The sequence below is a fragment of the Clarias gariepinus genome, chromosome 2 (genome assembly GCF_024256425.1).
Source record: "Clarias gariepinus isolate MV-2021 ecotype Netherlands chromosome 2, CGAR_prim_01v2, whole genome shotgun sequence".
Classification (NCBI taxonomy): domain Eukaryota; kingdom Metazoa; phylum Chordata; class Actinopteri; order Siluriformes; family Clariidae; genus Clarias; species Clarias gariepinus.
The window spans coordinates 7,179,731-7,251,819 of record NC_071101.1 but is presented as its reverse complement, the minus strand read 5'-3'; the positions used below and the strand labels follow the sequence as shown (position 1 = coordinate 7,251,819).

Genomic DNA, 72,089 nt, shown 5'->3' with positions numbered 1-72,089 from the left:
CGACTGCTCCGACCACCTTTTCTTTGTTTTTGTTTTTTTAAGTTAGTTTTCAGTGTTTTAAAATCAGCAAATTTACCACCATGGAGTACATTAGGTATGATAGAGACACTCTTGTTTCTATTGGTGTAGAATGTACTTACAATTTGACGTTTTTAACTCCAGATCCAAGTTGGCCGAGTGAGATCCTGAGGGAGGACAAAGGATGCGATGTGAAATGGCGGCCACGAGGGAAACGAGCCGGCATCAGGAACAGGCTGAGAGCCCGTGCACACGCATCCTGCTCGCCAACGTCCAGTCACTGGAGAACAAGCTTGATGACTTTAGGGCCAGGGTAAAGTTCCAGAGAGACATTCGAGACTGCAATCTCCTCTGCTTCACCGGGACATGGCTGAACCCAGCGGTACTGGACCACGCCATCCAGCCGGCCGAGTTCTTCTCGGTTCACCGCATGGACAGGACGCGGGACTCGGGGAAATTAAGAGGAGGCGGCGTGTGTTTAATGGTGAACAGCAGCTGGTGCAACAGCGCGAGCGTTGTTCCTCTCACACGCTCCTGCACACCAAATCTGGAACTACTGTCCATCATGTGTCGTCCTTTTTATCTACCATCGGTCATAATCAGCGCCGTGTATATTTCACCACAAGTGGACACGGATACTGCCTGATGCGAGCTGCATGAGGCACTCACACAGCACCAAACACAACACTGGGACGCTGCGCTTATTGTGGCGGGGGACTTTAACAGTGCCAACCTAAAACGTGCAGCGCCGAACTTTTATCAGCATATTACCTGTTGGACCACTGTTGCACTACGGTCAAGGACGGCTACAAGGCACAATCTTGTCCTCCGTTTGGTAAATCCGACCATGCCGCCATCTTCCTCATGCCAAAATACAAACAAAGGCTGAAACAGGAAGTTCTGGTTCAGAGGGAGGTCGCGCTGGACGGACCAATCAGTGGCCGCGTTACAGGACGCACTCGATGATGCAGACTGGGACATGTTCCGAAACAGCTCCGATGATGACATCAGCGTGTTTACGGAAGCGGTTGTGGGATTCATCGGGAAACTAGCGGATGATACCGTGGAGAAAAAGACTATCAGAACGTTCCCCAACCAGAAGCCGTGGGTGTATAAAACCATCCACGACGCTCTGAGATCTCGCACCGCTGCCTACAACACGGGACTCGCGTCGGGGGACATGGAACCGTACAAGGCTGCGTCGTATAACGTCCGGAAGGCGGTAAAAGAGGCGAAGCAGCGCTACGGGAGAAAACTAAAGTCACAGCTTCAACAGAGTGACTCTAGGAGCATGTGGCAGGGATTAAGGACAATTACGGAATATAATAGCACCAACAACCGGTATGACGAATGCGGACGCGTCTCTGGCAGACGAGCTGAACACCTTCTATGCTCGCTTCGAGGCTGCAGCTAAAGACGCTAGCAATGCTAATGCTTGCTGCACTAATGGCTACAGACAGGAAGACACTGCCAGCACCGGAAACGCGTTCATCATCACCGAGCATGATGAGAGGAGAGCCTTCAAGAGAGTGAACACCAGGAAAGCAGCAGGACCAGACGGCATCTCAGGTCGTATCCTCAGAGCCTGCGCAGACCAGCTAGCACCTGTGTTCACTGAGATATTCAACATCTCTTTATCTCAGTCGGTGATCCCCACATGCTTCAAAGAGTCCATCATTGTTCCTGTTCCGAAGAAACCTCATCCTGCTTCTCTCAATGACTATTGCCCTGTAGCCCTCACCTCAGTAGTGATGAAGTGCTTTGAACGCCTGGTCAGAGACTTTATTTCTTCACAACCGGACACACTCGACCCACTACAGTTTGCATACCGCCAAAACCGTTCCACAGACGATGCAATCTCACATCTTCTCCACACATCACTTACTCACCTGGAGACTATGACAGGGAATTATGTCAAAATGCTCTTTATCGACTACAGCTCTGCATTTAATACCATAGTTCCCTCCACACTTACCACCAAGCTGGAGCACCTGGGACTCAGCTCATCCATGTGTCAGTGGATCTCCAATTTTCTGACTGGCAGACCACAGGCAGTAAGGATGGGTGGACATGTCTCAGCCTTACTCACTTTCAGCACTGGAGCCCCCCAGGGTTGTGTTCTGAGCCCCCTGCTGTACTCTTTGTACACCCACGACTGCGTGGCCACTACCAACTCCACCGCCATCATCAAGTTTGCTGACGACACTGTCGTGGTGGACCTGATCACCAACAATGATGAGTCGGCCTACCTAGAGGAGATTGTAAATCTGGAGAACTGGTGCCAGAGGAACAATCTTCTCCTGAACGTCAGCAAGACAAAGGAGCTGATAGTGGACTTTAGTACAAAGCAGGAGAGGAACTACCAGACCCAGTCATCAACAGGAGCCCAGTGGAGCGAGTGGACAGCTTTCAATACCTTGGTGTTCACATCAGGCAGGACCTGTCATGGTCCTGTCACATCAACACTGTGGTGAAAAAGGCCCGGCAGTGTCTCTACCACCTCAGACGCTTGAGAGACTTTAGACTGCCCTCTAAGGTGCTCAGGAATTTCTACTCCTGCACCATAGAGAGCATCCTGACGGGAAACATCACGACCTGGTTCGGAAACAGCACCATGCAGGACAGACGAGCTCTACAGAGGGTGGTGCGATCAGCTGAGCGCATCATCCACACCGAGCTCCCTGACCTGCACTTGATCTACAGCAAGCAGGGCTGGACCAAGGCCAGGAAGATCGTGAAGGACCTCAGTCATCCCAACAATAGACTGTTCTCTCTGTTGCGGTCTGGGAGGTGATTCCGCTCCCTGAAGGCCAACACAGAGAGACTGAGGAGGAGCTTCTTCCCGCAGGCGATATAGTCTCTCAATCACACCACCACACAGGAGTAATATCTTTTAAACATTGACATTGACTGGACAATCATGGACACATTCACGCAATACATATTTACATATCTGAAACCTTAATAAGTCACTTTATACAATACATGTTTATATATCTGCCATTGCACATGCCACTTTAAACATTTTAATGCCACTTTAAAACATTTAAAAAAAAAAAATATATATATATATATATATATATATATATATATATATATTTCCCCCCTATATTCCTATATCTCTATATTTTGTAATATTTTTATTATGCCCTTATTTGTACAGTTTGTTAATTGTACTAGTTACTGTAAGGGTCCACCACTAGAGGTCACTGGTTTCCATTTTGTAGTTTTTTGTTGGCTGCCTCAGTCAGCAGACCGAGGTGCCTGCTGGGAAAGCAGGCACCTCGGTCAGGTGATGCGAGTGCACACCTGAACCGAGGTAGCCATCAATCCATCTCTATAAATAGCTGTTTAGACTGGGAAACTGGGTCGAGCATTTTTGGTATCACCACTGTCACTTGTGTGGGCATTTGGTTTTAGTTTGTTTTTTGTTTATTTTGATTTTAGTTGTGTTGACTTGGGCTCTCTTATTGGCAATGTTTCTGTGTATGTTTTGTGTGTCTGTGTTAGTGGAGCTGATTCAGTCCGGTCTTAAATGTATGTAAGTACTGTGGTTGTTGTCCTCCTGTGTTCTTGTGTGTTTAGCTAGTGTCAGGTAAGTAGTTAGGTGTGTGTGTGTGGCTAGGAGCGTGTTTAGCTAAAATCTATGTTGAGTTACAGTAACTACCATGCTTCTAGTCATAGCCCCTTTGTGTCTCTACCTATCCTGTGTTTTCTACCTTCCTAGTTGCCCAGTGCACCTAGGTTTAGAGTGCCGCCCCTCCTAGCTTTGGAGTACCGACTAGCTTGTTAGTGCCGCCTCGCTTAGCCTTAGAGGGCCGCCTCGCCTAGCCACTGGGTATCCTCTGTCTGTGTTTCTGTGCCCCCATTCCCTAGTGTGTGTTAAGCTATTAGGTAAGTGTAGCTTAGTGCATGTTGGGGCTAAACACATGCTTAGCTAGGTGTGTGTGTAGCTAACTGCCATGGTTAAGCACAGCTTAACCATGTTTAGCTAAAAGCCATGCCTAGCTGATTGCCATGTCTTTATGTGATTTTCTAGTCTCTACGTGTCTCCCTCTAGTCTCTATGGTCTCCCTTCTCTCTAGTGTCTCTCTCTGCGTGGAGCTGAAACTGGACACTATAGTTTGTGTGTCCTGTTATGTGTTTGTTCTTCTCCTGCCTGTGTCTCGCCACAGGGCGTGTGTTTGTCCTCCAGTCTGTGTCTTGCCAGAGAGCCCCTGTTAGCACAGAGTTAAGTATTGTTTGAGTTTGTTTCTTTGTTTGTGTCTTTATTTATACTTTGTGTTTAACCATCATTAAAAGACTCAATGATGACTCATTAAAAAACTAAAGTTTTTCTAAAGTTACGTAGTAGGAGAGGTGAGTTGCTCGGTCTGTCCGCTGTGCTTCGGTAAGCTTCTCTGGCGCCAGGAGAGACTCAAACACACACACGTAGTCTGTCAGAAAGGTCTCTGTTTATTAACAGCAAAAGATGGGGTTTATATATGTTTGACCAAACGCCTGTGCCATAGACATATGTTACTACAAAGAACATGAACCATTGTAAATGTCCTGGTAAGATCCTGAAGAATCAAAGGAGAGGAAGATAGAGAGGTGTCCGTCCAGAGACAGATCACAAGATGTTGGCTCGAGTTAGGGGGAGAGGGGGAAGGAGACAGAGGGGGAAGGAGACAGAGGGGGAAGGAGACAGAGGGGGAAGGAGACATAAAGAGAGAATGGAAAGGTGAGCGTGGGAGCGTTCACACCTTAAGGAGCAGATGCAAGAGGAGACAAGAAGGTAGCAACAGGAAAGATTTAACACGTTAATATCAGATCTATGAGGAAGAGAGTAGAAATAACTCCTTTATATATAAAATTATTCTAACAGTCACCGGCGGTCGTACAAGCATTTCACCGAATATCGTACTGTATGACTGTGCATGTGACAAATAGAATTTGAATTAAACAATCACCCATATGCTGACGGGCTATTTTCTATCCTTAAACCTCCTAAATCAGCTTCCAAATCTGATTGAATGTAAGCAGTGGCAATGGGTTCAATGTTTGAACCTCCGTGGCATTTTTAGTACATATATTGTTTACCGGCACTTGTAAATGCAAACAAATATCTACTCTCTTCTGCCACTGAAGAAGGCTTGAACAAAGATCAATTACAGTGAAATATTTGGCTTTGGGAAGGATATTAGTTAGCAGTGTGTGTGGATTTGGAACATCTGTGGGATAATTACCTGTTATACTATTAACTGCACGCAAATCATGCACAAGACGCTATTTATTTGTACCTGGCTTGATCACTGGGAAAATAGGAGTATAACAACTGGTTGTCTCTTCTAGCACAGATGCTTTTACAAGGCCTTCAAAAGTGTTTTTTAGCCCAGCTTCTGCCCCAGGTCACAAAGGATATTGTCTTAATCTCGGCAGTTTTACATCTAGTTTAGGTTGTACTTTAATTGGGCTGGCTGATTTAAATAGGCCTCCATCTGTATCATGCCGAAACCATAATTCAGGTGGGACCTGACTCTCCCTTTCCCTATATATCTCATCTTCGACAGTTTTAACTATCTCAGATGCTGATGCTAATTGTGTTTGTGATGTGCAGCTAACTACAATTTCCTGAGGAGTACCAATCAAGTTATTACCACACAAGATTTTGATATAGTTTTTATCTGCAGAATAAAAAATCAATGGGTTTATGGTTGACTCCCACTGGACTTCTTTAGCTTTTTTCCTAATTGGTCCTATGTCCTTTGAGCTGCAATTTTATCCTACCATACATATAATGTCACCTGATGAACAGAATCAGTTACATTGAACCACCTCTTTACAAAATCACACTCATCTACACTGATAGCTGCTCCTGGCCGGCCTATGATGATATACTGAGTAACTAATTCAACCAACATTGTGCTCTTTTGTTTCTTCCTGCCATGGCTGTCCTAAGTCAGTATCTTTGGTTGGGTCATACATTATTGTACAGTGAAAGTCTGAACAGGGTAATTGTGCTTCAGGAATCTGTGATCAACATACACACCTTCTAGAGAACACCATATTTGCAGTCCTAATTTACCTACTGCCTCTCTGCCTAGTAAATTAACTTGTGTATGACTTGAGACTAATACAGGTATAGTCATACTTTTATTGTTAGTTTGTAGACGGACTGAAGCGATCATAGGAACTAACTGCTTTTTCCCCAGGAATCCTACTGTCTTGGCAAATTCTCCCAAACATGAGGCGATGAACATAAGCATGACTTAAATTTAAGCATGTATAAACCAGTCCTCTATCAACTAACATGGGTGTACTTTTACCGTCTACCTCAGTGTGTAACATGAGTTCTTGTTCTGCACTTGTTCTGTCAACATAGGTGCTTGACTCTCCCCTGTCGGTTTCTCTGGGCCCCCTAACACCCCTGTTTTGGATCCCTCTTTTCAAGGGTTTACTGGGCCTTGAACTTGATCTCGGGGAGAATGTTTTCCTCTTTCCTCTCTACTTCTTCTCTTATCCTTTCTTAACTTCACACACAGCTCTCTGTCATCTCCATTTAAATCTACATAACCTTCCATTTGCATTTCTTCAACATTCCCTTAAACATTGAGAATTGACCTTCTGCCTGCACATATAGGGGAGGTGTAACTAATGTTTCCCCTCTGTTTTTCTGTGCCTCACTGTCTGACTTTCTTAACTTTTTCCTCACTTGCTTTTTCTTTCTTACCAACTCTACTCATTTTTTCTTAAACAAAGCTAAGACCTCACTTTCCTGCTGTCTTTTCAACTCCTCTGGACATGCTTTTTCTCTCTTGCCGCCGTTTTATAATTATAATTAAGGTTCCATCTCCTCACAATGCCACATCTAATGTCCCCTTCTTTGGCCATTTTGTAAGCATATCTTTAGTCCTCTTTTGCTATTTATTGGAGATCTTAGTCGAGATCCCCATACAATGGATGCTTTAGCACTAGTCTCCCCCGGAGAGGTTGCCCTTATGCTTTATAGGCGATGCCACCACAACTTAGAAATTCTTACTTTATTTTTTGCTTATGCACTTATTTAGCGACTAAATTTACTTACATGAACATACAATATTGTATAATCCCAGAAATATCCACCTTCCTTAACAAGGCTCAACAATGATAATCACTCTTTAATATACACCACTTCACTATTTTTCTATTAACACTTGCCAAAAAGCACAGTATTTTTATACACAGTGAACACTTTTATTAATAACCGATTAATGCCACAGTATTAATATGGGGTTCAGGCACATTTACAACTCCACACTAATTATTTATTTATTTATTTATAGGCTTATGCATTCATACTTTGTCCCTCTTTTCCTAGAAAATAGGGCTTATTCTTTGCATACTTGTCCCCTTTGCTAATTAGGGCTCATACACACACACATCTCTGGTCTGGCAACAAGCTGCCCCCTTTCTGAGGGTTGTACACACAATTCCCTCGGGAGGTCCAACCCTGTTCACTGGACACAAAGCTTATGTATCACTTACTCAGATTCCATCTCTCACAAACAATTGCAATTGCATTCAACTTAATGGCACAAAATAGTGCTTCTCATAAAAAAAGATATAAAATAAAAGCCACAAAAACCCATACCATACCTATTTTGGGTGGCTAAACAATGCTTATGACATACAACAGCATGTTCCTCATAGAAAAGATATCAATAAAAGCCACAAAAACCTCATACAATACAAATTTTAGGGTGGCTTTAAAATGCTTATGACATTCTTCAGCATGTTCCTCATACAAAAGGGTATATTTTATAAATTGCTGCGTATCCTTACACAAGCAATATTACTAATTAAGCGCAATTCCTTATTAACTTGCTTTCCACTCCTGCCATCCATCAAGGCCCACTTAACAACACAGATAGACACTCAAATGCGCTTCCACGTCTATTATTGCTGCCATCAATCAATGCCCTTTTGACAACAAAACAGACCAATGCAATGCTTATTTTATCAATTTACTATCAGTACAACAGTTAGTAAGCCTTCCCTTCTGGAAACAAAACCCATTTTAAATTACTTGAGTTGGAGAGGCCCTTATCAGGCTTCCTTACCACCATGGGTGATCCTCAGCAAACGACATAAACTAAGTATATAAGCAAAAGTTGCTTACCTTTGTAAGTGGCCACCTGTTTGTGCTGCTCGCCAAGGAAGCCCATGCTGATCAGTCACCTTTGCCCCTTTTCCACTCTGCTCGCAGAGCCAAGATGTTTTGGAAAAATACTCAGAGTCAGGCTTTGCTTACAGAAGATTACGACCTTTATTATCATGCAGTATCATGCCAGAGCTGTACCATGGACACAACTAAATCCCTCCAACATCTGTTTCCTATTAGGGCCCTCTTTAGCTCACAATGAAGGTGCCCCAATGTAAAGCTCTGGTTTCCTATGCAAGCACAGACAAAGAAGCCTATGTCTCAGCTTGCACACACATCCCTAATTATATACAGATAGGGCACCTTTTACCCCCCAAAAGTAAGTAAAATCAAATAAAGTTGAATAAACATTTCTCCCATATGATGCCGTGACATTTCATAGAAAATTAATTTGAAGTCAGTTCATAGAAAGACATACAGACAGACTTTTTTTTAGACTGGTTTCTGGTCCTCCAGGGCATGAAATGTAAAGATATCATTTAAAGGTGATTTCTGACCAATGTACAGAAAAAAATAATAGATGATTTTAATCCTTATTTCCCCTAGGTCAATCAGTAACAGAAGCAAATCTTTAAATGAGCTAGATTATATTCATTTATTTAGGTACTGAAATTATAGTAATGCAATTAGTCTAAAAAGGAATGAGTAAACAGTTTAGAGGCAGTGGTCGCTCAAAGGGTTAAGGCACTGAGTTAAAGATCAAAAGATCGGCGGTTTGATCCCCAGCTCCACCAGGTGGCCACTGTTTGGTCCTTGAGCAAGGTCCTTAACCCTAACTGCTCCAGGGGCGCCATAGCATGGCTGACCCTGCGCTCTGACCCCAGTTACGCTGGGATATGCAAAGAAGCAATTTCCCTCTGGGATTAATAAAGTTTTAATTATTATTATTAATTATTATTCTGCTTTTAAAACAAGTTTAAAGGGGGGAAATAAGATGGAATTCACAGATTAACCACGAGGTAATGCAGTCATGCCAAAATATAAAAAAAAGCAAAAATAAAAGAATCTGTAGATTACCAGATCGGTTTAAACAACAGTATTTAAGTACAAGTTGCCATGAGTTGGAGACACTGGAAAAGGATCTGAAAAAAAAAAATCTAACCAGATTTCTGCCAGAAGGTTGTTGATGGTATGGTAGTAATTTCTATTTGGTTTTATGTGATTTCACTTACTTTTAGGGACACATTGAAACATAATAGTCATTTTCTGTAGTTAATTTGAGAAGTGCTTGCCTAGGAATCCAAGATATACATAGGATGGGGAATCGTACATCCAAAAGCTAACCATATAAGGCCTCCTGAAATGTGCTTGCCCAGGAAGGTGAGGTATACATAGAACGGGGGAATTTAAAGAAACCCAGCTGTTGTGGGACATCACTGTATACTGAATACTCCATTGTATCAGAGTGTATTTAAACTAAGAGCGTTCAGAGTTCAGTGTGACACTGCAGTCTCCCCCGGCCGTTATTGCATGATAAATAAAGGTCGTTATCTTCTGAAAACCAAAGCCTGAGTTTTAAATTAATTTCCACGACATCTTGGCGCTGCGAGCAGGGTGGAAAAGGGGCAAAGGTGACTGATCGGCAAGGGCTTCCTTGGCGAGCAGCACAAACATGTGGCCACGTACAAAAATAAGCATTGGTCTGTTATGTTGTCAAGAGGGCTTTGACAATGATGTAAACATTAAAGCACTTTTTGTAAGTCGCTCTGGATAAGAGCGTCTGCCAAATGCCTAAATGTAAATGTAAACTTTTGCTTATGTACTTAGTTTGTGTTGTTCGCTGGGATCACCCGTGTTGGTAAAAATGCTTTTAAAGACCTCTCCAAATTAAAGTAGTTTTGTATGGGCTTTGTTTTCAGGAAAGAATGCATGCATCAGCTTACTAACGGTTATACTGATAGTAAATTGATAAAATAAGCATTGCATTGGTCTGTTATGTTGTCAAGAGGGCTTTTATAAGATGGTAGCATGACAAGGCAAGTGTAAGGTAGCGCATTTGAGCATCTATTTGTGTTAAAAAGAGAGATGGTGTCAGGGACTGCCCCTAGAGGGCACTGTGGCTGTGTTTGTAGTCTTGTTAGAAGACCCAGTTTCCCAGAAGGCACCTCGGTCAGGTGATGACGGAGCTTCACCTGAGCCGAGGTGGCTCATTAGAGACGTTATAAAAAGTTGTTAGTTCTGGGCAACTGGGTCGAGCATTAAGACTGTCTAGTGGGCATTTGTTTTGTGTTTTGTTTATTAGGAATTCTGTCTTCTGTCCTTTTGTTTCTAGGTTTTAAGTTGTGTTTTGTTCTAAGCCTGGGTGTGCGTGTGTCGCTCGTAAGAGCGTGAATGTGTAGTACGCCGCTCTTAGGAGCGCAGGTGTGCGTGTGTCGCTCGTTAGAGCGTGAATGTGTAGTACGCCGCTCTTAGGAGCGCAGGTGTGCGTGTGTCGCTCGTAGGAGCACAGGTGTGCGTGTGTCGCTCGTAAGAGCGTGAATGTGTAGTACGCCGCTCTTAGGAGCATAGGTGTGCGTGTGTCGCTCGTAAGAGCGTGAATGTGTGGTACGCCGCTCTTAGGAGCGCAGGTGTGCGTGTGTCGCTCGTAGGAGCGGGAGTGCGTGTGATGTCGCTCATAGGAGCGCACGAGTGTGTACCTGGCTTGGAAGTCTCTAAGTATGTTTAGTCAGAAGTCTCTATCTATGTGTTAGTCAGGAAGTCTCTATGTATGTGTTAGCTTGGAAGTCTCTATGTATGTGTTAGCTTGGAAGTCTCTATGTATGTGTTAGTCAGAAGTCTCCATGTATGTGTTAGTCAGAAGTCTCTATGTATGTGTTAGTCAGGAGGTCTCTATGTATGTGTTAGTCAGGAAGTCTCTATGTATGTGTTAGTCAGGAAGTCTCTATTTAACAGTATGTCAAAAGAACCTGAGTGTGTGTGAAGTTTAGAGAGCCTATGAGTTTGTTAAGCCTCCGTAGCCGGTATTTTGATTATTTAGTTTTGGGGAAGTTTTGTTTGGATGTGTTCCGGGTTAGAAAGTAGAACTCCGGGTAAGAAGAAGAAAAGTCAGCTGGAGACACAGACCACACAGAAGAATTCCAGCTATGAGACGGCAAAAGATGGCACAGTGTGGGTTGAGGAAGAAGTAGGGAGGCTGCTCCCTCACGGTCAACTAGAAACATATACATGTGATGGAGAGCCAACAGGAGAAGTCAGAAGAACCATCAAAAATCGCTTGCAGAGCTTCTTGTTTTTGGTGAGTTAGGACATCCTTCACACTAGAAAATGTACAGTTGAGTACACTATAAGAAAACGTACAGTTGAGTATGGCCGCAGGATGGAAGCAGATTGGGACATGTCTGTCTATGAACTGATGGCGTTCATCTCCATCCTTCTCTGGAGGGGGGTGATCAGAATTCCGTTGCTGGCTGATGCATGGTCGGCAACATTGGGGATCTTGCACGTCAAGAGCACGATGGCCCGAAACCGCTTCCAGGACATCATGAGACACCTACGCTTCGATGACAAGGACACACGCACTCAACGGGTAGCAACAGACAAGTTCGCAGCAATCTCAAACGTTTGGCAGATGTTTGTTACTAACTGCATCAAGTCTTACAACCCAGGCCAGCACATCACTGTCGACAAGCAACTTTTTCCAACCAAGTCTCGCTGTCCTTTCCAGCAGTACATTGCCACAAAACCTGACAAGTTTGGAATCAAGTTTTGGGTTGCATGTGACTTGAAGTCAAAATACATGTGCAACGCTATCCTTTATCTTGGCAAGGACCTCAGTCGTCCCTCTGGGGAGAGACTGTCCGAGAATGTGGTCATGAAGCTGATGGAGCCTTTCATGGACAAGGGAAGAACTGTTACCACTGACAATTACTTCACTTCATTGTCACTTGCTGGACGACTGCTCAGCCAGAAAACTACCATTGTTGGCACCATATACAAGATTCGTCGTGAGCTTCCACAATCAGCCAAACAATCTTCGGACCACAACGAATTCACCACACAGGTATGTTGTCGTTATTTTTATCTATTTTTATATAAGGTGCTGTATTATTTATTTGATCTATATTAATATAAGCATTTATATAAGTGCTGTTATTTTTTTCTTTTCTATTTTGAACCTAGAGCAAGAGCTCTCAATTTCCTTGTGCTATTATACTATATATAAAAGTGCAATGAGTATAACGTTTTATCTTTTCTTATATTACTTATCAGGTGTTTTCAACAACTGGCACTACACTCACAGTTTATGCGCCCAAGCGGAGGAAGACCATCTGCATCCTCAGCACCATGCACAACATAGTTGAGATTGGGAATAACAGAAAGAGGAAGCCAAACACAGTCACTGACTACAACACCATGAAGTGTGGCGTGGACATTATGGACCAGAAGGTTCGACAGGAACACGGCGATGGCCAGTCGATGTGTTTTACAACTTGATTGATATGGCAGCAATGAATGCTCATGTGCTGTATCAGGCATGCACTGGAGTGAAGGAGAGAAGGGTGGATTTCCTGGCGCAGCTTGCAACTGAGCTTGCTAAGCAGTTTATGCTTATGTCAGGTGACCTTCCAGTGCAAGAAAAATAATGCAAGCTTACGCTGTGTAGCCTGCTACAAGTACACATGTGGAAAATGCAAAAAGGAAACTGAGTGGCAGTGCCAGATATGTGCCAACAGATCACACCAATGAACTGCTAAAATACTGGTCACTCTCTCTCTCTCTCACACACACACACACACACACACACAAACACCAGATGTTGCACACTTATGTAAATATATATTTGTCTATTAGTAGTAGTAGTTTTTAATGCTGGGAGAAGGCTACGTGGAGATAAATGAGTGGAATTTAAGTCTTAAGTATGCCTCTTCTATGCTTTTCTTTTTATTCTATTTTATTCTGTTTTCTTATTGTGTCAATTTGTTTTGCAGTTGTGCAATACATTTCACTTCATGCCATACCGTGTATGTATGTGAATGTGACATTTTTTTTTTTACACCAATTGTACCCTTGGTATGGCCCCTACCATATTGCTCCTAGATGACTGTGATCCCTGATTGTAAAGTCAATAGCACCTTGTACGTCGCTCTGTGAGTAATTGACACATTTACAGAACAAAGGCAACTGTTCACATGTGATTAAGGATATTAGGTAAAAACAACCGGGCCAAATGGCCCCTCTCTGGTAGAGCTAGGGGGATAGGGCCAAATGGCCCCTTTCTGGTAGTTCTAGTGTTAATGACACACAGAGTTTTAAAACTGCACGTAGTAGCGGATAAAATCAAGTAAAACATCGTAGTTAAACAAATTCATAATCACAGAACTAAAATGACAGTACAAATGTAGAAATTAAATTAAATCTTATTAGGATCAAATTTAAACAAAATAAATGTTAACACAGTGAGCCTTTAGATTTTATCACGTGTAATTTGAAAAGACGCGTGTAGGGTTTTGTGTCGTCTTATATCTTGTGTTCTTTAAATTTATAGTAGATTTATTAACTAAAATAAATGACCATAAAATTATAACATTGTCAGGACGTTCTACTGCATCAGCTGATGTCGATCATTTAGCCCCGCTTGTGGTTTTGCGTTATTATAAGAATAAAATGCAATAGGCTATTATGATCTGCAACGGGTTCGACCCATGTTACCCAAACGACTCAGTTCAGATGTAGCCAAAGTAAATAGGTGCGTTCATGCTGCACTGCGCAGACTGATCGGCGAGATTAGCCGAAAGCAGTCGGGGAGGAGCTGAAAACGGAGCCGTCAAGTCGGACACGTTGGGGATCTCGTTGCTTCCTCAAACATGGCAGATCACGTGGCGTTTGCCTACTTTATTGCAGATGAACTGGAAGCTATAGAAATACCTTTTTTGTTGGAAGAAATGCAGCAGGATGAACAACGACGGTAAGTTTATAAAAAATATATGTGCATGTGTAAATCATTTCATTTAAAGTAACTGAACAAATACTGTTTTCCAAATCAAGCTTATACTTAATCAAATTATGTTTTGTTTAGTGGTGTTATGTTAGGTCTTATGTTGCAGTACCAACATGCAATCATTTCAGTGAAAGTTAAAAATTGTAGACAGTTAATATAATTTAGTCTGTCAGACTTACTAGTAAAATTGTATGAAAGTGCAACAAATGCAAGGCAAGAGCTCTGAAGTGTCACCTCAAAGTGCATTTTGAAATTGTAACTGAAAATAAGAGGCAATTTATAACATTGGAAAGATGACAATAAAAGTACATACATTTGCTTGAAAGAGAATAAGCTTTATTTGCCATGTTTTCAAGAAGGTTTTAGTAACTGTATAATTTGCTTTTGTTGTCTTCCGATTTTCTTTAGCTCCTCCACAACATTTCCCAAACTGGTCAACATCTTTTTTTTCAAAAGATTGTCTGCGCCTCTCTTTTAGTTGACGCCATCTTTCCAGGTCCGGCCTTACAAAAGACTCAAGCATATCTGTTCTTCATTCTGCATGCGCTTCATATGCCTCAAAAAATTGTGAGGGTCTCTGCCTCCCGACATGCTTGTACTGGCAGAGGTCCCCGGCTGCTCGTCTACAGAAGCACCTGCTGCCTGAGCTTGAGGAAGAGAGATTGATGGAGGCCTGTTTTGAGAAGGTGGAACTTCCAAACATAGGGGAGTAGAGCAAATAGTTCCAGGTGGTGCAGTTCCTATTCCAGAGGACCCAAATAGCTCATCCATTTGCTGCAGAAAAAGCACAGTGTAATACGAAAGTGACTTCGTAATAAGATGCAAAATGATCTTATACAGTGCAGTCTTAAGACTTACTGTGTAGTACTCCCAGGTTTGCTTTCCCTCCCCAGTTGCGCAGTGGCGATCCTTAACTCTTTTGTAAGTAGTTAACATGTTGGTTAACTTTTTTCTAATTTTTTCACTTGACAAGATGTATCCTTTTTTTGAAAAAGTAGTATGTAGCTTTTTATAAAAAGCAGTTTTGTTGCGGAAGTAGAGTTGCTGATAAGTTTTTGTAAGGTCCAAAAGTAGCAACGTCATTTTGTGTGAGAGAGAAATACCCTGGTGAAGGGTGTCAAAAGTATAATAATAAATTTGATTGATTGCTTAAAGGTCATGTCAGAGGTTATGTGAAGGTTTATATTATTATTTATATTACGTGTACTATAATTCATTTTTGACAGCTAAAGGTCAAAGGTGTCATATGGAATGGCCGATTTAAAGTAGTTGTGTCTTAATTGTTTATACATGTTTAAGTCATTAAGAGTAGTTGTGTCTTTTCCTGTGAAAGTTTACACATGTAATAGTAATTAAGAAAATAGTTGTCGCCTTTCCCATGAAAGTAAAAGTTTCCCACCTGGGGGGGTATACAAAACGTCAATCTAATTTTGACAGCTCAAGTCAATATATGGAAGGGGTAATTAAAGGTAGTTGTGTCTTAATTGTTTATACATGTTTAAGTCATTAGGAGTAGTTGTGTATTTTCCTGTGAAAGTTTACACATGTGTTAGTAATTAAGAAAATAGTTGTCTCTTTTCCCATGAAAGTAAAAGTTTCCCACCTGGGGAGTATACAAAACGTCAATCTAATTTTGACAGCTCAAGTCAATATATGGAAGGGGTAATTAAGAATAGATGTGTCTGAGGGGGGTCACGTGGCTCTGGCGAGGATGGCTGGTTGATTGTTTTGCTCCGACAACCCGCATTAATATTGCTCACTTTCCTTAAAAAAGAAAAAGTTAATATTGCCTTCTTGCAGGAAACCCACCTGTCTGAAATAGAACATAAAAAACTTAAGAGAGATTGGGTGGGCCAAGTATTTTTTTCAAGTTATACAACTCAAAAAAGAGGAACAGTTATACTTATACATAAAAATTTTCCTTTTTTATTTAGAGAACAACAGAGCGACACAGAGGGAAGACTTATATTAATTAAAGGTACTTTATTTGATCAAGAAATTACTTTGATGAATGTCTATGCTCCCAATATAGATACCCCCAAATTTATGAGCAATATTGTTTCTTTATTCAATCAATACTGTACTTCTTTAGGGCTCTTAGCAGGGGACTTTAATTGTTGCTTGGATGCAAATTTGGATAGGTCTATATTCTCAATGTGTAACCATAACTCTTCTAAAGCCCTTAAACTAGCCTCCAGTGAAGTAGGCTTAGTTGATATATGGAGAGAATTAAATCCTGGGACCAGAGATTATACATTTTACTCAACAAGACATAATACATATTCCCGCATAGATATGTTTCTTTTTCCTCAAGAATATATTTCCTTTGTAAATGCATGTACTATTGGATCAATACTTGTATCAGATCATGCACCAGTTTATCTTAATCTCTCCATAGGTCAAGGCTCACCTCAACATAAACACTGGAGGTTTAATTCATCATTACTTAATAATAATGATGCATGTAACAATATTAAAGAATGGTTCAAATATTATATAACTGACAATGCGGCCTCGGACGTTTCACCAGCTGTTATGTGGGATGCTGCAAAGGCAGTTATCAGAGGGAACCTAATATCCTATACTTCTGCCAGAAAAAGGGCAACAAAGCAGCGCATGATGGGGCTAATGTCAGAACTCTCCAAACTTGAACATCTTCATAAACAGCGTCCTTCAGAAGATAATCTTAAAAAAATTACAGGATATTAGAAACCAATTAAATATTATACAGACTGAACAAACTAAGAAATTGCTGTCTTTTACGAAGCAGAAGTATTTTGAATTTGGGAATAAACCTAGTAGATTATTAGCTTATCAGTTGAAGAAGGAACGTGCGGAACATACAATTAAAGCAATTCGTAACTCTAATGGTCAGTTGACATATGATACAAAATTGATTAATCAAGCATTCGCTGAATTTTATAATGAGCTCTATAATTCTGAGAATCCCTCTGATTCAAATATACAAACATTTTTGGACTCCATAACTTTACCATCATTGGGGGAGGAGGGGAGGGCATATTTAGATGCATTGCCTACTTCATTAGAAGTACAAGAAGCTATCAGATCCTTGGCGTCAGGGAAAACCCCTGGATTAGACGCATTCCCTTCTGAATTTTATAAAGCATTTTGGCCTCAAATCGAACCACTTTTTATGCCAATGGTAAATGATTTCTTTGAGAAAGGGAATCTCCCTGTAACAATGAAGACTGCTATTATAACTCTAATTCATAAAAAGGATAAAGATGCAACAGAATGCATGTCATATCGCCCAATTTCGTTACTTCCAGTTGATCTTAAAATTATTTCTAAGCTTCTTGCCAGCAGGCTGGAAAAAATTCTCCCCGGTTTAATTCACCCAGATCAGACGGGTTTTGTTAAAGCTAGATATGGTTCAGATAATATTCGTAGGCTCTTGAATATAATCAATCATTCGAAACTGAATAACTTACAAACATTAATAGTATCCCTTGACGCCGAAAAGGCATTTGATAGAATAGAATGGAAATTTTTATTTGCGGCACTAAAAAAATTCAATATGAGTGATAAATTTATATTGCTGATCCAAAGCTTATATAGTAATCCCTTAGCAAAAATCTGTACTAATAACTTTATGTCTCAAGAAATAGTATTAAGAAGAGGCTGTCGACAGGGCTGTCCTCTTTCCCCATTACTATTTAATCTAGCAATTGAACCACTCGCTGAAGTTATACAGTGTAGGGATGATGTCTCAGGGGTATATATTACAAATACTGTTCATAAGATATCTCTGTATGCAGATGATATTTTATTATATTTAACTAAACCTGACCAATCTATCCCTTCAACACTTAGTATTATTAATTAATTTGGCAAGATATCAGGCTACAAAATTAATTTGGCTAAGTCTAATGCCTGCTTATTATCCTCCCCAATTACTGAAAATTTTCACAATATGTCACCCTTCATTTGGAATCAGACGGGTTTTAAATATTTGGGAGTGGTGATATCCCCTAATCTTGAGGATCTGTTTAGCCATAATTATCTTCCGTTAAATAAAAAAATAAAGAATGATTTAGAATATTGGTCTTTATTGCCTCTATTTCTTCTGGGTAGAATCAATGTGATTAAAATGAATGTACTGCCACGTTATTACTTATTTCAGTCTCTAACATGCTATTTAAATAAATCATTTTTCAAAACCTTAAATAAGCAAATTAGCACTTTTATTTGAAATAACCATCCACCAAGGATTGCTCTTAAAACTTTATGCAAATCAAAAAAAAAAATGGAGGTTTAGGGCTTCCAGATTTTCAATTATATTATTGGGCAGCACAAACAAAAAATATTATAAGTTGGGTACACCCTCGAGAAAATGCACGTTGGACTGATATTGAGAAACAAGCCATTTATCCAGTATCATTACCATCACTACCTTATATTAATAATATAAAGCAGGTAAATAACTGCGTAAAGACATTTGTGATCTATAATATACTGAAAACCTGGCAGGATATTAAAAGATTTTGCAGATGGCATTCAAAAATTTCTATCTTGTCGCCTTTGTCCTATAATCCAGATTTACCACCCTCTATAGGGAGGACATTATTCATTAAGTGGAAGGATCAAGGCATTACCTCCTTTAAGCAAGTTCTTAAAGAGGGCACACTTAAATCTTTTTCTGAACTAAAAAGTGAATTTGATATTGACAATAAAGATTTTTATAAGTACTTACAACTCAGACACCTGATAAATGATTCCCTTGCAAAGGGTCATATCTCATTGGAATTATCTAAATTAGAAAATATTTTAGAGAATACTGTAAGGTTGAAGGGAAAGATATCTGAGATATATGTAGTTCTAAGAGATCAAACGGATTCATCTTTAACTTAAAAAATGTATGGCAAAAAGATCTTGGTTGTAATTTTGATGATGATCAGTGGGATGTTGTACGCAGAAGTGTCTTTTTCTCATTTTCTAGTTACAAAATAATTGAACAAAATTATAAATTTATACAAAGAATATACTTGACGCCGGTTCGCCTCAGTAAGATATATCCTGGTGCATCGTCTTTATGCAATAGATGTAAGAAACATAAGGGCACCATTATGCATATTTTTTGGAACTGTAAAAAACTGAGAGAGTTTTGGGATACAGTACATGAGTTTTCGGTGATGGTTCTGGGAAAGAAGTATCACAAGGCTCCTTTAATATATCTTTTTGGGGTGGACTTGAATGAAGTATCAAATCCTTTATTTATCAAAAGGGTAGGTCTGATTTCTTATGTATCTAAGAAATGTATTCTGTTAAACTGGAAACAGGAACACCCTCCAACTTTTGAATTATTTAAAAACGTCATAAATGACACAATGCATTTGGAATATTTAACATACAGTTTAAAAAACAAAACATACATCTTCTTAGAGACCTGGAATATTTTTTTTGGATCCTTTATGAACCCTTTGACTTGTACCTAGATATACTTGTACCCATTGTTATCACACTGACCATTCATGGGCTGCTATTTGATTTTTGTTTTAATTTAGCAGTATAATCTGGATTTGATGATGTATATGTTTTTATATTTGTATACTCTGATGCTATTTAATGCTGAATATTTCTTTTGTCAATTGTGCTGATTGTTATATTGTAAAACGATAAAAAAAAAAAAAGAATAAATGTGTCTTAAATGTTTAAACAGCTGTTTACAACCATCCCTGCCTTCTAAGTTTTTTGACCAATCAGATTAAAGTACCTGATACTGCGTTACACCCAGCGGGGGTGTAAAACTGATTTTCACAACTCAAGTCAACATATGGTATGGTCAATAAGGGTAGTTGTTTCCTTTCCCGTGAAAGTTAATGTTTTTTACTTCTTTCCTCCCTGGGGTGGGAAGGTGGCGGGGTGTAAAACTGATTTTAACAACTCAAGTCAACATATGTTGTGGTCAATAAGGGTAGTTGTTTCCTTTTCCATGAAAGTAAGTATTTACACAAATCATTAAACACAATAATGTTAACACACAATCAAATGTTTCCTAAACCTTCTTTAAAAGCATAACACAAAATTTAATTTATGTTGTGATAAACTATACCAATATATGGTGTCGTCAATAAAGGTAGTTGTTTCCTTTCCCGTGAAAGTAAGTGTTTACACAAATCATTAAACACAATAATGTTAACACACAATCAAATGTTTCCTAAACCTTCTTTAAAAGCAAACACAAAATTTAATTTATGTTGTGATAAACTAGACCAATAAATTAATGATAGTAGGGGAATGAGAATAATCATACATCACTGTTACTGAAACAGCAAATTCTTATGCATTAATAACACATGAATCATTTCCTTATTCCTCCGACTTAAATATTACATAGTCAATACAAATTGACAAAAATAATAATAATAATTTTTACCTGGTTTACTTGTTCCTGTTACTGTTGGTATAAAGATATGTATTTAACAAAAGTAACTCTTTAGAAAAGTGTGGGTGGGTGTGATCTACAGTACCCCCCACCGACAGCCACTCTAAACATGATATAAATGTAAAGAGCTAGTCAACTAGGCACACATCCAAGTGAAGGCCTTTACTTTTACTATGTCTCCAAAGAACCTCATCATTTCCTCTGAGACCATGGCTTTTCTAAACGGTAAGAAAAACATTTCTCCCTGTTTAATGATATTTAAGTCGTTTTACAATAAGAACCTAATGGAGATGTAGAACAGTTTTTAAAAAAATTTACTTCTATCTTCTGTTGACTTATCAAAATAGTTGTGAATTTACATGTACTGTATTTTCTACTTTTAACTAATTGTTAAATTCATATATTTTTTATTACAGAGTAAGATTGCTCGTAGGATATTGTTACGAATTAACACAAACTTACTAGGTAATTTATTTTGTCTCATAGATGTGTGTAGTCAAATAATACTTGTTAATAGGGTTCTGTGAGAGTGTTTTACATGTTTACTGATCTTTTAGAAAATGAAATTGTTGTAAATGCCGACGACGAGGTTGAAACTACAACGCATACCTCTTTTTTACAAAGACCCATAGCAACTGCAAGACCTATGCGTGAGTTACAAATAAAAGTATAAATACCCAATACTATAAGGTCTTTTTTTTTCTTTTGCATATTTATATTTTTCATTTATTGCCTATTTAGAGATTGTACCAGAAGAGGAAGTCGATGACAGAGTAGAGCGAAATAATCCTACCCCATATCCAGTATTTTCAAACAACCCGGGTATGAATTTGTTCAACCATTTTAACCTACCTTTGACGAAAATAATACTATGATTTTCACATTGTAAAGCCGTCTAGTTTACTCGTAATATATTTTGTTCTAGTTATACCTGATGATACCGATTTTGGAGACAGTGATGCAGAATTAAGTGTTTCAGGTGAGCTGATATCACATATTTTGCTTTTATATAATGTCAGGTGTCCTTTAAGTGCAAAAACTCTAAATACTTATTTTTCTCTATCACTCTGTTAGGTGCGAACAGTGTCAGACATGCCAGTGATGTAGAAGAGGATTTTCATCCAGAACATCGCGCTGCTGAAGAAGGACGCGGACTTAACAATGCACTGGATGATTTTCGACATCAAATGTATGTTATGAATGAAATTTTTTATCATCTTAATAACCCGGTTTATACCAGTTACCCTACGGAGATTGTTTCATTATTGCATAATAATCTTGAATCGTTGAATAAGCGTGTCATAAGTATTGTAGATTTGTTAAGGAGATATCATTAGCTATGGCAGAGAAGCGTTCTAATAACACATCGGACGTAGAGAGTAAGAATAAAAAAATCAAAACTGATAATGAGTACACAACCTTGAACCCTTTCTTATCCGCTGTAATCAACCAGTTAAATGAAAATGTAACACCGCCCCACCATGTTGCTAGTCAAAGCGAAATTTCCAGTCAAAACTCAATCCCAAATGCACCCAATACACCAACAAGACAACAGGACATATTTTTTTAATTAAATCGTAATTTGTTAATGTTGCAAAATAGCCTAAATGATCAACCATCATCTACGCAGTTAAACCCTTATTTAATCGATGCAGTCAATCAGCTAAATGAAAGTTTGAGACCATCAGACCTAAGCAATACTCGGACTGAAGATTTTAGCCAAAACTCAGTCCCAAATGCAACCAATACACCAACAACGCAAGATGACATATTTTTTTTTATTAAATCGTAATTTATTAATGTTGCAAAATAGCCTAAATGATCAACCGTCACCTACACAGTTAAACCCGGATTTAATTGAAGCCGTCAATCGTTTAAACGAAGCATTGACCTTACCTTCTCAATATCACATCAGTAACGTCACATCTCCAGAAACATTTCAAGAACCATTACCTCCTGTAGATTTGTTTCATGATCTTAATCAAAGTCTTATAATGTTAAATGACAATCTGGTTAACTTAATCGATCCCCTGGTCAACGTTTCACAAAACTCTGTAACCGATAATCAACACACCCCTGAAACGTCAAACCCTCAAATAGATAATGCTGAGGAGAGGGTACTACCCCCTGTTGTTCAAAATGCACAATTCGGTAATGGGTTAGATCCTAATGTCAGGATAATTAATCGTGACAGATTCAACAACACAGAGATAAGGAGAAGGGGGAATTTTTCCTCGATCGCTAATGTTGACAGCTTTGCAGATTTTTATAATTATGTTTTAGAGATTTTAAACAGTTTGATAGATGTGGCAAATGAAATGATTTCGCCCAAGGATGTCGTCACTGTTGAAATTAGAGGTGATACACTCAATTTGTCTTCACGCATTCAGCTAGTTAATGGGTCCATCGATTTGCAGTCATTTCTGACCATGCTTGAAAATGCAATTCAAAGTCAGCGTTAAATTTTTACAGACAATACTCTTGAATCAGTAATCCAAATAGTTCGGGCACCTCGTGGTGGTACAGGTAATAGAAAAATGCATTCGGTCTTTAGTTCAGAAGTTGTCCAGAAAAAAATGAGACATCTGTACATTTTTCACAACAAAGACAACATGTGTTTTGCTTTATGCGTTTCACAACTTTTGAATCCAGGAAAAAGTAGTTTGCAAATAAAAAGATCACCAAGCAAACCCAACACAATGTTGGGTTAACTGAAGACACAGCAGTAACCTTCGCTGATGTATCAAAATTTGAGTCGTCTTTAAATTGTAAAATTGTAACCGTTTACTGTTTTGACAATAAGGCCGGATACTCTTTTTTTCAAACCAGCAAGACACCGCCTTGAAAATACGTTGTACTTGTTTTTGCATGAAAATCATTACTATGAAGTTAAAAGCATCTCGGGTCTTTTAGGGTTTAGTTACGTTTGCCGTTTCTGTCACTCAGGGTTTGAAAATTCATGGAAACATCGATGCAAATTTTACTGTAACATTTGTTGTAATTCAGATTGTAACAAGCATGTTCAAAAAGTAATTAAATGCCCAGACTGTTCGAGGTTATGTAGGTCCGAATTTTGTTTTGACGTACATAAAGCAAAGCTTCAGTCGAGCGATGGTGAATATTCATTGTGTGAAACTGCTTTCTACTGTAGTAAATGCAATAGCATAAAACACCAGAACCCTTTTAACTGTAAAAAACGTGTGTCATGAGAGGATGTGTAAACTCTGCGGCGAAAAACTTGACAGCGACACGGAACATAACTGTTTCATACAACCGGTAAAGAAAGAATTGCCAAATAGCAAATACATATTTTATGATTTTGAAACGAGACAGGAAACAGGAACTCATATAGCTAATTACCTATGCTGTATTAATTGTCATGGAAAGGAGTGGACGTTCGAAGGAGACGGTTGTGTTGCTAAGTTTTTTAAGACGTTTCGGTGTAACAAATACAAAGACTATACCTTTATAGCACATAATGCTAGAGGGTTCGATTCGTACCTTTTGCTAAATCATTTAGTGAAAGCGGGAATAACGCCTGATATCATTGCGCAAGGTGGTAAAATTCTATGCTTTAGCGATTCAGAGTTTCGTCAGTCCTACATCGATACCCTGTCTTTCTTACCCATGAAGCTTAGTAGCCTCCCCAAAGCCATGGGGTTTTGGAAAAAAAGAAAGGTTATTTTCCACATTTCTGGAACACCATAGATCACCAAAACTATGTAGGTCCTTATCCTGAGCCTAAATTTTACGGTGTAGATAGCATGATGCCTAAAGACAGAGAAGAGTTCTTCAAGTGGTACGCAACGGTATCTGACAAAGTCTTTGATTTTAAGAAAGAGATGGCTGAATACTGTGTAAATGATGTTGACATTTTGAGAAAGGGGTGCTTAGCTTTCAGGAATAAAATTCTCCAAAGTACAAAGGTTGACCCTTTTAAATGCATAACAATCGCTTCTGTCTGTATGAAAATCTTTAGGACCATGTTTCTTTCTTAAAACACATTAGCTATTCCGCCGCTTGACAATTACATCAATAGGCAGAAATCTTTCTCAACACCGTCAATTCAGTGGCTCAACTACATTTCGGTCACGCAAAATATACCCATTCGGCATGCTTTGAACGAGGGTGAAGTTAGGTTCGGGAACTTTTTTGTAGATAGTTACTGTGAAGTGGGTCAGACGCGAAAGGCTTTTGAGTTTCTTGGTTGTTTTTATCACGGGTGTGAAAAGTGTTTTCCCTCCATAACCCCGCATCCTCTTAGCTCATCTCACACTAGCTTCGGAGATGTCCGTCAAAAAACGATGGAAAAAATTAAAAACTTGCAAGAAGTTCATAATTTACAAGTTACAGTAATGTGGTAACACGAGTGGAATGAAGCGAAGAAAACTGATAACCGGGTCATAACCTTTCTAAAGGACTTTGATTTTCCGGAGCGTTTAAACCCTCGTGATGCTCTTTTTGGTGGTCGAACTAACGCGCTTCATTTACATTATGTTGCACAGCCGGGTGAGAGAATCGATTATTACGATGTCACGTCTCTTTACCCATACGTAAATAAGACAAAGACGTACCCGGTCGGTCACCCAACCATAATTTTTCGTAACTTTCAGCCTCTAGAAAATTACTTTGGTATTATTAGAGCAAAGGTTTTACCACCTCGAGGTCTGTGGGCACCTGTTCTTCCCTTTCGGGTAAAAAACAAACTCCTCTATCCTTTATGCGGAACATGCGCTGAGCACCAGCAAAAGCAGTGTAACCACTCAGATCGGGATAGAGCCCTTATTGGGACATGGGCGTCTATCGAAATTGCAAAAGCTGTGGAAAAAGGGTACAAAATTTTTAAAGTCTTTGAAGTTTGGCACTTTGACAATACATCCGACACTCTTTTTGCAGACTATATTAAAATGTTCCTAAAGACAAAACAGGAAAGTTCAGGTTATCCATCCTGGGTAATTGATGAAAGGACTAAATGTGAATACATTAACAAATACAAAAAAAATGAGGATATCGAGTTGGATCCGGCGTGCATTTCTGTTAATCCTGCTAAAAGATCTGTGGCTAAACTAGCAGTAATTCATGTGGGGTAAGATGTGTCAAAGACCTGACAGGTCGAACACCACTTTAATCAGTGACCCCTCTAAATTTTTAAAGTTCATGTTTTCTGATCTGTATGACGTAAATCAGTTCTCTTTTTTGAATGATGATGTTGCAATTGTACAATGGCGTCATGCAGACGAGAGACTGATACAACCAGGAAACGCTAATGTATTCATCGGCATTTTTACTACGGCATATGCGAGGCTCGAGCTATACAATTTGATCGATCGATTACAAGAAAGGTGTTTATACACAGATACTGACAGTGTAATTTTTGAAAGTAAGAAAGCTGACTGGATGCCGCCGTTGAGCGATTATTTAGGCGGTTTAACAAGCAAATTAGATGATGGTGATCAAATTTTAGAGTTCGTAAGTGCAGGACCTAAAACCTACGGTTACAAAACTCTGAAAGGAAAAACAACATTGAAAGCTAAAGGTATTACGTTAAATTACAACAATTCTGAAGTATGGGATCAAATTTCCATCAAAAGTATTGCAGTAACAGATCTAAAAATAATAAGCGTAAATAAAAGAAAATGAAAGACTCTTAAAATTATAACGCACAAAAATTAAAAATAGATGCAAAGTCACAAACAACGCGGTCACGGGTCGAAAAATAATAAGCGCAAATTCCAAATGTAAACCCATTACAAATTATATTGCACAAAACTGAAACACGAATTCAGCATTTTTCGAGTCACAAACAAAATCAGGTTTTCCGCTCATATTAAAATTTTTTGTGTGCTTATGCTCCTTTCCCTTTTGCTCACGTTCTCATGTTTTGCGCTTGCGTTTCAAAACTTTGCCGACAGAGTTTGATGTAAATTAGGGCGGGCTTTAGTGTCACCATTGGTTAACTAGTCCGAATTGACAGCTGCTCCTCTAGCCAATCAGTCGAAGGGGGAGATTACGTCACTCCAGCGCGACTCATAACTTCTGTGGATAACTCGTACAGGTGTGAAGATGGATAGCCCCCGTCAGCTGGCAAATGCTGGACAGTCTCAGGTAATTGGCCTTAATTGTTTTTTTTAATGGGTGACCGATAAATTTCTTACGTGCGTTATGAATATTTTCTGCAAGCTTTATGTTGTACCGAGTATTAAATAATTGATCACTTTTATTTATTTTGGTATTTTTACTTATTATTTCATGTATATTCTTAGGCAGTGACAAGGCTGCTTTTAGAGAGACTCTTGTCACGATTACAGGAGGTCATGCAGCGCTTGTATCTGGACCTGGATTATTTATATTTTATTTGCACAAATGATTTGACATTGATCACTTCACATGCAAGTCGCGAACATGTGCCTCACGAGGTAATGCAGTGCCTTTCAAACCTGTGTTCTGTTCTTTCTAATTGCCTGGACACAAGACGTACCCCTTCAGTTGTTGTAAATGAAACTGCTGGACCAACGGGCCGTCCCAAAATCACTGTATCTGAACAGCATCTCAGACGATTGATAGAAGTTGGTCTGACTGTATCTTGCATTTCAAAACTGCTTGGCATGTTAACACCAACCGTGGAACGAAGAATGCAAGAGTTTGGTATTAGTGTGAGAGGAACATACAGTCAATTGACTGACGAGGAGTTAGACAATCTTGTGGTTGCAATCAAAAGAACATCACCACACTCAGGCTACAGAATGATGAGAGGACACTTGAAAGCTCGTGGTCATCGAGTCCAGTGGAGCAAAGTCTGGGATTCTATGAATAGAGTTGATTCAGCTGGAGTCCTTGCTAGATTGTCACAACTTGGACATGTTGTGAGAAGATCATATTCAGTTCAGGCTCCTCTATCCCTCATGCATTTGGACACCAACCACAAGCTGATTAGGTACTGTAGGTTAAAATATTTTTGTAGACAATATTTGTACAGCAAGATATGTTATTCTGTTATTAAAACTGTTTAGGTACCTGTGTGCATAAGAGGTTTTCTTTTTTTATATTCAGATATGGCTTAGTAATATTTGGGGGCATAGATGGCTACTCAAGAAAGGTTAGTGGTGGATCTTTATTTGTGTGACCTCTGTGTGTACCATATGTGTGATACAATCATGAATTAATTGTGTAAGATGGCAATAACTTAACTAAATTATTTTATCAGATCATGTATCTGGGGGCCACAAACAACAACAGAGCAGAGACTGCTCTAGGTTTTTTTCTCGAGGCAGTAGAGAAGCATGGAGTTCCTTCACGGTATGTATGCAGATTTTAGTCTGTATGTCTGTCCTTATTAAATGTATTGTCTTAATGTGTAGGGTAAGAGCAGACCAAGGTGTGGAAAATGTGGACATAGCAAGGTGGATGTTCACTGTTCAGGGCTGTGGCAGGGGAAGTTTCATTTCGGGGAAGAGCGTTCATAATCAGAGGTAATTTTGTGTTACGTTAGTGTAGGTAATGTATTTGTTCTACTTTTTGAATTATAAATGACTAAGAAATAAGGTTGTTTTTGTCTCTTACATTTAGGATCGAACGATTGTGGAAAGACGTGTGGATGTCGGTTTCAAATGTGTATTATGATGTTCTACATAGTTTGGAAGAGAGTGGTTCTCTTGACCCATCAAACAGCCTTCATCTCTTCTGTGCACATTATGCTTTTCTTCCTCGCCTCCAAAGAGACCTAGAGACCTTCACTGATGCATGGAATGACCATTCCATCCGTACAGAACAAAATCTTTCCCCCAATCAGCTGTGGGAAATAGGACTTGCACAGAATGCAGTCAATGTTTCATGCGACATGGAGGTATGACTAATGATTTTATAAAAAAAAATTTTTAAAGCACAACACAATGTATGTTATGTCTATACTGTTCATGTTGTTGTTTTCTAATTCAGGACTTCAACATTTTTGTGCAAGACAGAACTTACCCACTGGAGGAGCAGAATGTTGGAGTAGTGGTCCCTCAGGTGGAGTGTCTGCTCTCTGAGTATGAAATGGCTCGACTAAGGACAACCATTAATCCAGTATCCCAGTCTAGAGACTTTGGACAAGATATTTACTTATCTGTGTTAAATTTTGTTCAGCAGCTTCTTGAATAACATACTTTGAAGCTCAAAACATCAGACTGTAAGTTATGATTTTTTTGTTCTGCAAAGTTTACAGTGTCATTTAACAACTGTGAAGTAGTACGCAGAAAAAAAACAAATCGTAGAATTGTTTGTTACGTGCGGCTGTAGTGCACGTATGTGCGCGTGCGCCCGTGGCTGCTGGTGCTGCTCTCTCTCTCTCCCTGCCTTTCTCTCTCTCTCTTGCTCTCCCTGCTGCAGGAAGTCCCGCCCTGATTGAGCGTGTCGTGACGTGCGACAGGATTGGCTGGCCGTGGAGAAGCGCGTCCTCTTAAGCTGGCTGGTGAAACCCGGAAGCGCGCGTGTTGGGAGTTGGAGATGTGTGTGTTGTGTCGGAGAGTGTACTTGCTATTTATTATAAAACTGTTGAGTCGCGCCGGTGTGTTTGTGGGTTGTACAGTATTGGTTTCTTTTTTCTGTTGTTTATATCTTTGTTTGGCTGTGGTTGTAAATATTGTAAATAGTTTTCGGTTTGGTTGTATATACTTTTTTTTTGTTGGAAGCAGTAGGGGTTGGGTGCCATTTCCTTTAAAACCCTGTTTCTCCTGTGTTTCTGTGATAGTTAGGGAGTTAGGTTAGTTTATGTATTTTGTTTAAAGTTTTCTTTTGATAGGTTAGTTAGCTTGTGGGAGGAGATAGGGGGAAGTTTTGTTTATTGTTTTGGCCTTGGCCCAACCCTGAAGCCTAGAGCTTCCTGTGTGTGTGTGTGTCTGTGTGTGTGTAAAATAAAGACCACGCACTCGCCATCCTGTTGTAAAGGATTTCTTTTTTTTATTTTCTTCTTGTTGCGGCCCTGAAACCTAGACTAAGGGGTCGTAACAAGTGGGGGCTCGTCCATTTCCCCAGTAACAAGTGGGGGGGCTCATCCGTTACTGAGAGTAACAAGTGGGGCTCGTGTGTTGCCCCAGTAACAAGTGGGGACTGTCCATTTCAGAGCATACTCGGCATTGGTTTGTTTGGCTGCCTTCTTAGGTTGGACGGTAGTTGTAAAACAATGGCATTTAACTTGATAGCCTTCACGCTAGCTCCTACCTTGGAGGAATTTGACCGGTGTCGTAAAGACGACTTGTTCAGCATTGCTGAATTTTTTTAAATTGACGTGCCACGTAAAGGTCTGAAAAAGGAGATAAAAAAAATATTGCTTAGCACATTAATTGAGCAACAGATTTTACCTCAGGTGGCTGGAGAGTACACTGAGGACGAGGACGCTTCAACGCTGACGGAGGTCGACGGTAAGCCGTCGGTTGCGCCACAGTCACCCTCCACGCCCCCCAGGCATAAGGTAATTAAATCACCCACAGTAACACCGATTGACAGATCAGAACAACTTTTGGTTCTAAAAACGAGGGAGGTAGAGCTGGAAATAAAACGAGAGGAAACGGAGACTCAAAGACTTCGGTTGCGGGAGCTGGAGCTTGAGATGGAGCGGGAGCATTTTCGGCGAGATTTCAGCCGGTTACACCGGGCTGAGAGCGCGCCGGAAAGTTCCCCTGCCTCTCCATCATTCGCTCAGTTACCTGCAGCAGCTGCGCCGGGTTCTTCTTCTCTCGTTTCTGCCCCAGTTACTACTTCCCCACCCCAGTTTGATATAAGCAAGCATATTGTTTTAGTACCTCCTTTTAGAGAGACCGAAGTGGATAGGTATTTTATAGCTTTTGAGCGTGTGGCGGCTACGTTACAGTGGCCAAGAGCAATGTGGGCTCTCTTGTTACAGTGTAAGCTGACTGGTAAAGCGCAGGATGTGTGCTCTGCGTTGCCTATCGAACAAAGTTTGGATTACGACACGGTCAAACAGACGGTCCTACGTGCCTATGAGTTAGTGCCTGAGGCTTACAGACAAAAATTTATGTCCCATAGGAAGGCAGATAGACAAACCTTTGTTGAATTTGCCCGTGAAAAACAAACATTGTTTGAGAAGTGGTGTGCTGCAACAAAAACTACCACTTTTGAAGCTCTTAAAGAGTTAATCTTGTTGGAGGATTTTAAAAATTGTATGTTTGAAAATGTTGTATTGCACCTGAATGAGCAAAAAGTCACTTCTTTGTCAGCAGCTGCTGTTTTGGCTGATGAGTTTGTGTTAACACACCGTACTGTATTCTCTCCTGTTATAAGAACTGATAAATTCGCTGCCCGTGGGGTTGAAGGGCAGGTGAAACCTTCAGCAGGCAGTGTGAAACCTGCAAGAGGGGGTGTTTTTAGAAGCTCTCAAAGTCGTTCAGGAGGAGGTAGGGTCTGTTTTTATTGTTTAGCTCCTGATCATCTGATTTCAGACTGTGAGGCCTGGAAGAAGAAAAACACATCAGTAAAATCAAAGTCTGTGGTTTTTATAAAAAAACAAACAAATCAGATTTTACCTGAGCAAACGGTGGCAGCGTATAAGCCTTTTATGTTACAGGGGTGGGTGGCAGACAGCCCTGGAGGCGTGCGCAGAGCAGTGTCCATCCTGCGAGATACAGGTGCAGCGCAGACGCTAATGCTAGCTGGTACACTTCCACTGTCTCAGACAACCTATACGGGCACTGATGTTATTTTACGGGGTATCGGAGCAGGCTGTATCACAGTTCCACTTCATCACGTACATCTTGAAACAGAAATAGTGACGGGTGTAGTACCTGTTGGTATTTGTACCGAACTCCCTGTTGAAGGAGTTCAGTTAATTTTAGGAAACGATCTGGCAGGTGGTGTTGTTTTCCCTCGCAAAATTGTGACAGAAAGACCAGTGACTGATAATGATGATGTTGGTTCCAACTTGCCTACAGTATTTCCATCATGTGCAAAGGCAGATCACCACCTTATACTCATGTGTTTATACTTTATGTGTTTAGGCTTAGGCATGATTGGGTATATTTTCTCCGTGGTATGTGCTTTAACGGACTGGTGGAGTACGTCCAAAATTTTTGCTTGGAGCGGAAAATGTTTTAGCGGATGCACTGTCGAGAGCGTGAATTTTCTTTTAGTCAAAATGAGATTTTGACTTTTATGGGTGGGGGTGTTACGTGCGGCTGTAGTGCACGTATGTGCGCGTGCGCCCGTGGCTGCTGGTGCTGCTCTCTCTCTCTCCCTGCCTTTCTCTCTCTCTCTTGCTCTCCCTGCTGCAGGAAGTCCCGCCCTGATTGAGCGTGTCGTGACGTGCGACAGGATTGGCTGGCCGTGGAGAAGCGCGTCCTCTTAAGCTGGCTGGTGAAACCCGGAAGCGCGCGTGTTGGGAGTTGGAGATGTGTGTGTTGTGTCGGAGAGTGTACTTGCTATTTATTATAAAACTGTTGAGTCGCGCCGGTGTGTTTGTGGGTTGTACAGTATTGGTTTCTTTTTTCTGTTGTTTATATCTTTGTTTGGCTGTGGTTGTAAATATTGTAAATAGTTTTCGGTTTGGTTGTATATACTTTTTTTTTGTTGGAAGCAGTAGGGGTTGGGTGCCATTTCCTTTAAAACCCTGTTTCTCCTGTGTTTCTGTGATAGTTAGGGAGTTAGGTTAGTTTATGTATTTTGTTTAAAGTTTTCTTTTGATAGGTTAGTTAGCTTGTGGGAGGAGATAGGGGGAAGTTTTGTTTATTGTTTTGGCCTTGGCCCAACCCTGAAGCCTAGAGCTTCCTGTGTGTGTGTGTGTCTGTGTGTGTGTAAAATAAAGACCACGCACTCGCCATCCTGTTGTAAAGGATTTCTTTTTTTTATTTTCTTCTTTGTTGCGGCCCTGAAACCTAGACTAAGGGGTCGTAACAGTTAGCTTTATTTTTCTTAATGTATAACTAATGTGGTAAATGTGTGTATGCACACCTTTGACATGACAATAAATAAAAGCAATGGCTTTTAAAAGTTTATTATTATTATTATTAACATTGCCAAATACCTCTTGTAGTGGCAAACTTCTACACCAAGGTTCCCTTAGAAACACTAACATATCAATGAAATGCAACGTTAGTACCTTATAACAGATATAAATTTAAGAAGAGCTCTGTAACAGAGCGGCTTGATTTGAACAATTTGAAATGCAATTGCAAGTTACATAACTTGTATCAGATATAAACTCCAGAAACAGCATTTCAATTCAATTCAATTCAATTTTATTTGTATAGCGCTTTTAGCAATTTTCATTGCCGCAAAGCAGCTTTACATAGTCAAAAGAATTATTTAGGTTTGTATGAAATGTGAATTTGTATGAATCAAAATGGTCAGTTTGTCCCTGGTGAGCAAGCCGAGGGCGACAGTGGCAAGGAAAAACTCCCTGAGATGGTAATAGGAAGAAACCTTGAGAGGAACCAGACTCAACAGGGAACCCATCCTCATTTGGGTGAAACAGAAAGCAGTAAATGATCTGCATTTATACAGTGTGTAGGGTGGGAGGCAGTTCAGCTATAATAGCTGATGTTAACTGATGTTAATATGGAGTCCAGGTAGTTATTGAAGACCCAGGTAGACTTGTAAGAAGTTCCAGTCATGAACTATCGAACTGTCAAGTCCCCAGAGAAACAGTTGCCAACACCAGTCAAGGCCAGAACCATTTTCTAGGTAGAGAGAATCATTCCCAGACACCAGACGCATCCCAGAGAGACACACGGGGCATCCATGTGACGAGATCTTCAGCCAGAAGCGGGGCACCAGGATGGGTCAGACAGGTCCGGAGGGCAGAGAGAGTCTGGATCACTGGCAGCTCAGGAACGACATGTGTAGCTCGACAGAGAGAGAGAGAAGGAGTGAAAGGGGGGACAGGAGGAGAGAGGAAAAAGAAAGGGGGGGAAAGAGAAGAAGAGGAGAGATGGCAGTTAGGTATGGTCACAGTCACACAATGTATAATGTGAATGTATATTAACTGTAGAGTGCAAGCAGAGACTCCGGCAGGACTAACTATGACAGCATAACTAAAAGGGAGAGCCAGAAGGAAACACAAACATGAGGGCTTCCTGAGATGTAAAGCAAACAATCACCTCACCGTCAGCAAACCTGAGTGATCAATGAGAGTGAGGAAGACAGCATCCAAACATACCAGTTCACCATAATACTCTACGTCCATGAGTCCCCCAGATCTGCTCCTTTACCTATGGCAAATCTATTTATAAAAATGCTTGGCTAAATAAATAGGTTTTTAGCCTGGACTTAAACACTGAGACTGTGTCTGAGCCCCGAACACTATTTGGAAGACTATTCCATGACTTTGGGGCTTTGTAAGAAAAAGCTCTGCCCCCAGCTGTATTTTTCATAATACGCGGTACTGACAAGCAGCCTGCATCCTTTGATCGAAGTAGGCGTGGCGGATCGTAAGACACTAGCAGTTCGCTCAGGTACTGCGGCGCGAGACCATTTAATGCTTTATATGTCAAGAGTAGTATTTTAAAATCAATGCGAAATTTCACAGGGAGCCAATGGAGTGAAGATAAGATAGGGGTGATGTGCTCATATCTTCTGGTTCTGGTGAGGACTCTCGCTGCTGCATTCTGGACTAGCTGAAGCTTATTTATGCATCTAGCTGAACAACCAGACAGTAAGGCATTACAATAGTCCAACCTAGAGGTGATAAAAGCATGAACTAGTTTTTCTGCGTCGTTTAGCGACAATAAATTTCTTATTCTGGCAATATTTCTGAGGTGAAAGAATGCTATCCTGGTAATATTATCTACATGTGCTTCAAATGAAAGGCTGGAATCAATAATCACACCAAGGTCTTTCACTGTTGCATTTGATGGAACAAAAAGGCCATCTAAAGTTACGGTGTGATCTAAAATTTTACTCCTAGCTGTATGCGGTCCTATGACTAGAACTTCTGTCTTATCCGGATTTAGCAGAAGGAAGTTAATTAGCATCCAATTTCTTATGTCCTGCACACATTGCTCAATTTTAGTAAGCTGTTTTTTCTCATTAGGTTTTGCTGAGACATATAACTGTGTATCGTCAGCATAACAATGAAAACTAATACCATGCTTACGGATTATGTTGCCCAGAGGAAGCATGTAAAGGGAAAAAAGCAGTGGACCTAAAACTGAACCCTGCGGAACGCCAAACTCCACTAGAGAACATGGAACACATTTCAGAATTGGAATTGCAATTTAAGTATCTTAATGTAGATAAAATACTGTAGACCTCCAACAAGTTGAGATAGGAAATATGTTAACAAAAACTGTATCACTAAAGCATGTGGTTTAAGAAATAAACTCAAATCCAGCACCTAGAGGATATTTAAACCCTGCTACAGATGGAGCCACGCCAAATAGCCGCGGAAGTGTGAATTGAGTACGAATGGCGTACGGCTGCCCCATGCACGCCGTAGTCCCCCCTCCTTTTTCTTCGAGAAAGGCGTGTCAAGATTTCACAGTAAACACACCCATTCAAGCCCTATTTATGCATTGTCCTGGTTCCACCACTAGATGGCGCTTCGTTCTCAAGGACACGTTAACACAAGCCAGCAATTTAGCTGCGCTGAGTTGCAATCACGTGATTTTAACAACCCGCTCCCACCCCCGCCGAACTGACGCTGCCAAACTGCACTAGAGATGAAGATGGCGGCTTAATGGACTATTCGCGGTAAGTGGTGTTTTAATTTATAAAATTTGTTTGGGATTAGTTTACAGTTTATTTCTTAGTTTAGTTTTTTACCGGCCGTTTTGAAAATCACTGGCAGCACCAGCAGCGGTCAGATGTAACTTAAGATAACTTAATGATCTGTTTACCAAGTCTGGAGTTAACATTACAGCTTACTGTCAGTGTCACACACTCACAATGTCACTCTTCTTTAACTAAAAAAGACACTAAAGCTTCGAAAATACTCTTAATGTCCCTATTACAAAAGCTGCACTACCGAATGAAGAGTGTTTGTGTTTTATAAAAATGCCTTTAGAATCTGACCGCGTGCTGTCTGGATAAATTCAGCATTTATTTATTCTTTGGGTAAGAGTTAATCTGCAGGTTATTTCTGTGAATATAATGTGATGCAGTTCATGAAGGACACAAGCTGAGGATAGATTTACAGGAGCTCGCGAGCTAAACGCTCATAACCGGGTTTATATTTTTCTCAGTTTGGCCGTGACTTTGCGCGGTAGCGCGAGCGCTTAGTTACCGAGCTGGATAAAAACTCTGAAGTGTTTATCAGTTAAGGAGTGGGGGGAGGGGAGGTGTGTGTGTGGGGGGGGGGGGGGGGGGGGGGGTTGCCGGGGGGGTGAGGGGGGCTTCAGTATTTTGGAAGTTATAGTTTGGCTTCAGAGATGAACTAATATATACGAGTGTTATATCGCCTAACTTATTTGTATGAAAAGCGCATTTTAATTTAATGCAGACGATAATACAGACAGACCGGGGTTAACACTAACAAAGTTCACTGGTTAAAGTTATCCCAGTTTATTTACATCCCAGAATTCCCCAAAACAGTAGGTTTACTAATATCTTTTATATTTATTACAACTAGATATTCTGTAAAGTTTATTTATTTTTGTCTCCACTAAATTCTCCTGTTGTCTTTAAGCAGAGCTCCGCTGTGGAGGATTGGGGGGTCAGACGGATGACGGTTGGCCTTTTGGAGCTACTGGAGGAGCCTGAACAAGCTGTTGAGGGAGCTGTAGGAGGGATGACGTCACAGTGCAACAGCTTTAGAATTATGTTTGGTCAGGTCTACGGTATATTCTAAACATAGAATTGCAAAACGTCTAATACTTTAGGGGGGAAACAAAGAATTAAACTGTTCCATCTTTAATATTTTTTAAAAATGATATTTTAATATAAAAGAACCAGATAGAGACTGATAAGCAGCTGGTGTTATCCGGGTATTTTAATGACCTTTAAGCAAAAATTAAACATGTTTTCACCTGTTTTATACAAATTATTGTTTTACCTTTGACTAGTTTTGGAAGAATAAATTTTATTTTTAAAGTCATGTGTGCGTGTTTTAATTGTTGGGGGATTGTTTGTGTATTTAAAAATACATTTACTTAAACCAACAACTTCAATGTGCAAAAAATGGGACCTGACGTTGTTTTAAATAGTTAAAGAGTTGGGCTAATAATAATAATTATTATTATTATTACTGGTTATAGAAACAAATGAAAACAACAGTTGAACACTTGATATACATACACATATGTATCTGTGCTGGTTTGTGTTTGTGATTATGTGACCCATAATCATTTTTTTCTCAGTATAAATTTCTGGGGGGTTTTAAGAACTCCATTAAAAGAGCAAAGACAAACTTAAAAGGAGTGGAAGGTAAGAAACTTCAGTGAAGAATACTGACTAAGACATGGTGCTAATTGCTCTGTGTGTGTGTGTGTGTATGTGTGTTTGGCGGGGGGAGGGGTACTTCAGGCTTACTTGTCTGCGCAATGTTTGTGTTAAACCAACGGAGAAATGCAAAGAAAACGGAGACACACACACACACCTCTCATCCACAAACGCTTTAACTGTTGTCTTGTAAATCGTTGATTAAACCTATGAACACAGCTGTTCAGCATCAGTCCTAAACACAAGCGCAGGGTCTGTTTTTGTCCTTAATTAAAAGACACCAATATGTTAATAATTTACACAATGATAACATGTTGTTTATGTATAATGTTTATTTTGCGGGAAAAGGTAATAAGCAATATTTAAAATAAAACAAACCAGGAAGTAAGTGTTTCATACATTAAGGTGCTGTGTATAACCAAGTGCCCCAACAGACATAGCAACAGTGTGGAGAGTGTGTGCGCTGTGGGGGATTGGAAGTCGAACGAAGATAATCATTTACAAGACAAAAGATGTTCAGAGGTGTGTTATGCCCCCCCCCCCCCCCCGGATTGCCCCCCATTACGCAATCGCTATCTTCAAAGAAAAGCCGCCGCCCCTTTTCATTCAAACGCGTTAGCGAGTGTTTTTCTTTTCCTCCGCTCGGTTTTGTGAACACAGTTGCGTTCAGTAACATGGTGGAACCAGTTACCTAAACAGCAGCAACAACAACCATTATAATCACACTTTGTTGAATTTATATGGCTTAAATATTTCGCGGCTCTGTCCTCTTTGCATTGCTACGTGTTTATTTACTTTCTTTTCGCATCGCACGTAATGCACTCTAAAATCGACACTATCCAACTTGGAAATGATATAATATTCAATCAAACATCACCTTATTAAAAGTAACGAATTTGTCACTACTCTTCTCTCATGCAGCACGGCTAAAAAGATAATAAAAATTACATCAAAGTGCTGCAGGTTTGGTGTCTGTGTGCTTTTCCTAATCAGAGTTAGACGGGGGGGCATTTTGTGGCTGATCCAGTTACACTCTACTTAGATATTACACAGAGGGGAGTTCACTTCTGTCCTCTTCATCCTAGCTTAATTTCATCTCATGAAATAATAGTAAGTTTTGTAAAGTCTGAGTTCATCTCCCCAGCCAGTGTATGGGTCATCTCCCCAGCCAGTGTATGGGTGTATGTGTATAGGGTAGCATCATGGCAGGATTGGTGTAACTTTTATTATCTTTTTAGCCGTGCTGCGTAAGAGAAGAGTAGTGACAAATTCATTACTTTCGTTACTATTTTGTCTGCAAGTGAAATACATCGATACGTTAATAATTTACACCACGATAACATTACTGCAGAAGGATCTAGACCGATTCGAACCGTAGACAGGGTTTATTTTGCAGAACATTAAAAAACACCCATGTCCAATAAAACAGTGCATCTTTAATAAGCCACATTGGTTTTGAGTCAGTAGTAAAATTAACGAAAGACTGAGAAGCCCCGTGATTTTATATATATATATATATATATATATATATATATATATATATATATATATATATATATATATATATTTTTTTTTTTTTTTATGTTCAAATTAACGTTTCAGAGTAGCCTATATAATTTGTCATCTGTTTACAGCGTTGGCTGATTTTGTGATTGAGACCCATGGGTTACATTAAAATATTTTTATTAGTAGTAGTAAGCCAGTCTTTAGTAACCTTGGACAAATTACAATATAAGCCCTCTCCCGCGCACGCGCTCTCTCTCTCTCTCTCTCTCTCTCACACACACACACACACACACACACACACATACACACACAAACAAATAAAACATGAAATCGCGTAAAACCAAATGAAACTATGGCAAAAATATATAAGCAGTAAAAATTACAGTAGTATCCTGTAGGTGATTCCTGTCCTGATAACAGGCGCTGACCCTCTGGAACTGTTTAGTTCTGTTAGTATTGTGTTCAGGTGTGAATGTTTAAAGGGATTTAATCTGTCTCTGCTGCCGCATCTATTCACCGTAGTGATAAGTGATTAATGTCCCATCAGATCTTTAATGGGGAAACGTTATGCTGGTTAAATGACTAAAGACATACTGATCCGTATGGACAGATATTTGTTCCAGATATTATGCGTTATTAATCGATTTGTTATGCCAATTTTTGACTATCAGCGAAAAAAAACATCAGCGAAAACATCAAAAATATAACGAAAACAAACCCAAGCAGGAGTTAAATTTTAAGCTTTACTTTGCAGCAAAATATTATCTACCAGTGTATTAAACGGAAATAGATAAAATACACCGTAATGTAAAATACTGTACATAGCCCGCATCTGTATTCCGTACCTACAACGACTGGTATAGATAAATAACAGATGTTACCGTGTCTTTAAGTATTATTAAGGATGTCGTGAAAAATATTGCAATAAGTAGTTTTATTAATTAATTAATTTAATCATTAATTAAAAATAGCATAAGCATCATGGGTTGTGTATTGAGGGATTTAAATCTGTTTTATGAATCGTTTTTATCCCTCTTTTTTACCACATCATCTATTGATGAAACTATGTTGACGTAAGTTATGTTATATATATTAAATATAGTAACCGGCTGCTTGGACACTGCAGAAGCAGTCAATGCTCCATCTGGCGGAATTATACAGCATTGCAACCATCTTTTTAGAAAGCGCATGGGGGCGTTTATGGGGCGGGGCATCGTTAACTACATCATCGCGGGGGATCACATTCCGTGCACGGATCGATCATGGTCCTGTCACGGTCCTGTCATGGACCTATCATGCTCCAAGCGGCTGTTTGACGTGGCTCCCACTGTAAATGCTCCCCCTGATTTTATGGCTTGTACAATGATGCGTTTAAAGTCTTATATGTTGTCATGTGTGCCACTGGAAAGGTAACTGTATTAGTGCAGGCGCTCACTATTGGGTAGCATATGGTGTGCTGTGGCATTCTGATTTGACAATCATGGTCAAACTTTAAAATTATTTGAAAAGCTTTCTGTTCCGAAAGCAGTAGAGGCTTATGCCCTTGGCCTGTAATCCACTGCATGACTCTCGGAACAGTGAGGTCGGATGGCTCGGTTTCCACTTCTGCTGCATCTTCAGCACTCTCTATAGTTTTGAGTAAAGAAAGGGGGAAAACAAGCAAACAAGTGTTACTGCAACAAAGTACTGAGTTACTCTGCTTTTACAGCAATATTTTGTTACACTGAAAAGACTGTTGATCTTAAATTTCATTTTCTAAAAAACTCTCTTTTTTGATCCCAGCTCAGTATCTCAGTTTTGATGCCGAAAGTCATATCTTGGACAGCCTGAGAGTGAGTAGTGTTGGTCAGTATTATTTTGGGATAAACCATCTCATCAAGAACATTAATAATAATAATTTTAAAAAATGTACAATACAGTGCAAAGCCCACCTCCACATTCAATTTCTTGTAGGAAATCTTGAAAGTAGTTTATGATTTTGCTCTCTACCGAAGCCCTTGAAGTTCCTCTCGCACTCATTTCAGGAGCAGCATCCGGCTGGAAAAACAACAAACTGTCAGTAAAACAAAAAATTAGTGTTCGGTTCAAAAAACAACATTATTACAAACATTCGACTTACTGTACAATCCTCCCCAGGAACAAACAGACTCTTGCAAAGATTTGGATGCTTATTAAGTATGTCCAGCAGTCCATACAGCTGGAGGCCTTTGCGCAAGTCTCCAAGCATTGGTGTAACTCTAAATGTTGCATGGAGAACAATTGCGCTTGTGGAGAAAACAAAAAAGTGACAAATTTAATATACAAAAAAAAAAGAAAAAAACTGTGCAAAACTAATAACCAATATAGCAAAAGTTTGTTAAAGTGGTAAGTTAACAAGCAACACTGAATCGTCTTTCAAATGTCCTTCATGACACAGACTGCTTAAAAGATTATTGGAAGGGCAATTATGTTCCATATTTACCGAATTATGGCATCTTTTTGGTCTATGTTGAGTGGTCCTGTGTATCCACAGCTGATAATTTCATCTGTAAATTCAGTCAGATCAGCTGTCTCTTCAACCTCATGAAAAATAGTAACAACAGGATACCAAATTAACAGTACATTATTACTTTGTGATAAAATTCAAACCAACAATGCAATATACTACAGTACTCAGAGTGAAGTTACCTTTGAGATCAACAGCGAGTATTCAATATCATCTACATCATCCTTGCAAATTCTGAGGACATCAACCTCCCCAGTGGTGAAATAATAGTAGCACCACTCTCTTATGAAACATGGGGCTGGGCCACCTTGAGCTAAGCTAACTGCAAAGATCTCTCCAGCAGTCCTATTATTCCAAAGTGAGATTATAAAAAGCACTCAGTCAATGCCATTACACATAATTAAGAAAAAGAAATAGCTACAAATGTTACAAACCTGAAGAGACCATTGTCAAGGTCACTGTTGGAGTACTGTGGACTCTTTGCTCTCTGACCCAAGAAGAGGCGTTTTTCAATGCCACTGATCATTTCTTAATAATATATTAAGAACAAAACTGTGTAAATTACCAAATAAATGTTATTTCTTTTTGTTACAGCTTTTCCACTTTTATTATACCTAATAACTTGCCTGTAAGAAACTCCTTTCGCAAAGCACCAGAGTCGATTCCAGCTTCGCCAATGAAGGTTACCTTTAGCTGGTTGACTGGATTTCCTTTTTTTTGTCTTTGCCACTGCTTGAGCCCCCTCTCTAGTAGATTGTCCCGTAAGACACAAATGTGAAAGTGGTTTTCTGCATTTACTCGGCTAGCATGCAGCTCCAGAAGACCCTCTAGACTGTGGCAGGAGATATTGAGATAGTAGCCAACAAACACTGTAACGTTTACTGATTTTTTTTTAGACATTTATTGAAAAAGTTTACCATAATACTTGTTGAGAGCTTGAATTGCCTGTTGTATCATCAGTAATACAAGGATCATCATTGTGTAAAAAAGACTCCACTGTAATGTGAAGAGAATAAAGTGTTTATTTTTTCTCCAGTGACACATGTGGCAATAAAGCACAAAGATTTATAACATATCTGTTTCCAAGAGCTATGTTTCCTAAAGTGTGTGTAACTCACATAGATTTTGTTCTCCACAAAGGCTGGCATGCAGTTCAAGATTGTCCACAGGAAACTTCAGCTGACATATTGGGCATGGTAAAACAGACTACAAACAACAACAACAACAACAACATATTAAATAATATAAAAGCACCATGGGTTAGAGAAATGTTTTATTAGGGCTGGAGAGTTTTAATGCCACATTACCTCAGATGAAGAATTTTCTTGTTTCATCTCATCCAAATTGCTTTCTGAGACAAACTGGACTTCTGTCTGCTCCAACAACAAAGAAATTAAAAGCATATCATACAAAGCGCTTCATCATAAATGTATGTATGTGATTAGCAATCTACTGACAAACATACACTGAAATCATTTGGTATTCTTTTGAAGGTTTGAACACAGTTCTAGATCTAATATAAAATCAATGTGGAATGTTAAATTAATAAAAATTAAACATTTATAATTTATATTCATGAAATACATCATGAAATCAGCAAATAATTAAACAGCATTACTCCATTACCTCTTCATTTGAAGATGCTGAATCATGTGACTTGCAAACCTGAATGTGGAGAGCCAGCACCTGCAGGGGCATGCTTTTGTTGCACATTTGGCAAGTAGCCTTTGGCATTTTTTTGAATTTTCTGGCATCATTAGGGAGAGGATTAAGGTCCAGTTCCTCTTGCAGAGGAACTACATACAGCATTGTCTTTCCAGATGCAGAGGCAGTTTTGATTTGGGATCCAGTGTAACCTTCTGAGTCTGGAGGAATAATGTTTAGCCGCCTTACACCACACCCCCCTATAAACAAAGATAGAATTAACATGACATTTTTCTATAACCAAATACATACTGACTTAAGTGATAATAAAGAAAAATTGTAAAGTCACCAGTAGCCTTATAAAGCATCCATCCTCCACTCAAACCCTCCATTTTTGGGAATGCTTCATACAGTAAGCTGGAAAACTATTAAAAATGCAAAGAAACTCACTCATTTTGAATTTATTATTTTTACTAGTGATTCTAGTATATAAACTATTTTTTTCCCCAAAAAATTCAAACGGACTACCTTACCTCTGAATGTGTCATGTCCATTGTAATTGAGATTGTCCTTTTGCCAAGCCCTGCTTACACAGGCTTGAGTTCATGTGAAGGTGAAGGGGTGGTCTCAGAATTTTTATCCAGGAGATACACATTTAAATCATAAGGTTTAAATGCTTTTGCAGGCTTGGTATGTGTTCGGGATGCTAAATGTATTCTTTTTTTTTCCACAGATTGCATGTCTTCGAAACATGCTAGGAAAGGCCCTACAAGGAAAAGAAAATGTATTTATTTTTGTTTTCCAACATAAAATTAATGTTGGTAGATAAATAGTCATAAAAATAATTTCATGTTTAACTAAGTTTGTTTAACTTTGTCAACTACTGTACTGTAAGGGGTTAACTATGTACAGAGTGCCTGCAAATTAAAGATTTTAAGTATTTGATTGGGCATCCACGCTCTGTGTGGCCAGCAAAATGCACCTGGCCATGTCCTGATCAATGGTGGTATTTGTCTGTCTTTGTTCTTGCACTGCTGTCTGCTGGCCCTGACCCTGAACTTGACCTTGTGGACGTGGTGTTACAGGACTCTGATTAAGAGTCTGTGTTAGCACAGAGATGAGGCTCTGTGCTGCACTAACCACATCCAGGTACTCTGTCTGCTAAACACAAAGTTAAAATTAGAAGTAATGCAAGTATAATGAGAAACAATGAAAAAAAAAAAAGTTTATATTGAGCATTCATAAGGTATTCAGAACACTTCAGTTTTTACAATGTTGTTATTATATGGTAAAATAAATTCTTTTTTACTCCACAATGACAACACATTTTTGCACATTTATTAATGAATAAATAAATAAATAAAACACACAGATGTAAGTATCAGGGCTCTTTGCTATGACATTTTAAAGGCTCAAGGCTACACTGTTACGGCTAGCAAAATCATGCATTTTATTTTTTTGAAATACAGCCAACAACCTTTAATAATGCCTTAAAACCTGCTTACTAAACCTAACTAAAAAGACACGTGTTAACGGGCTATACTATGTAACCTACTCGGTACAACATTAAGCTTGCAGAAAATATTCATAACGCACGTAAGAAATGTATCGGTCACCCATTAAAAAAAAACAATTAAGGCCAATTACCTGAGACTGTCCAGCATTTGCCAGCTGACGGGGGCTATCCATCTTCACACCTGTACGAGTTATCCACAGAAGTTATGAGTCGCGCTGAAGTGACATAATCTCCCCCTTCGACTGATTGGCTAGAGGAGCAGCTGTCAATTCAGACTAGTTAACCAATGGTGACACTGAAGCCCGCCCTAATTTACATCAAACTCTGTCGGCAAAGTTTTGAAACGCAAGCGCAAAACATGAGAACGTGAGCAAAAGGGAAAGGAGCATAAGCACACAAAAAATTTAAATATGAGCGGAAAACCTGATTTTGTTTGTGCGTTATAATTTTAAGAGTCTTTCATTTTCTTTTATTTACGCTTATTATTTTTAGATCTGTTACCGCAATACTATTTTGATGGAAATTTGATCCCATACTGAAGTAGTCAATTTAAAATCGCTGACAGACCTGGTAGATAATCATGTAAAAAATCCGGATCAAATTGTGCGATATAAAAACGGCTTTCATTTAAAAAACAAGCTACAGTTGAAAAGGTTTAAGGTTGTTTACGATAAACGTGTTTTACTGTCTGACTTTACAACTCTCCCTTACGGCTATTAAGACTATTTATGTATATACGTTTATGTGTTTAAATGTATATGTGTATATATGTATATATCTGATTTTTGCTTTTGTTTGTGTATTTTAAAAACTTGATCGAACATGAACGTTTCTGCTTTTGATGTGAGGATGCTAATGCCTTTTTCATGTATTGTGTGTGGACCTGTAATAGTGGAAAGTCTTATTTTATTAAAATGTTGTTGGAAAACTGTAAAGACGTAATGTCGCTTGTTCCGGAAAACATTGTATGGTGTTACACGTGTTGGCAACCTCTATACAATGTATTGTTGGGGAGAATAAATATAAAATTTCTTCAAGGAATCCCTGATTCTTTGTGTGATGATAAACTGTTTCCCCCTAGCAAAACAAATTTATTGGTAATCGACGACTTGATGGAATCTAGTAAAAACGTACAAAGTAGAAAAGGCGTTTACTAAATACACGCATCATCGCAACCTATCAAACTTTTTGCTGATAAGAGAGCATCTATAGAAACAAAAAGAAAATTTATTAATCAATCTGGAGGATTTCTTCTTCCTTTGCTCAGTGTAGCCGTTCCTTTTATAACCAGCTTAACTGCATCTCGTAACAATTAACATGGAGACTGCAGAGAAACTGTATTTAGTCCCTCAACATCAGCTTGATAAACTTAGAAAGACAGCCACGGAGAAAGAGAGTTTAAGAAAAACTGTTGAAAACAACTTAGACGATGCAATTCGTCACATTTTGTTAAGGTCAGATCTGAATGAATATGAGAAGGCTAAACTCTACACGTTGACTCTGCAAAGGTTTTTAAACTTGGTTAAACTAGGAGATCAGGAAACCACTGAATTCACCCTAAGCCTACCTAAAATACAGGAAAGCAAAACAGAAGCTACAGCAACCGAAGCTCCTCACCCCCTAAAAGATTAAATTGTACAAGAGGTGATTGCCAACGTTTCTGCAAGGAACAAAAGAAATGCTTCATACGTTATGGAAAAAATTCTTAAATCCGACAATGTTGCTTCATGGAACGATGACGGTGAATTTATTTTTAAAGGAAACACTATCGAAGGGTCTCACATGGTTGATCTGCTAAAGAATCTCACTGCCCCTTATAAAGGATCTGAAGATCGGAGACCTTTAGGTTGGAAGGAATTGTTACACACTGTAGCGAACCTAAACATACCCTTTTCAATTATACCTAACGGGGATGTTCGACGCAAAATAACAGACATAAAAAGATCTAAAGATCCGTACTCCCCCAGTCTTGTTTCCTCCACTAAAAAGATAGGCTCTTTGACCCCTGACCGTGTTTTTAAATCACCCGAGCTTAGCACATCTGTCTGGTTGGATTTTTGAAATGACTGACGAGGAACTACGTTTGTTGCATTGTATTTTGTTGACATTTATTTCAATAAAACTCTTTGCATCAAGAATTTTTGTGAAGCATCATCATTTCGATAGACCGCTACACACATTAATGTAACATGTTCAAAGAGCTAGCGCATTGTACACAACTAAATGAATGCATTTTATTTATTCTAGGGTACTATTTTTTAACAAAAGTCACAACAGCATTATCATTTCTACTTAAATCGTTGCTATACATAGACAATATACGATTAAACAAATAACCTTTAGCTCTATGACACAGAAAAAATACACAGTGTTGTCCGCAACAAATTGAATTAAAATTTTGAACTTGAACAGGGTTATATTTTATTTTGCTTTCTCAAAAAATCATTAATAGAATCAGAAAATAGTTCGTAGTCTGGTGGGTTTCCGTACGAGTCAAAAAATTCTCCAGAGGTTTCATCATTATATCGTTTCATCGTTTCATCACTGGCTAGACATAAAGCTAGCCAGTGTTCACCCGGCATGTGTCTCGGGTGCGTATTCACGATGAATAAAGCCGGATATTGTCTCAGTGTATTCGTTGGTAACTCGTCGCTAGCCATCACTCCGCAGAATATTTGATCTATTTCAGAGCAGCTTCTCATAACAACAGTTAGTTCTCTGGTATCCATGCGTTACTGGTAATCGATGAGCACGTTTCTTCGGTTGTTTATTTCTAGAATGCTGTCAAAACTGGCGTACACTATTAGATTCACGGTTCTTGGGAGAGGCTGTCGAAATCTGAGTTCCAGACGCATATTCCCCGATCTTATTAATAATAAATGCTTGCCGCAGTCGTCGTCAGGATTCAGGTTGAATGCGAATAAAGTATAACCGCTGGCATACTCCTCTCTGTTGATCGCCATCGCCTGATCCTTTAGCTGCTTTCCCGATGCTAAAATTAAAGAATGGAATTCACGAACCGCATTCCCGGTCTGAAAAACCAGTTGAAACGATTTTGCAGGATACTGAGCACCATCTACATAGAGTGCTACAAATTCTGTATCGTAATGTTGAAAATTAAATGGGTTCTTATTGTATGCTCCGCTGAAGGCATCGTTGTCTACCATCCCAAAGATCACGGTTTTAGGTAATGGGCCGATGAAAAGATTTTCTTGTGAGCAAATGCGGCTCCCTGCAGCTAGGCTGAAGGTCTTCATGACTCTTTCGATAGGGTACTTGGCGGTTGCGCTAAGTAGCGCTTGTGCATGGCCCAGTTTTACCGGTGGTGAGACGGTTACTTTCTTTACAAAAAGAGAGGCGTTGAGTATTTTAAGTGTGAAATTGGCATTTCCTTCTTTCATTAAGCAAAATTCATCTTCACTACGAACCATTTTAATCCTCAAATCGACGCCGTTGAGTAAAAGCTTATCTTGAAAAAAATGTCCAATTAGGTCAAAGGTGTTGCTTTCAGCACTGAATCGAGCCCTTTTTTTAAGTCCATCGTTTTGACCATCCGGATCAGTGACATCCATGTGCCCCGCAGTGTCTTTGTAAAATAATCCAGTGCAAAATTCCAGGGTATCTTTTCCATAGTAAATTTTTGAAGACATTCAAAAGCAGCGCGGCATGGGTAGGTACTGCTGGACTGAGAAATAAGACGGTCTCCTAGGACAACATCCACTTGTGAGAAGAGTGATGCTATAGGATAGTTAACAACTCCCACCTTTGCATCATTAGCAATGTTCGAACCATCTGCATTCACAATTTTACACGATAGTTGTAAAAAAGTGTTCGGTAAATCATAATAAAATTCCCTGCTCGATGCGATAAAAACCCAATTGGCGAGTTGTCCGTTAGAGCAGAAAGGGGAGGTATTTCGACGTAAGTGTATTTTTTGATGCTCGTTTGGGTATACGGTAGCGTGAAAATGTCCAATTCTGACTTTGTACACTCTAAGGATAGGTTGTGTAAGAAAGCCATGATGTTAGAAAATGCTCAGCAGCTTTCTTTTGCGAGAGACGGGCTGGCGCTTGTTGCCTCTCTGCTTGCTCTTTTTCACACTGCTCTTGATTTTAGTTAGCTTACGTCTTTTTTTCGGAACCATATGTCGATCTCCCGGGGGTTTCCTAGATTTTTTACGCACAATCATTGCTAGACCGGACCCATCCTGATTTTCAGTTTGAGCTTTGCTTATAATGTTACTCACTACATCACTCACAATACCTTTAGCTGTGGTTTTTAAATGAGGTTTCGCGATAGCAAATCCCCTTTTTACGAACGGAACCGCCATTCGAAAAAGACCCTTGAACAGACCTCCTAGACCCGCCACATACATGGTGGGCACTCCAGAATATCCAGGCAAGCCATTTTCCGCTTGTTTAGTATAGTATTCTATATAGGCTTGCGGATCTATATAACCCCTATCCATCATTTTACAGACGGAACGAATGCTTAGTCGGTCTGAAGTGTAGTTTAGCTATAAACTTGCCGTAACTGAAAGGTATGATCTTGTTCTGATCAGACTTGACTTCAATTACAATATCGGTAATGTGGTTCTTGGTGAGCGGTACGTAATGTGGCTTATCATAAGTAATAGTGACAACTTTGTTGTTTTCACCCAATATATGTACACATCTCAGTAACGGGACAAAGCTGTCACCGACTCGTCGATACTCAATAATGTCCGTATATACATACATTGTGTAAAACCCCGCATGAATATCTGCGGGATTTGGTGCTTCTTGATGTCGGAATGTCAACGGTATGTCAGGTATCAAACCAAGCAAATAGGCTAAGCTTCCATTGGCTTTGAAAGTATATGGTTTTAAGCTCTCCACGTGTATTTTATTTTTCACAGGGTTATAGGACATCACCATGTCAAGTTTCAGCGCTTTTATAGGTTTGTTAATTTGCTTAATCAGTTCTGTGATACTTGTATAATACCCAGGACTGATATAAAAAAAATGGTTGTGGATTTGATTTCCCTCCATCACGCTAATGTGACATAGAGTGTCTTGCTGTGATGATGAGTACCAGCTATGGATATATTGTACCTCTGAAAGCGCTACCTCCCAGTCACCTTTGAGATCTATTGGCTTGGTGAATTTAGTAGTATAGTGAGAAATCTCGTTATTTGGATAAATATCCCTCGATGCGTTGCTTGGAAGAGTCACAAAGAATCCGCACTGATCCATGGCTTAGTGATTAAAGGTATCAGTTATGTTTGTGACGATTGCTTTAAATTCTAATGCTCGATGTTAACTACGTCTTTGGCAGAAACCCAGGAATTAAATTTTTCGGGCCAGCCCACCCACTTCACCAGACAGAGTTTTTTCCGGTTTTTGGATCTTGGCAGACAAGATTTTCTCTATTTTGAACGCTCTGTCTTTTTCAATGATAATCTTTTGTAATTCAGGTTCATAAAACGCACCCTCAATTTCTTGATTATCATAGTCATGCAGTTTATATACCGGAGGATCTCTCGGAACCCGCTCAGAAATTGTAAAATATTCATCAGTAAAGTTTTGCTCATACGCTTTTTCAAAATGCCTTTTTAATTAAGAAATTCTAACAGTATCACCGACTTTAAACTTAAATTTTAGTTTCTTTACTTTCGGTGACCATAGTCCATAAAGGGTTTTAAATACGCTAAAAGAATTGGCTTCGTTTACATTGATAGGTTTCATTTTAATGCTGGAATGACTGTTATTGTAGGCGTGATTCAAATCCTGCACAATGTTGATGTATTTCTTGTGTTAAAAGCTGTAAAATATCTCCACATCCTAGTCTTTAGGGTTCTGTTGAATCTTTCACACACCGAAGCCTTTTGACCCGTACCAGTGGCAAAGTGAGTAATGTTGTGTTTCCTCATTAAGGTTTGAAACTGTTTGTTGAAAAACTCCTTCCCTTGATCAGTTTGTAATTTTTGGGGGATTCTTTCTTCCTTCAGAATAGAGTCAAAAGCTTTAGTGACCTTGAATCCTGACTTGTTTCGTAACACTCGTACCCAAGCATATTTGGATAAAATATCTATACACGTTATCAAAAATTTTGCGTTATCATTACTGTCTGACAAGTTGCTCATATCAACTAAATCAGCTTGCCATTGTTCATCGATGTTTTTTACAAAAACTTAGTTTTTTTTAAACTTAGTAGATATCGGTTTATGTAGAGTGTATGCATCCTGTTCCGCTAACCAGTTTTTTATCTCAGAATCATTAACTCTTTTCCCTATTTTCTCTATGATGGCTCTTTGGAGACTTTCAACACCGCCGTACGACCCAGGGTCTGACGGTGTATAATATATATTCTTCAACAAACGCTCAGTCATTTTGGGGTATCGAGACAAGAATGACCAAACATCGGTGTAGACTATGCATTTATTTTCAGGCAACATCTAATGTGGGTAAGATTGACATTTTTATGCATTAAATATTCAAATAGGTAATCAAAAATATGAAAGACATCAACGTTTTCCTTTCTAAGTAATTTAGAAACACACATATCGGTTACATAGGTTAAGATACATAATACATGACTAGTTTTATAGTCGAAAGGTTCAGCAAACATAGCAGATAAAACTCGGTGAACATAAGTGTGGAAAGGATATTCATTACTTAGATTACACAAAGAGTCCCAATTTTCCGTAAAATCTCGTACGGTATTCATGAGTCTTTCTAGTCGATAAACAACGTCTTCATCAACAGGAAGTTTATTAGAAAAAATATCTTGGTCATGGACTCTTAGTTCAATGATTTGTTGGAGAGCAGATGTGAATGCTGTCTTCAAATCTTTCTTGGAGTCAGAATTGATGTAGTGTGTTTTGAAGTTTCCCATGTTTGTGGCCGATTAGGGGGCTCCAGAGATGAGTGAAAGGTCCAGTAGTCCACGATGTCTTCATAAACTTGTTCTCCACAAATCTCTTTAGTTTTCTCTTTAAGCTAGCTCACCACAGTTTTGATGCTGGGATCATCTCGCCAATCGCACACAACAGCTTCAGCGATGCCTTGAATTTTTTCCAGGGATGGCACGTTGTTGATTCCACACAATTTCACAGCTCTTGCTAAAGTGTATTTTATCCACGGTTTAAACAGTTTTTTTCAGCAATCTGAAGGCGTTCATGTGTAGATAGTAGTTGTCAGGATCGAACAAACACGCGTGCTGGAGTTGACTCGGGTGATCAATCGCACATCCGTGGCAATTGTCTTTAAGATCTTGTGCAATAATTCTGTCCAACAGCTCACCTGTCACAGCACGGATGATGGCTAAAGTGGTGGTGGAGAGACAGCCGTCAGTTTCATCGCTCGAAGACAGATAGGAAAGATTTCTTTTTCCCAATCTTTCGCCAACGCTTTCACCTTCTTCTTCAAATCCTGAACAGGCTGCCTCGGTATCCAACGAGCCACAAAAAATGGGTTTGTATTCACAAGCCATGCTGATTTTGTCGATGCTCAAAAGCTGATGCTCTTTAATGAGATGGTAAGTCTTCTTATACAGAGTAGGGGAGGAGTCCTCAGAGTTGGGGGGGGGGGGGGTTGTGGGGTGGGATCAGAAGAGAATCAGAAGAGATCAGATAGTGTTAGCTTTATTTCAGATGTTTCTTTGTTTTTTTTCCAACTGTAGAAAAAAGTCATCAATTTGTTTAAAGCAACAGCAAAGCTCTTCCCAGCTAGTTCGGTCATACCTCACACATCCATTGTGTTTGTTTACTTCTAACCAGTCATCACCAAAAAAGACAATGTAGCAGTGTAGCAAAACCTCATTCTTAGCAAAATTTGTCAGTCTCATGTGATACGTGTCCTGCGGAGATGACTTGCTTGTCCATTTACGCTTGAAAGCCTCTGGTGAAAACACATCCAATACTATGTAATATTCGAGGTCCTTACACCATTTACGGAACTTTTTCCAATTAACCCGATCAAAAGTTATTCTCTCTGTAGCTTTACTCCAATGAGTCTCTCCTGGTCCCGATAACTTAAACAACGTAACGTCTTCTTTTTCTTCGTTGAAAATGAAGCCGGCGGTACAACCATTCGTCAATCCCCAATACTGAATCTTTTCATGCTCTGAAAAGGTTTGAATTCTGGTCAAAGTAGACTTAGACTTTTTCGGTGCATCTGGACAAGCAGCCATAGTTGAACACTAAAAAAAATCAACATTATTCCATACCCCAGACCCGCCATATTTGAAGGGAAACTGGGTGTAACGCGGTATCAGGTACTTTAATCTGATTGGTCAAAAAACTTAGAAGGCAGGGATGGTTGTAAACAGCTGTTTAAACATTTAAGACACATCTACCCTTAATTACCCCTTCCATATATTGACTTGAGCTGTCAAAATTAGATTGACGTTTTGTATACCCCCCAGGTGAGAAAATTTTACTTTCATGGGAAAAGAGACAACAATTTTCTTAATTACTAACACATATGTAAACTTTCACAGGAAAAGACACAACTACTCCTAATAACTTAAACATGTATAAACAATTAAGACACAACTACCCTTAATTACCCCTTCCATATATTGACTTGAGCTGTCAAAATTAGATTGACATTTTGTATACCCCCCAGGTGAGAAACTTTTACTTTCATGGGAAAGGCGACAACTATTTTCTTAATTACTAACACATGTGTAAACTTTCACAGGAAAAGACACAACTACTCTTAATGACTTAAACATGTATAAACAATTAGGACACAACTACTTTAAATCGGCCATTTCATATGACACCTTTGACCTTTAGCTGTCAAAATTAGATTGACGTTTTGTATACCCCCAGGTGGGAAACTTTTACTTTCATGGGAAAGGCGACAACTATTTTCTTAATTACTAACACATGTGTAAACTTTTACAGGAAAAGACACAACTACTCTTAATGACTTAAACATGTATAAACAATTAAGACACAACTACTTTAAATGGACCATTCCATATGACACCTTTGACCTTTAGCTGTCAAAAATGAATTATAGTACATGTAATATAAATAATAATATAAACCTTCACATAACCTCTGACATGACCTATGACCTTTAAGCAATCACTCAAATTTATTATTATACTTTTTACACTTTTACCAGGGTATTTCTCTCTTGTGTGTGATTTCTGAAAAAAAGTTTTTTACCACTGCAAACACATGCATCTTTTTTCCAGTCTTAGGTGCCATACCTTGTGATTCAGGGCGGTCTATCTGGACGGAGGGTGGGTTTCTGGCTCCTGAAGGGTTACCACCCACTACATCGGTTTTTAGGGTGGTAGTCGGTAGGTCCTGGCTAATGGGTGTCTGTTGCACAGGGCACTGGCTGGTTGGTGGTTTCACAAAACTGAGATTTAGGGGTACAGGTGACTCAGTGGAGGTAGAGGGACATAGAGAAGGAGGTGGGGGAAACACTGCAGCACAAGCTAGATCGCTGATACTGTAGGAGCTGTTTAGACAGAAAGCTGAAAATTTAGTTGTAACTTATGTGTCCAGTATGTGTTTGTTCATCACAAGTGTTTACCTTGTTTTGTGTCAACGGCTGTAACTTTTGCCATGACATCAGAGAGGAACATCTGGGGAAATACTCAAAACTATCACACAGTCCTCTCTCTGGAACTTTCTTGAAGGTCTCCATTGACTATGCCTTTTTAAACTTGTTTTGTGATTTGTTTTTATTTTTGTCTTTGCATTTAATAATTTATAGCCATTAGAATGTGTTACAAAATGTTGCCTGTTGTTAAGATACCTGTACCACTGCTGTTGTTTTGTTGAAAAATTTAATAATAAAAAAAAAACTATCACACAAATCATTGTTAACTTGTATTTTTTCCAGTTCTTCCATTTACTTACCAGTTTTCATTCTTTCTGCAATTTCCTTGGAAACCTTAAGCGTAAAGGTTCTTCCTTTGCTGTCTTTCACATTCATTGTTATATTATTCATTTTGTTTTTTCTTGCACTTGGTAATGCATGATCTTTATATATGCGAAGTAAGAGACCATGGGACTATACTCAAGGTGTGTGAAGCTACCGAGAAAAATCATAGATGCACAAGCACAATGGATTTGTCTTTATTATAATTTATACCAGTGTATAAAAGTGATCTAAATGTTGTATTTTTCAATTGACAATGCACACTAGCACAATGCAGCACATGCAAGTGAAGCAGCAACTACAGATTTCAGCATCTATCAATGTTGACCACATTACATTAAATGTTATTCCATGTATTCTATAAGTGGTCTGTATGAAAAAAGTACAATAAACTTATGCACAAATCCAATATAAAGAATTTAAAGGAAAAAAATGTACTGCAGTCAAAAGATCGTAAACTATTTACGAAATGGCATGCACATTGATTTATTATGCAATTATACGGATTAAGGCACGAAAGACTCGTGATCATCGTCATGTAGTGAAAGTGGCCAAACTTTGATGCCACACGTGAACGTCACGTGGCGTCGGTGCCAGTTCAAGTCAGACAAAATTTCTAACCGGCATGCACTACTTCAAGTGTTGTGGAAATTGATTGAAGACCCAGGCTTTGGTTTCAGAAGATCACGACCTTTATTTATCATGCAATAACGGCCGGGGGAGACTGCAGAATCGCAACACTGTCCCGTCGGCTCCCCACTTATATAGTCAACCAGGACAAAATAATTCATTCTACATGCAACGATGTCATCCTAAACATCTGGGGTTCCTCAAGCTTCCCCAGTCTAGGGGCCTCAATGTATATATCAGATTGTTTATGCAAGCAGAATCTCAGGCCTATATGTGCAGCTTCGCACACACATTTCTGAGTACTTTCATATGGGCTACCATTTATTCCTTAAAAGGAAGTAAAGTTACATAAAATCAAATAAAATCAAATAAAATTTACTTCCATATCCCCCCCTCTGGGGCTTACAAGTCCCATATCACTGGTTATCTAGAGTGCAAATCCATGTGCTAGCCCTTTTTACACTAGCTAGTGATTAATTTAAATCACTGGACTTTTATCAATGACCAACCCATGTATTTGTACTCTAGCGAAGATCGAGCCAAACTTCTCCGCCCTCATTTGACTAGGACAGAGTAAAAGACTCGACCTCCTTTACCTTATACAGTACTTTCCATAACACAATAACATGACGTGCATATATGAGTAATACAGTGATTTCCTAGGATTACATTAAGCTAAATAATCTGGATAACATATATATAGTTTAAACTGATCCATGCATAATACAGTACAATTTTAAAAGCAAATATATTTCAAACAGCTGTGTCCTAATATTTGGATCTTCAACCCAGATACTTTGCGCATCGTAGAGGGTCGCCTTTTGGGAAGAGGCCCGGCCAGTGCTTTCACCCAAGGCATGGCTCATCGTTAATCATCTTCTTCGTCCTCGTCTGAGGTGCCTGAATCTTCTACCGATTCTTGTGAATCACAGACAGAGTCATAAATGTCTTTGTCATTGGTTGGGGGGAATTTTTTCATCTTGCCATTTTAATACTTCCATTTGTTGAACTGTAGCTTTTATGACCGAAGATTTTAATATAGGAAGCACACAACAGAACAACAATCCTCCTATTAGTATAGCAAATCCCAAGAACATACCAAATTTAGCAAACCATGCTCCCCAAGCTCCCAGTTTTAGATCTAACCAGTCCCATATTTTACTATCCCTCCCAGCATTTTCAGTTACTTCCTGTCTCAGATTTTTTAGTTGGTTCATGGCTTTAGTAAAAGTTCCCTCGGGTGCTGTGTTATTAGGAATATATGTACAACATTGATCACCAAACAGAATGCATACACCTCCTTTTTCAGCTAATAACCAATTTAATGCTTGTCTATTTTGCCAGGTCATTGTACTAGTAGCTACTAATTGTTCTCCTAAAGCAGCCAAAGCATCCTCGGTATAATTAATAAATCTCTGTTGATTGTAATAAATATAGTTAATCCATTCAGCATTTTTATTAGGTGTTATCCATAAAAAAATAGACTCAAATCCAGATTTTACCTAATCTCTGGCTTTAAATTCATTAGGTATACCCCTGGGTTGGCCTACTGAATCTATGTACACGTTGGGATCTGCCTGATAAGCCCTTCTCATTCTATGATGGTCTTTTGAGTTACGCTGTACAGGCTGGTCTATATTCCAGCCCGCTATTGACATTTCTTGAAGCATCCGGATTCTAGCACAGATTCCTCTTCAACTTTTTGGTAATGTTGCCCTCAATAATGTTCCTCCACAAAGCCAGAAAAAATCAGCTACTGGTACTAATTGGTCATCATAATGGAACTTTAAGGGAAACAATAATGTTTGGTTCATGCAGCTGTGTGTTATAGTTATATTACTGTTAGAATTATTTTATATATAAAGGAGTTATTTCTACTCTCTTCCTCATAGATCTGATATTAACGTGTTAAATCTTTCCTGTTGCTATCTTCCTGTCTCCTCTTGCATCTGCTCCTTAAGGTGTAAACGCTCCCACGCTCACCTTCCCATTCTCCCTTCATGTCTCTCTCCCCCTCTCTCTCTCTGCCCCTCTGTCTCCTTCCCCCTCTCCCCCTAACTCGAGCCAACATCTTGTGATCTGTCTCTGGACGGACACCTCTCTATCTTCCTCTCCTTTGATTCTTCAGGATCTCACCAGGACATTTACAGTGGTTCATGTTCTTTGTAGTAACATATGTCTATGGCACAGGCGTTTGGTCAAACATATATAAACCCCATCTTTTGCTGTTAATAAACAGAGACCTTTCTGACAGACAACGTGTGTGTGTGTGTGTGTGTTTGACTGAGTCTCTCCTGGCGCTAGAGAATCTTACCGAAGCACAGCGGACAGACCGAGCAACTCGCTTCTTCTACTACGTAACTTTAGAAAAACTTTACAATTACCCTGCACTGTGACTGTTGCATGAAGTGTAGTTTTCTTATGAACATCCATTCGTGTAAAAGAGCCAGTGTCCAGATGCCACATTATCATACAATTACCTTGAAATTCCCCCACACTGTTATTTCCCACTGTTTTATTGAAACATTCATACTCAAGCGTATAATCTATTTCATACTCAGAGGGGATTTCTATCTTTTTTTCCTCAATTCTTATATCTAGCTGCTGGCACCATTCCCCCCATTCAGGTGTATGAAAGTTATTAAAGTAATCTGGACTACTCAATATTGCTAAACATTCAGCTGGACACAGAGGTCTTTGGAAGACATGTAGATGACAAAACTGTAAATTTTGCACAATGTCTAAAGTCATATGGATTGGGTACCACTATAACCTTTTCTAATGGTGATGGAGTACAAACCAAACAACTAGTTATTTTATTTTCCTGGGCTGTGTAGGCAGCCCATTTATACCACTCATTACTTTGTGCCATGCTTAGGAGTTTTTTCTTTTTCCTGCCCACAGATTGATAACTAAGAACCTTTTGACCAACATTTACTTGCTGTAAGGTTAATTCTTGGGAAGCCTGGTTGGATCTTGGTAGAGGTGAGCTGACCACAGCTTGATTTAATACCTGGAAAATAATGATCATTAGGTATGCTGCCCACTCTATTTTCCCCATTCTTCTTTTTTATTTCCTCCACCCCGTTACACAGATTTCAAGACCTTATACGTTATCACTGTCGGGTGGTGGGTCTTCTTCTTCTTCTTCTGCACTTTTTCCCTTACTTACTTTAGGGATTCTTGTGCAATGGTTTAAGTGATACCAGGTGGTTTTGCCCTTCACTTGGACTGCTGTGGGGGTGGCTGCTACGACTTTGTATGGCCCCTCCCTTCTGGGTTCGTGCCACTTCCTCCTGAACACACGCAGATAGACCTGGTCTCCTAGAGTGATGGGACACGGCGCGTCTTTCTCTTCCTCTGGCTCCTTGCTTTTTTCCTGCACATAAATTGCTTTATGTATGGCAGTTAGTTTCTTTATATATGATCTGAGTTCCAGTTGTAATTGTTCTAGAGGTGGGCCTTTATAGGGCCCTCTACAGAATGGCACAGGCATGGGTCGACCCGTAAGCATTTCATGCGGGGTTAAATGAGTATTTCTGTTAATTTGCATGCGATAACTCATTAGTGCAAGAGGTAAAGCATCAACCCAGTTAAGTTTTGTACTAGCACAAATCTTGTTAAGTTTAGCTTTGAGCGTTCCATTTATTCTCTCTACCATACCTTGAGACTGCGGATGATAGACACACCCAAATCTTTGCTTTATTCTCAACTGTTGTAATACCTGCTTTACCGTTTTCTGAATGAACGCGGATACGTTGTCTGAACTGATTTCTGACGGAATTCCAAACCTAGGTATCACCTCTCTTGTGAGGAATTTCACAACTGTTCCTGCCCCTTCATCAGCAGATGGCATTGCTTCTACCCACATACTAAATCTGTCAATTACTACAAGCATGTATCTCTTGCCTCGAGCACACTTTATCATGTCCACATAATCCATAACCAAATGCTTAAAAGGTCCCTCTGGTACCGGTATATGGCCAATAGGTGTCGCTGTTCCCTTTCTAACATTATGCTTAGCACATATCTCACATGAAGCTAGAAACTCATCAACCATAGCATGCAGATATGGAGACCAATATCCTTGTTGCTTGATTTTTCTCACAACCTCTCCTCTAGCACAATGGTCAAATCCATTAGCATCTAAAATCAAAATGTTCAACAACGCTGTAGGAGCTATGATCAGACCTTCATGTGAACGCCATATACTCTGTGCATCCTTCTGAGCTCCCCTCTCGAGCCACATAGAATGCTCATACGGTCCTGCTTGCTGTTGAATCCGAATAATATCCTCCAACTTAGGCTGCGGTTATATAAGGAGTATTGGCACTTGTACAGCTAGTTGACACTTAGATGCTTGCTTTGCTTCTAAGTCTGCTATGTTGTTACCCTTAGTGATATAATCATTTCCCTTTTTATGGGCCTGACATTTAATAATAGCCAATCTTTTAGGTAGCATCATAGCAGACATTAGCTTACTTATTTGCTCAGCATGCTGAATGGGAGTTCCATCGCTTCTTTTAAACCCTCTTTGTTTCCACACTGCTCCAAACAGATGACATACACCATGCGAATAGGCTGAATCTGTAAAAATATTTGCCACTAGTTCTTTGGCTAATTGGCAAGCAGCGGTGAGTGATTTTAGCTCGGCTAACTGAGCCGAACATGGTTGTGAACAGTGCTGAGACAAAATAGGTTTAAAATCTTCTCCATCCTTTATTACTACTGAATATCCAGTGTGACTTCCTACATGGTCTCTAAAACTAGATCCATCAACGAAGTAAGTGACTTCTGCTTCAGCTATAGGTTTTGACTCAAGATCAGGCCGTAACCTGGTAAATGACAATTTATAATAATGTCAGGATATGTGAGCAGTGAAGAATATGCTAGAATGCGAGCTTGAGTAAGAACAAATTTCCCTTGTTCTATTAATTATACCACCTTATGATGTGTGTAAATAGTTACTGGGTAACCCATAGTCAAAGTGGATGCTTTGTCATATGCATAATGTACTGCTGCAAGACCCTGTTGGTAGCAAGGCGGATAACCTTGTGCTACATTATCTAGCTTAGTGCTGTAGTAAGCTAGGGGCTGTTTTCTCCTACCACTGCAGGTTTCCTGCATCAACACAGCTGAGGCATATCCATCAGCTCGGTTAGCCACATACAGATAGAACGGTTTGGTATAATCAGGTATACCTAAGGTAGGTGCTGTCTGCATTTCTTTTTTGATGGATTCAAAAGCTAACAGGGCATCTGTGTTCCACTTTAAGGGAGCACTTAGATTTTGCACTCCTTCTTCTTTCATGATCTCCCTCAGTGGAGCTGTTTTCACTGCATACTCCTCAATCCAGTCAGCACTGAAACCTGTTAAGCCTAGGAAGGTCATCAACTATTTAACTGTTTGTGGTAACGGTGCTTTACTTATGCCTTCTAACCGGGTAGGCGCTATGGCTATTGAACCATGAGAAATTTGCCGCCCTAAATATTCAACTCGGGGCTTGCAGTATTGCAAATTAGCTTTAGACACTTTATGACCTCCCTGTGCAAGCTTATTGAGCACTTTAATGGAATCTCTATGGCATGCTTCTAAAGAGGATGAGCAGATTACGAGATCATCCATATATTGCAGAAGGTTACTCTCCATTATTAAATCTAATAAATCAGCTTTTAACACCTGATTAAAGATATTTGGCGAGTGTTTGAATCCTTGTGCCATTCTACAATATGTATATTGTTTACTCGCATATGTAAACGCAAACAAATACCTACTCTTTTCCGCCACTGGAATACCGAAAAAAGCTGAACAAAGATCAATCACAGTAAAGTACTTGGCATCGGGAGGGACATTAGTCAGCAGTGTGTGTGGATTTGGAACATCAGCTGGGTAATCCTCAGTTATATTATTAATTGCACGCAAATCATGCAGAAGACACCATTTATTTGTACAGATCTGGCCTTTAAAAACACACGTTTTCGGAAAACGGATCCCACGACTTGCCGCGGTTGCACGCAGCAAGCTGTGAAAATGCCCTTCAATACCTGTAGGGGGCAGTCGTGTTTCAGTCTAAAGTATTGTGTGTCTGCTGAAGCCAAAAAATGTTATGTCTCTTAGGCGCCCATTGACAGCAAGCGACAAAGCTCATAAACGTGTCAAGCTCAAACTGTTATGTATTTATTCATCATTTTCATTCAGAATTATTATTATTATTAGTAGTAGTTCTCCGAATTTATTATTATTATTATTGTAACGCACCCGCGTGTGTGCAAAAGGACTACAAAGATGTATGACGTTAGCCTATAACAGTATTTATGCGCTTTAAACGCAGACGGGGGCTGGTGGTTCAGTGGTAGGTGATTTGCCCGCCATGCGGTTGACCTGGGTTCGATTCCCAGCCAGTGCTCAATATGCTGGTGCTATTCGCTAAAATGCCAACTTATGCTTCAGTACTAAATGCATGTTTGCAATTGAGAATTTTTTTTTGCTTAAGCTATTAAGCACATTAGCACTCACCTCACAGTTGCTATAATTTAATGATTATCATAAGCAAAAAGTGTAAAACAAAGGATTCACATTTATTACATTTTCACCCAGAGCGGGATTCGATTCGATTTTATATGATATACGGATATTATACGGATATTATTTAAGCAACGCCACACCACGTGGAAAGCGGCAAAAATGCTTCAATTTCATTGGCTGTCACTGAGTGTCAGCTAATTATGACTGGCCCCCGCGGAACACAGAATCCCCGGGCTTTGACTGCGCTTTCTCCATTCGTTATTACAGGGGCGGACTGGGACCAAAAAGTGGCCCTGGACTTCCTGGCCCACAGCAGCCCACACCATAATACATTGGCTCATTAATGTAGAGATAAATTTTTAACACCAGTTACTAGTATAAAAATATAACACAATACAGAAATCAATGCTATTTAAACATGTTATTTGAAGTATCACTGAACATATATTGGGTCAAAGAAACAAACAAAAAAAAGAACATCAAGACAAACAACATATAAATCTATAAAGACAATATTTTTTATTTTATTCTTTAATTATTATGGTAGTCAATATTAACACGAAATAATGCTGAGAAACATTATTTCAATTAATATTGACCACCACCATAATAACTAGCACAAGTTAATGCTGCTATTAATTTTATTCTGTTTGATTGCCATTCTTTTTACTTGGCTCTGGTAGATCAGGGGAGACGTGTTGGTCATCATCAGCATGTATTATGATGTGGGATGTGGTGCGCTGCTGGATCCAGCCTCACTGTCCCTGACCTGTTATAGGCAGAATCTGTTCATTTGAAGCATTTCACAGCATTTACCTCTAAAGCTTTTTCTTATTTTCGCGTAACCTTTTCTTCTTTCTCCTTTTCATTCATGGAAATTATTATTAATTTGCTCAGAAAATTCGCTGCATCGAGAAAGGATCAATATCTAAAAATTGCCCATGTGTGTGGACAAAGAATACAAAAGTTTATAATCTTTAATAAAGTTAGCCTAATACAATATTGTTTCCAATGCTGAAGCAAACATGATTTAGTTTTAGTCTATTCATTGAATACAACGCAACAGCGCGCTCCGAGGTGAAGCGCACCCACAGTTACTGTAATCCCCCATCTCACCTTTACAACAGGTGTGAAGTCATCAAACCGGTTTCGCTGCTGGGGGAATTCACAGAATTGGGGGTTTTAAAACAAATTAACAAGACCGAGCAGACTTCAGACAGGGGGTTTGGTTGGTTAGAAGTGGCACTGACGGGGGGTGTGGGGGTGTTGGGGGATTAGGGGGGGTCGATGGGAGTCTCGCCCGCGGAGCAATTCAGTGTAGAACCGCCACTGCCTATTTTCCACCACATCACGTACTTCCCTGATCTCGGACTAAACTCCGCGCTTTGCTTTTATAATGTGGAGCAAGCCCGAGATCATATTAACGTACAGTGGTTAATCAATCGGAATGTAGGTCCTACCGTCGCCGCGCTCGGCGGTACCGTTTGGCTTTGTGCGTTTGCTGGCTTTTACCGTTGAGTGGCGCTATATAACTACAGGCTGACGCCTCATGCCTTAGTTCATTCTCTGCTGGATTAATGAGACACAGAGTTTTAGAACTGCACGTAGTAGCGGATAAAATCAAGTAAAACATTGTAGTTAAACAAATTTATAATCACAGAACTAAAATGACGATACAAATGTAGAATTTAAATAAAATGAAATCTTATTAGGATCAAATTTAAACAAAATAAATGTTAACACAGTGAGCCTTTAAATTTTATCACGTGTAATTAGAAAAGACGCGTGTAGGGTTTTGTGTCATCTTATATCTTGTGTTCTTTAAATTTATAGTAGATTTATTAACTAAAATAAATGACCATAAAAATTATAACATTGTCAGGACGTTCTACTGCGTCAGCTGATGTCGGTCATTCAGCCCCGCTTGTGTTTGTGCGTTATTATAAGAATGAAATGCAGTAGACTGTTATGATCTGTAAACGGGTTCGACCCATGTTGCACGGGCGGCACCATAAAGCACGGACACGAGGCGAGGTCTTACGGGAAAAGGGTAATTTATTTAGGCAAAATGGGGAAGGAAAGTGTTGAAGGAGGGAGAAAGGAAAGAATGGGATAAAGGTTGTGCATGTGCAGTTCCGGGGGCTGTGCCACACTGGCATGCGGGCACACAGCTGATGCTAATTGTTGGTGCGAGTGGCAGAACTGAGCACGCGGAGGCAGCGCTCCTGCACGCTCCCTCGTGATGGCGCTTCTCCCGCTGTCGATGGCCGGCGCGAGTTCTCGCTGAAGCAAAAACCTAACCACACTTTTCCTCTTCGGCAGCGGGGCTGCGAGGGCGGGCACGGTGCCGGAGTGAAGATGCCGCGGGAGCTCGCGCAGCTCTTTCTCGCGCTGTCCTCAGCGCGGAGATCAAAGGGCGGAATTCTAGTGCCCTTGTTTAAAGTCTCTGGGGCGCGTCACATCTCCCCACTGACATGCTTTTTTTTTTTTTATATTCTCCATTACATCACGTACTTTCCAGACCTCAGACAAACCTCCGCGCTTTGCTTTTATAATGCGGAGCAAGCCCGAGATCATATTAACGTTAATTATCGCCAGCCGGCACAAATAGGTGGCTCCGTCCCCTTTGCCGCCTATTCAGGGAGCCTACGGAGTGAGGGAGTAGTTATAGTAGATTTGGGCGTACACCCATCACACGCGCACGCCGTGGCAGATCATCATAATTGTCCTAAACTTGTATTTCATAAGGTTTTCCGAGCGGTGGTACAGCGCAACGGGGGTCATTATTTACTATTAAACATTAAACGAATTTACAAAACTTAATGCGTGCAAATAAGCGCTGATTCTACGTAGGAAAGTAAAGAAGAAGATCCTGATGCTCAACATTCCGGAGACCAAACCCCATTTAAATTAAATTAACAAATATTGCATGTAAATAACAATAGCCCACGTTTAAAAAAGCATTTTTATTTAGATTATAAAACAATAATCCTGCATCTGTTTTAGGTGTTCCAGCTGCCACTGTTCTAGAATTCAAATTAAATCAAATCTTCTTAGGATCAAATTTAAGCACAATAAATGTTAACACAGTGAGCCTTTTGATTTTATCACTTGTAATTAGAAAAAAAGCGTGTATGGATTTGTGTCATCTTATTTCTTGTGTTCTTTAAATTTATAGTAGATTTATTAACTGAAATAAATGACCATAAAATTAAAACAGTGTTAGGACGTTCTACTGCGTCAGCAGATGTCGGTCTTTCAGCCCCGCTTGTGTTTTTGCGTTATTATAAGAATGAAATGCAGTAGACTGTTATGATTTGTAACGGGTTCGACCCATGTTACTCAAACAACTCAGTTCAGGTGTAAGTAAATGTCTGTGCTGTTTGGGGGAGGGACGTGCTAATGATTTGGTCGGCTCTGTGTGTGTGTGTGTGTGTGTGTGAGAGAGAGAGAGGGTGTCGCGGTCGTTTTCAGTGAAACAAAGGCTCAGCTGAAAAATGTTAGGCACATCAGTCACTTAACCCCCAATAAAAGGTATTTGAGTGTTATGATAGTTGTAATATAACAGATGCGCACTGAATACTAAACCTAAACCAGGCACGGAGATTATTGAACCAAGATAGCCCCCATACCCGTTAAAAAAAAAAAAAAATACCAAAGAATATTATTGTGTATAGACTGATTAAAAACAATGCAATTTATGCTATCATAAGGAAAATCTCAAATTCTTCCATTCCAATGATTAAAAAAGGTAACAATGTTAACTTTAGAATCTAGAATCCAGGAGATTAAAATTACACAAATTGAAATCACTGAAAGTCTTCAGAAGAGCCTCAGATTCAAGAGGTTTTTAAAGTGGGGAGAAGTGCATTTGAGTTCCTCTGAATGTATAGGTGAGAACAGCCGATTCACACCTGGGGAGGGTGAATCATTTGTATTTGAATGTTGTCTGGCATTGTAAAGCACTATAGTGACACTAAAAGAACAACCCAGGATTAATAGGAATTCTTATACTGCATAAACATTATTTAGCACAAAAAAATTCCTCGCGCTCGGGAAAACTATGCGTGCGGTTGAGCGCTGGTTAGTCTATAGGAAATTAAATCGGAGGGTTTTTATTTAGACTATTAAAAAAATAACCTGCGTCTATTTTTAGGCGTGCCAGCTGCCACTTTTTAGTTAGAAGTTTTCAATACAAAGCTTATAATGCCCACATGACATGACGGAATAAGGCACGGCTGGTGATGATTGGGGTTTGTTGGGTTACAGTGGATTTTACTACGCGGTGTGAGTGCAATGGCCATCCGTCTGCTCGTGCTGACTCTGCTCTCCGCGGATGGCCGTACCGGCCCCTCCCACCTCTCGCTCCTTTGAAGTCCCTGGGGCGCGTTCCATTTGCCGCACTTCCGCGTTGTTGCACGCGCGCTGCATACACAGCGCGTAGTAAAATCCACTGTAGCCCAACAAACCCCGAGTATTTTAAAGCGCGGGGTGCAAGCCCGGGCAACGATAGCAACGATAGCTCACCAGTCATGTGTAATTCTGCGGTCCCGCTGCTTCGCATGTCTGAAGGGAAGGCCGCCTAACTAGTGAGCGAGGAGCGATATTGATTTGGGCGCACGCCGTGACAGGCTGAAAAAACTGTGTCAGATTAATGTGCAAAAACTATATAATAAAACTATATAAGACTACATGCCTTTATAAGACTCAACTTTTATTTAAGCACACTCACAATAACGAAAACGTTGTGATTTTGTTATTGTTGTAAGCTGCGCTGCTCTGTATTGTTTTTGGTGAACTTGAGCGCGTCAGAAAATGAACTTAGACATTTTTTAAAATGGTCAGAGTCAGTCTGCTTGCTGTTTTCCCGACGTGCTCATATTCATTAGTCTACTTCTGCCGGTGCGCTCTTAAAAACTTCATGCATGCGGCTGAGCGCTGATTAAAACTATGGAGTAAATTAAAGAGGAGAATCACGATGCCGAGTCGAAGTCCTGAGCCCAAACCTCATTTAAATTAAATCAACAAATATTATAAGTAAAAAAAACAATAGCCCACGTTTAGAAACCGTTTATAAATTCTTTCCGACATGAGTTGGCCCGGTGTTATGCGCAGAGCGCCGGGAGATTTCCTGAAGCTCCGAAATCACTGGGCATGTTTTCTAAATAGCCGCTATCTTTAATAACTGATGGAGGTTTTAAGCTGTATACACACGCATTCCTGCCTATACAACTCTTAAAACTACACCTGTAACACAATAAACAGTAATATTTCAAACATTCTGCAGGCTGATATTTGGAGAAAGGAAAGAATAATGAATAAACCAGTTGTTGGGTCAAAATAACCCAACCAGGTGTTCATTTGTAAACTACATCTCATATGAGCCAACATGAGCAACCCAACAATGTGTTTAAAGTACCTGAAATAATCCAGAACTTAAATAACAATAAACCGATACAGAGATACGCTGTATAACGGTCACTGTTGTATTTACGGCAACGAGCGAAAATGTCACTTTGCGCCACCTGGCGGCCATTTTACGAATGACTTTGAAATGCAACTGATTTATTTTGGCCGCTGACGTTTTTACGCGGCGGTGAGCGCGACGGTAATAACCATTCCAATTGATCAACTACTGTAGCATTCATCATTCAAAGTTATTCATATCAGTGTATAGTAAGTGTGATTTGAAAAGCGCTATAACTCCACCTGCTACAGTTTCAGTCCAGTGGAACAATCTGACTATATGTGAAGTGCCATGAAAAAGTATTTGACCCTTCCTATTTTTTTTCTTTGCATATTTGTCACACTTGTATAGGTGGAATTTCACCTAAACACTTTAGGTGAGAACGTATAGGTTAATATGTATAGATGAGAACAGCTGATTCACACTTGGGGAGAGTGAATAATTTGCATTTGAATGTTGTCTGGCATTGTAAGTACACGCAGTGACACTAAAAGAACAATAGGATTAATAGGAATAGGAGGCACTAAAGAGGAGGATTTTAATTTAGACTATAAAAAAATTAACCTGCGTCTATTTTTAGGCGTGCCAGCTGCCACATTTTAGTCTTATAATGCCCACATGACATGCTGGTACAGAGCTGGACATAGCTCATCCATGCCAATGATCCCGGGTTTTCACCCTGCGCTATAAAATACGAGTACGACGGCCATCCGCGGACAGCAGCTCCTGCCTCCGTCCGCTCGCGCTGGCTCTTTGAAGTCCCTGGGGCGCGTTCCAATTGCCCCGTTTGCATGCCGCACTTCCGCGTTGAGTGCGCGCGTCTCATTCACACCGCGTAGTAAAATCCACTGTAAACCAACAAATTATAGCGCGAGTATTTTATAGTGTGGATTGGAAGCCCAGAATCATTAGCAAGGAGAGCTCTTCTTCACTATTCGTGCCTAAATCCACAGCCGCGCTTCTTCGCATATCTGAAGGAGAGGCCGCCTAACTAGTGAGCGAGGAGCGATATTGATTTGGGCGCACGCCGTGACAGGCTGAAAAAAAACTATTGTCCTTAAAAATGTAACAGATGAGGACTCTGATTAATGTGCAAAAACTATATAATAAAACTATATAAGACTACATGCGTTTATAAGACTCAACTTTTATTTAAGCGCACTCACAATAACGAAAAAACGTGATTTTATAAATGTTTGAAAGCAAATAAGCTGCGCTGTTCTGTATTGTTTTTGGTGAACTTGAGCGCGTCAGAAAATGAACGCAAACGTTTTTTTAAATGTTCAGAGTCAGTCTGCTTGCTGTTTTCCCGACGCGTTCATAATTATTAGTCTACTTCTGCCGGTGCGCTCTGGAAAACTCCATGCATGCGGCTGAGCGCTGATTAAAACTATGGAGTAAATTAAAGAGGAGAATCACGATGACGATGCCTGAGCCCAAACCTCATTTAAATTAAATTAACAAATACTATAAGTAAAAAAAAACAATAGCCCACGTTTAGAAACCGTTTATAAATTATTTTCGACATGAATTGGCCCGGTGTTATGTGCAGAGCGCCGGGAGATTTCCTGAAGCTCCGAAATCACTGGGGCATTTTTTCTAAATAGATGCTATCTTTAATAACTGATGGTGGTTTTGAGCTGTATATACACGCAGTTTTGAGGGGTTTAAAACGAATTAGTCCGAGCAGACCTACATGAAAGGTGAGAAGTGAGTAACTGCGCGCGCTGTCGCGGTGTATATACTGTACAACACACGTTTATCAACCTTTTGATAAAAACGCTGCCTTTTGTAAAGTGAAAGTAATTTACAAAAGACAAACTGCTTTATTTTAGTTATAAATTCACAATCACATCACATTCCAGCTATTATTTCCAGCCGTGGTTAAATAATGTATGAAATAATTATTAAATGCTGGACACAAACAGCAAATATGATGATTATTATAAAAAGCCCGAAAAAGTTTGTGGTCATAAGATAATATTTACTTAATAATATAATATATATAGTTCATTCATGTCTTCTGATGATGTCGACACATTTTTTACGTTTTAAATAAGATATGTTGGCATATTCACGAATCACGACATTCGCATAGTTAAGACTATCAGATAGCCTACTATCAGGAAATTAAATTAATTTCAACACCATGTAAACCGAGGCATTGCCATGTCTTTCACTGTTTTGTTCCTGTTAAAACATTACAAAAAATATATAAGAAACTTATTAAGAATTTTAAAGCACGAATTTGGGCATCTCATTTCATCATTATGAAAATAATATGAAGCACATATACACACATTTATCATGAAAGATCTGTTGTAAAGCAAACTAAAATTCATGTTTGCTTCAGCATTGGGAACAATATTGTTTTAGACTAAGTAATTATACACAATTCTTCGTTGTACAGTACTTGGTCCGGCGTTTAAATAAAGTCCTTCCATGCGCCATCTGGCGGATATTCAGTGAAGCACAACACATTTATTTAAATTCCCGAATGTTGCGCTAAATTGAGGCATCCCGCGGGAAAACACGCGCAGTCTTAATGACCACATCTGTACCTGGCTTGATCACAGGGAAAATTGAAGTATTGCAACAACTCGTTGTCTCTTCTAGCACAGATGCTTTTACAAGGCCTTCAATAGTGTTTTTTATGCCAGCTTCTGCCTCAGGTCGCAAAGGATATTGTCTTATCCTGGGCAGTTTTACATTTGGTTTAAGTTGTACTTGAATTGGGCTGGCTGACTTAATTAGACCTACATCTGTATCATGCCGAGACCATAATTCAGGTGGGACGTGACTCTCCATGTCCCTATACAATTCCTCCTCGGCAGTATCAACTACTTCAGATGCTGATGTCATTTGGGTTTGTGAGTTGCTGCTAATTATCACTTCCTGAGGAGTACCAATCAAGTTATTACCACACAAGATTTTCATATAGTTTTTATCTGCAGAATGAAAAATCAACAGGTTTATGGTTGATTCCCACTGGACCTCTTTAGCTTTTTTCATCATTGGTCCTAAGTCCTTTGAGTTGTAGTTTTTTCCTACATACAACGTCACATGAGGAACAGAATCAGTTACATTAAACCACCTCTTTACAAAATCACACTTATCTACACTGGTAGCTGCTCCTTGCCGGCATATGATGATGTACTGTGTGATTAACTCAACCTTGTTCTCTCTTGTCTCTTTCTGCCATGTCTGTTCTAAGTCAGTGTCCTTAGCTGGGTCATAAATCATTGTGCAGTGGAAAGCCGAACAAGGTAGCTGTGCTTCAGGAATTTGTGCTTCAATGAACTTTCCCCATTTATGGATTATTTGACTAACGTCTTTTTCCAGCTGTCCTACCCAATACACATTTGCTTGTGGCTCAATCATTACCATTTGATTTTTAATACCTTTCATGTCAACATACACACCTTCTGGGGAACACAATATTTGCAGTCCTAATTTACATAAAGCATCTCTTCCTAATAAATTTACCGGTGTCTGACTTGAAACTAATACAGGTAGGGTCACACTTTTGTTGTTAGTTTGTAGACGGACTGGAGCGGTCATAGGAATTAACTGCTTTTTTCCCGAGAATCCTACTGTCTTGGCAAATTTTCCAGACATAGGGAGATGTGAGGCATGACTTAACTTTAAGCATGTATAAACCGCTCCTGTATCAACTAACATGGGTGTACTTTTACCGTCTACCTCAATGTGTAACATGGGTTCTTGTTCTGCACTAGTTGTTAAAATAGGTAAATGATTCTCCCCTGTAGGATTCTCTGGGCACCCCTAATATCCCAGTTTTGGACCCCCCCATGGGTTTACTGGGCCTTGAGCCTGATCTCAAGGAGGCTGTTGCCACCCCCCTCCCACCGCACTCCTTTGGGCTTGAGGCCATGGATGGGAAAGGCAGTGTGATCGGTTGTGTCCAGCTTGTCCACACCCCCAACATACGCCTGGGGGAAAGCTAGACTGAGGGTTCCTTTGTCCTCTCTGTTGTTGATTGGCTCTCCACTCCCTCTGCCTTGGCTTTTGAGTGAAAACTTTAATGACAGGCGCAGGCATCTGGTTTGAGTTTGGAGAGAATGCGGCTTGTGCTGTCATCGCAGTAACTGCAGCTGGCTGGACTGTGGGTGATGGATTGCTTGGGGCCCTCATGGACATTTGCTCTGCTTCCTCTGTTCTTAGAGTAGCTTGGACTTTTCTCTTGTTTTTCTTTGTTAATTCTTCAAGCTGTAACTGAGCCAGTTTTCTTTGCAGTTCTTTTTTTTTGAGCTTTCAACTTCTGCTTATTTTTTCTATACTGTTCAACAGCATGTGTGACGTGATCACAGAATTCTTTGTGTGATTTAGAAGTTAAGCCAACCACATCTTCCAGTTTACTTTTCACTGGTTGAGGCATGGCATTTACTATGGTTTGTCTGAACAGCTTAGACAATAGTGCATCTCCTTCTGGATCACTTTTAGTCTCTTGCTTCCATCTCTTTAGCTGCTTCTGGATGTACAGAGTTGGATTCTCTGTTTCTTCCAACTCTTCCCCCTTTAAAGCTTTTGGGTCCACTCTAGTTGGATATTCAGTACGCAATGCTTGCCACAGAGAAGGACGATAAGCATCAAACACAGTTCCATCCATATGGTATGTATCTATAGCCTCGCTCAGGTCAGAAGCCTGGAGGATCTCCTCCAATTTCCCTCCGCCTAAAATCTTTGCCAACAGAGCTTTCATGTCCCCCACCGACAACAGCTTGCCTGAGGTCTCCTCTTCTAAGACCTTAATCCATTTCCCTGCACCCTCGTGAATGTTAGGGAGGCAGTTGACAAGCCCCTCGGGATCCTGAGATGCCCATGGTACATATTGTCGCCGTGCACCTTTAATTAAAATTGGAAATTGTGGAGCCAGGTCCCTAAGTCTCCCAGTGTCCTTTCCCAGTTTCCAACTACCCATATTAACTGACAAATCCTCTTCACCCTCTTCCTCTCCACTGCACAAAGGCCCACGCCCAGTCCTTAATGTTGTATCTACCTGTATCTGACTTTTTACTGGTGTTTTAGCACTCCTGTCTGTTCTCTCTCCACTTGCTTGCACCTCTTCCCATTCTTCTAACTTATCTTCCTTCCAATACAACCTTTTCACTCTCTGTAGATCTGCCCTTACTTCCTTGTAACAATCTAATGGTGTGCTTTCTTCTCTATCCGTTTTCCTATCCTGCCTCTTTCTTGACTTCACACAAGACTCTCTGTAGTCTCCATCTAAATCTACATGACCTTCCATTTGCATCTCACCAGAAACTTCCACCATGCCTTTAAGCATAGGGAATTGACCTTCAGTCTGCACATAGGGGGGAGGGGTGACTAAAATTTCCCCTCCATTACTCTGGGCCTCACTTCCTGACTTTCTGGACTTTTTCCTAGCTTGCTTTTTCTGTTTTACTACTTCCTCCCCCTCCTTCTTAAACAACGCTAGGACCTCTCTCTCCTGCTGTCTTTTCGACTCTCTCTGTACACGCTTTTTCTCTCTTG

The 72,089-nt window shown here is 39.7% G+C and overlaps 2 protein-coding genes across 4 annotated transcripts; one reads left to right on the top strand and one right to left on the bottom strand.

The window, feature by feature from the left end:
- Positions 1-27,304: 27,304 nt before the first annotated feature.
- Positions 27,305-28,797, top strand: LOC128516182 (uncharacterized). Of its 3 annotated transcripts, none has more exons than XR_008356747.1 (5): positions 27,305-27,478; positions 27,595-27,640; positions 27,749-28,013; positions 28,111-28,387; positions 28,480-28,797. XR_008356747.1 is itself a non-coding variant. In XM_053490497.1 (4 exons), the coding sequence occupies exons 2-4, from the start codon at positions 27,847-27,849 to the stop codon at positions 28,681-28,683; spliced, it is 648 nt and encodes a 215-aa protein (XP_053346472.1). In that variant the 5' UTR covers positions 27,597-27,640; positions 27,749-27,846; the 3' UTR covers positions 28,684-28,797. The 3 variants fall into 3 exon arrangements, 1 of the variants encoding a protein (XP_053346472.1); XR_008356748.1 differs by having other exon boundaries at positions 27,307-27,478; positions 28,506-28,797; XM_053490497.1 differs by lacking the exon at positions 27,305-27,478 and having other exon boundaries at positions 27,597-27,640.
- Positions 28,798-41,813: 13,016 nt separating this feature from the next.
- LOC128514723 (uncharacterized) lies at positions 41,814-43,692 on the bottom strand. Its single transcript, XM_053488555.1, has 6 exons — positions 43,078-43,692; positions 42,894-42,969; positions 42,527-42,804; positions 42,208-42,273; positions 42,019-42,106; positions 41,814-41,896 (listed from the first exon to the last, which is right to left on the bottom strand). Exons 1-6 carry the CDS (start codon positions 43,096-43,098, stop codon positions 41,814-41,816), a joined length of 612 nt encoding a protein of 203 aa, XP_053344530.1. The 5' UTR covers positions 43,099-43,692.
- Positions 43,693-72,089: the final 28,397 nt, after the last annotated feature.

Coding starts and splice junctions, on each gene's coding strand:
- LOC128514723 (XM_053488555.1), bottom strand. CDS start 43,098: ATGGACATGACACATTCAGAG. Junction 42,274..42,526: donor CAGCATCTTCAAATGAAGAG/GTAATGGAGTAA, acceptor TTGTTGGAGCAG/ACAGAAGTCCAGTTTGTCTC. Junction 42,107..42,207: donor AAGAAAATTCTTCATCTGAG/GTAATGTGGCAT, acceptor TGTTGTTTGTAG/TCTGTTTTACCATGCCCAAT.
- LOC128516182 (XM_053490497.1), top strand. CDS start 27,847: ATGCAGATTTTAGTCTGTATGTCTGTCCTTATTAAATGTATTGTCTTA. Junction 28,014..28,110: donor AAGAGCGTTCATAATCAGAG/GTAATTTTGTGT, acceptor TCTTACATTTAG/GATCGAACGATTGTGGAAAG. Junction 28,388..28,479: donor ATGTTTCATGCGACATGGAG/GTATGACTAATG, acceptor TTTCTAATTCAG/GACTTCAACATTTTTGTGCA.